This window comes from Cupressus sempervirens, chromosome 6 (genome assembly GCF_028749045.1).
Source record: "Cupressus sempervirens isolate cs-2001-9-10 chromosome 6, ASM2874904v1, whole genome shotgun sequence".
NCBI classification, from domain to species: domain Eukaryota; kingdom Viridiplantae; phylum Streptophyta; class Pinopsida; order Cupressales; family Cupressaceae; genus Cupressus; species Cupressus sempervirens.
This window is the reverse complement of record NC_143123.1, coordinates 259633734-259705822: the sequence shown is the minus strand read 5'-3', so window position 1 is coordinate 259705822 and position 72089 is coordinate 259633734. Positions and strand designations below refer to the sequence as shown.

At 35.4% G+C, this 72089-nt stretch overlaps 1 protein-coding gene across 2 annotated transcripts; it reads left to right on the top strand.

Annotated features, from left to right (window-relative positions):
* The first annotated feature begins 27176 nt into the window (after nucleotides 1–27176).
* On the top strand, nucleotides 27177–64240 carry LOC149552230 (Terpenoid synthases superfamily protein). 2 transcript variants are annotated; one of them, XM_089787751.1, is made up of 3 exons: nucleotides 27177–27371; nucleotides 59944–60042; nucleotides 63008–64240. In XM_089787751.1, exon 3 carries the CDS (start codon nucleotides 63024–63026, stop codon nucleotides 63909–63911), a length of 888 nt encoding a protein of 295 aa, XP_089643877.1. In that variant the 5' UTR covers nucleotides 27177–27371; nucleotides 59944–60042; nucleotides 63008–63023; the 3' UTR covers nucleotides 63912–64240. The 2 variants fall into 2 exon arrangements, with proteins under 2 accessions (XP_089643877.1, XP_089643876.1); XM_089787750.1 differs by lacking the exon at nucleotides 59944–60042 and having other exon boundaries at nucleotides 63008–64062.
* Nucleotides 64241–72089: the final 7849 nt, after the last annotated feature.

The following is a 72089-nucleotide window of genomic DNA, read 5'->3' as shown; positions in this document are numbered from 1 at the left end:
TTTGATGTATAGAAGCTTACAAATAATCAACTAGACATGATGAATGTATTGTTACTTGCAAATCAGAAGTTGAACAGAAAGGACATGGAAATCACAAATATTAGATCATAGAGTGGCCATCTAAGGAATGAGTTGAGATTTGAGAAAGAACTTCTAGAAAGAATGAATAAACCAAGTGAAGCTATAAGATACTTTGAAAATTTTATGAGATCACCAATGTCATCCAGTGATACTTCTATGTTGTGATGTGGAGCCTAATTAGACTCAGAGGTTTATTCGGTGTGATTTTCTTCCCATATTATTTTCTACGAGGGTTTGGGGGAAAAAGCTTGTATAAAAAAGGCTAAGGGTTAGGGATTTAATGATGTAATGGTGTTATAGCTTCTTGCAATAGTATTGAGTTGTAAGGGATTACATATTGTAATCAGGTTGTAATCACCAAATAATAATAATATTGGACTTGTTGTTGGTGGATGTAGCCTAGGGATTTGGTGAACCGCGTTAAATCTTGGTGTCTTGTGTTCTCTTTTATGCGATCTACTATTTTTTGGTATTTCTTATATTTTCATATTTCTATCTAAAGTTAATCCTAGCAAGTGGTATCAGAGCCAGAAAGTCTTTTTTTTTATAGCTAGACCGTCATCATTTTTTAATTATTTTTTAGCGATCCTCTACAGGAAGGCTCACAATTGAGTGGGAGTCTCACAGTTGAGTGGGAGTCTCATAGTTGAGTGGGAGTGATGGAAGATAGGGGTAAGTTGAGGGTTGACAAGTTTAATAGGCAAAACTTTTAGCTATGGAAAATGAAAATGGAGGAATATCTTTATCAAAAGGATTTATGGAAGTTGTTGGAAGGAAAATCCAAGAATCAGGGATCTATGACAAATGAGGACTGGGATCTTTTAGACAGAAAGGCACTTGGAAGCATTGATTATGCATAGAACCATCAGTACCATTTAATATTACAAAGTGAAGATGACAAAAGAGTTGATGCAAACCCTAGCAAAACTGTATGAAAAGCCCTCCACTTCAAATAAGGTATTTCTCATGAAGCGTTTATTTAATATGAAAATGACAGAAGGTGGATGTGTTGTGGATCATTTAAATGAGTTTAATACTATTACTAGTCAGTTATCTTCTATGGGTATCAATTTTGATGAAGAAATTAGGGCTCTCTTGATTTTGTGTTCTTTGCCTAAAAGCTAGAATGGCTTGGTAATGGTTGTGAGTAATTTTGTTTCTGAATCTAATACCCTAAAATATGATGATGTGATCGGTGTTATTTTGAGTGAGCAAACTCATAGGAAAACCTTAGGTGTATCTACATCAGGAAGTGCTTTGAATACACAAAGTAGAGGCAGAATGACTAAGAGAGAAAATAATTCCAAAAATCATGGGAAATCAAGAGGAAAGTCAAAGTGGAAGAGGTCTCAATCCTAAGGACCGAGAGATTGCTAGTACTGTGGGAAATTAGGGCATAAGAAGAAAGATTGATGGACTTGAAAGAACAATGAAGGAGATAAACCAAAAGGGAACAAGGAGGAAAATGTGGTAAGTAACAAATCTGAAGAGGATGCTTTGCTTCTGTCTTTAGAAAGTGTTGATGATTTATGGGTTTTAGATTCTAGTGCTGCATTTCATGCTACACCTCATAGAGTTTATTTCATCGATTATGTCCAAGAAGATTTTGGGCTTGTTTATTTGGGGAATAATGAACCCTGTCAGATTGTTGGAAAGGGAAAAGTTAAGATTAAGTTGCAGAATGGGAATCATTGGCTACTACATGAGGTAAGACATGTTCCAAGGCTGAGTAGGAATTTAAATTCAGCAAGGCAACTTGGTGATGAGGGTTGTGTAGTTACTTTTAATGATAAAAAATGGAAGGTTTCAAAAGGTTCCCTTATAATAGCACAAGGTGTGAAAGTAAGCACCTTATATCTTTGTACAAGTCATATTGTTCCTTCTACTTTGATTGTTTTAGAGAAAAATGAATGTTCAAGAATAGTTGCTACAATTGAGTAGGGAGAAGAAAAATTTGCTATAGATTATGATACAGCGTTGTGGCACAACAGAGTTGGGCACATGAGTGAGAAAGGTATAAAAGTACTTCATTCAAAGCAAGTTTTACCAAGTTTGAAATGTGTCAATATGAATTTCTATGAAAGTTGTGTGTATGGAAAACACAAGAGAATGAGTTTTGTGAATACTAGGAAGTAAAATAAAATTGAGAAATTAGAGCTTGTGCATACAGATGTATGGAGACCAGCTTAGGTATCTTCCCTTGGTGGCTCTTATTATTATTATGGTATATTTATTGATGATGCAACTAGAAAAGTATGGGTTTATTTCCTTAGACAGAAATGTGATGTATTTCAAACTTTTAAGAAATAGAAATGCTTGGTTGAAAATAAGACTGGTAAGAAATTAAAATGTCTCAGATTTGATAATGTTGGTGAGTATCACAGTCATGAATTTGAAGATTATTTCTCCACTAATAGTATTTGTAGACATAAAATTATTCCAAGGACTCCACAAGAAAATGGAGTGGTTGAATGCATGAACAAGACTATAATGGAGTGTGTACGAAGCATGAGGTTGCATGTAGGGTTGCCCTTAAACATGTGGGTAGAGGTTATCAATACTGTTGTATATTTGATTAATAGAGGTCCCTCTACTCCTTTGTGTTGTGGTATTCCAGAGGAAGCATGGATTGGTAAGAAGGTGAATTATTCTTTTCTCAAAACATTTGGTTGTGAAGCAGTTGCTCATATAGATTCTGAAAATAGAACCAAGCTAGAAGCTAAGTCAAAGAAATGTATATTTTTTGGATATGACATCAATGAATTTGGTTATAGGCTTTGAAATTTTGAAAATCATAAAATTGTAAGAAGAAAGGATGTCATATTCAATGAGAAAGTGTTGTAAAAAGATCTATTGCAGCAATATGAGAAGAAAGAAAATGATTATGTAGTGTTGGATGATACTCCAAAAACTGATGTTCCAACAATTCCTCATGATCTACAACAATCACAACAACAAATACCACACACCCCAGTGAATGTAAGATGGTCAACAAGGATAAGTAGACCTACAAAAAGATTTGCTCCTTCCTTGTTTCCTATTTTACTCACTAATGCTAGTTACCTGAATGTTATGATGAAGCTATGTAGGTGGATAAAAAATTCAGTGGGAGTCTGCAATGAAAGAAGAAATGGACTCTTTGCTAAAAAATAAGACATGGGATTTATGCAAGTTGCCTGTAGGTAAAAGGATTTTATAGAATAAATGGGTTTACAAGTTGAAAGAAGAGGATGGAGGTAAGAAAAGATTTAAAGCCAGGTTAGTTGTAAAATGATTTTCATAGAAAAAGGGCATTAATTTTGATGAGATATTTTCTCTTGTTGTTAAAATGACTTCTATTCACATTGTTTTAAGTATTGTGGCTACTAAAGATTTGCATTTGGAGTAGCTTAATGTTAAAACAACCTTCCTTCATGGTGATTTGGATGAAGAGATATATATGGCTCAACCACAGGGATTTGAGGTCAAAGATAAAGAGAACTTAGTGTGCAGATTGAAGAGAAGTTTATATGGCTTGAAGCAAGCACCTCGACAATGGTATCTAAAATTTGATAGTTTTATGCATGAGCATAGATATAGTAGGTGTCATTAATATCATTGTATTTATTTTAAGAGGTTGGATGATAGTAGCTACATTATTTTATGTTTATATGTTGATGATATGCTTGTAGTTGGGTCTAACATGGATCACATTAAGAGGTTGAAATGCTAGTCAACACATGCATTTTCTATGAAGGATTTGGGGCAACAAAAAAAATCTTTGGTATGAAGATTTGCAAAGATAGGAAGCACATGAAATTGACATTATCTCAGGTTGATTATATTGAGAAGGTGTTACAACATTTCTCTATGGAGAATGCTAAAGCTTTCAACACACCTTTACCTGGTCATTTGAAATTGACTAAGGAGATGTGTCCCAAGACACAAGAAAAGGAGTATAATATGTCCAAGGTACCTTATGCTTCAGCTATAAGAAGCTTGATGTATGCTATGGTATGTACAAGGTTAGATATTACACATGCAATGGGAGTTGTTAGTAGGTATATGAGTCATCTAGGAATTGAGCATTGGAATGTAGTAAAATGGATTTTCAGATATCTGAGAGGAACATATAGTAAGTGTTTACACTTTGGGGGCTCTACTACTGATTTAGAAGGCTATGTTGACTCAGATTTGGTAGGGGATATTGATACTAGGTGGAGTACTACAAGTTATGTATTTACTATTGGTGGGGCAACAATGAGTTGGGTTTCTTGATTACAGAAGGTTAATGCTTTATCCACTACAAAGGTTGAGTATGCTGCTACTATAGAGGCAGCCAAGGAGATTATATGGCTTCAATTCTTCTTGGAAGAATTGGGACACCCTTAGAAGGATAATTATTTGTTTGCAGATAGCCAGAGTGTCATTCATCTTGCAAAGAATTTAGCTCTGCATTCAAAGACAAAACACATACAGTTGCGGTACCATTTCATTCAGTCAATTTTGGATGATGGATAGTTACAACTGGACAAGATGCATACAAATGACAATCTAGTGGATATGTTTACAAAGGTAGTGACATGGGAGAAGTTGAACTCCTCTTCAGCTTTAGTTGGTATTCTTGACTAAACAAAATAAAAGAACAGTAGAGTCCAAGGTGGTTTGATATTCCAGTAGGAGCTACAGGTTTAGTAGAGTTATGATCAGTCTCCAAGTGGGAGGTTATTGTTGTGGAGTTTGATCAGTCTCCAATTGGGAGATTATTGTGATGTGGAGCCTAATTAGACTTGGAGGTTTATTTGGGTGATTTTCTCCCCATATTATTTTTTATGGGGTTTGGTTCAATGCACCCAAGATGGGGTCAAGGGGCAGCGCCCCTACGAGGTCCTAGGGTAGCGCACCAGGTGTGCTCCCTGTCACAGTATAGGGTGGGGTCATGGGGCAATGCCCCTACAAGGGTTTTTTGGGGTAGCACCCCTGAAGCCAAAAATGCCCTTATATTGTAAAAGGCATCGACTATTATTTTTTCCTATTGGACGACTTATTCTAGCCCTAATTTTGTAAGCATAAAAAGCTTGTATAAAAAGGCTTAGGATTAGGGATTTCATGATGTAACAGTGATATTATAGCTTCTTGTCATGGTATTGAGTTGTAAGGGATTATGAATTGTAACTAGGTTGTAATCACTGTATTATAATAATATTAGACTTGTTGTTGGTGGACATAGCCCAAGGATTAGGTGAACCACATTAAATCTTGGTGTCGTGTGTTCTCTTTTATGCGATCTACTATTTTTTGGTATTGGTTATATTTGCATGTAACTGTTATTTATGTTTGAGGTTAATCCTAACATTCTAGTCAAGGACATATCAAGAACTCTTCATCTACTGAGGTAGGAGAGTCATCAAAGAGTGGAGAGAAAAGAAATGCAAAACCTATAGTTAAACCTACATGTCATCATTGTGGTAAAGTAGGACACACAAAAAACATTTGCAAAAAAAGAATGGTAAGAAAACTCCTAAACCTAAGTTTATTGGGAAGTGTTTTAATTACAAGAAACAAGGACACCAAGCATGACCATAGGTCAAAGACAAGTTATACACCTACTACACCTAGATTTGAAGGAAATTTCTACATCTATCATAAATATGGACATAAACCTCAAGAATGCAGATCCAAAAAAAATCCAACTAGACATCTAAAAGGCAAAGACATGCACCTAAGCAAGGTAACTTTTATAACTAGGATCACAACACATGGTATAATTGTCATTATTGTGGAAAGTATGGTCACATTCCAAAAAAAATCATTAAGTCACATTTCAGAGGTAATTATAAGAAATGGTTGAGTGGAAGCCTAGTTTGTTTTAGTTGTCACAAGGTTAGACATGTTAGTAAGAACTACAGGACCCAAGCACTGACACCAAGCAATGAACACATCAAAGGAAAAGTCAAAATTGACATTGAACAAACAAAGAAGGGGATGAATCTTACCTGGAAAAAGATAGTACAATCTGGAGGTAGTGGATCAAGCGAAATTGAGATCATCCAATCTAATGGATTAGGTGATCACACCACATCCAACTAAGCAAAGGAGGTATGGAAGGAACTACACACTTGAATGATATATTGCACACTAGTTCCTAACAAGAGATGTGATTAAAAGTCCATATCAACATGAATCAAGATGCACTAGGATATATCTAAGAGAAGAATTAGGCACTGTGATCAATTACACTATCAAGTGTCAAGCATTAGTAATAATGTTTGTATTGACCAAGTATTGCAATATGAATCAAAAGTTCATAATGAACGAGCTGATGTGTTAGCTGAACTAAATGGTATTGACTAAGCTAAGTAATAACAACTAAGTATTTGAATGGAAAGAAGTTTGAATACTAATACAGGTGTTATGTACTTACTTTAGTACATTGTATTTATTGCATACCTAAATTGACAGATTGAAGGTATATATATCAAATTTTGATATTCATTTTCATTTACCAAGAAAATTCAGTGTACATAGATGATTCAAAGGCAATCAAGGCAATTTGAGCAAAAGAACAAGCGAATCACAACGTGTCATTGATGAGATTTGGAGAATTAAGTAAGGTTTTACAATGCTGAGTTAAGTTGATTTTGAAATTGTTGAAGTGAAGTTTTTTAAACCCTAGTTATAAAATGCCATCCACTACATATGTATTTGGGAAGGAAATGTTAAAAAAGAGTAATGCATAGATTGTGAGGAATGATCAATGTCCTCCACCCAAATTCATGGTGTAACCTAACATTGTGATGAATGGAGATGCATTTGGTACCCTATCATTGATTCCACCAAGAGTGTTGATGTTTCATGATGTTCGATCATACTATATGTGTAAAATTGCACAAATTGGAGACTATGAATTGTGAGAAGCTTATGATAAGTTGTGTGATAATGAAAATTTGAAAGATGAGAATAAGATTGTTTTTGAGAAAGGGCTTACTCGTGCTCTAGAATTTCCAAAGGTATTCAAAGTTGAATGGATAAAAAATGTACTGAGTCAAGTATATGACATGAAAATATAGTTGGAAGGTGGAAAAGTAAAGATAAATAAGGAAATCATTCATTGAGTTACTGGTTATCAGACCCTAGATAGAGAAAAGATGATGAGATATGTTGCAAACGATGTTGTTGAAGAGCAGACGAAGGCCAAGTGGAATGGCCAAGGAATTTTAATTGATGGGATTGAAGATTCAATAATTGAGTTTTTTTGTGTGTGTGTAATTGCACACAAACTATATCAATAAAGTCGACTAAACAATGTTCCTTACATTGTAGTCAACCTAGGTTATAAGATTGTAAAGAAAGATCATAGTTATGACCTAACAGAGCTACAACTACAACAACTGTCATAAAATATTGGAGCAATTTGAAAGGCAAAGAATACATCTTGAAAGTTTGGACCATTATTATTTTGCTTTTTTTTTATGCACACAATTTATTCCCTACTGTCGACATAGTTGTGTAGGATAGGAATGGACCTATTACTAAACAAATCAATGTTCTCATTAAAGAACTAGAAGAAAATGTTGAGGCTATTATGGACAACTATTTTGATGAGTTTAAGAACAAGATGAAGAATAGGATGAGAATTCCAAAATCAATGGTAGATCACTATTTTGATGATATATGTTTCATGGTAGACACATATTACACTTATGCACAAGTAGTGTTACCAAGGGTTTCATGGTTAAGGCCAATGCAATTTGAAGTCAATGTAGATAAAGTCACTGCAACAATCACTAGACTATTATCTAAAGAGATAGACAAGAATGTCGAGCCCTTTGATAATTATGAGTCAACCAAGATTAAAATGCTAATGCAAACAAAACTGCCCCAGAAGGATAGAAAATAAAAGAAGATAATAGAAGATCTTGAGGGAAATCTTGGCATAGGAAAACTCTAGATAACTAAGGGCAAAGGTGAGGATGAAGAATATGGTGAAGAAAAAGAAGACAAAGAATCAAAAGGTAGAGAGTTATTTGTTGCCGAGCCGGAGACAAAACAAAAGAAAATTGTGATTGTTAATCCTAAGGTGAAGGAGGATCTAAAGAAAAATGTGAAGAAAGAAGTCACACTTCCTGAACCTGAGTTAAAGAGGAGGATAATGACCAAATCCAAGGCAGCTCAATCCCTGGCTGCAAAGACAAAAAGAAGCCCAATAGAGAGGAAAAAGACAAAAGGAACCAAGCAAAGCCTACCTAAGAGGCCAAGAAGAAAATTGGTTGTTACACCTAATGAGGAGGGGGAAGATGAAGAGGAAACTTAGTCTAATGATCTAAGCAAACTTCAAATAATACCCAGACTACCTCCCATTACCATTGATCAAGTATGTGTAAAGATCAAAATTTCAGTTCGCACAGAATGTCTTAAGAAAATTAAGTATGATTCTTTGAATAAAGATGATCAAGAAAAGATTAAAAAATCTATGATGGACATGATGATAAAATTCAAATACACACTTATAGAATTGGGTGAAGGTATTCCTAAGGATTTGTATAAAAAATAGATGCTAATTGGAAGTGGGCATTATCAAGTGAGAGGAAAATAAGAGAGACAACATTAGCACATACAATGCTTGACTTAGGGAAGACACATATGTTTATTTCCCTAAAATATTTTACCAAGAAATTTGTTTCAAAAGAGAACGCATATAAAATTTAAAAGAATAAAGTTGATGAAGTTGAGAAGGAAAGCCTTGTGACATGGAAGAAAGCATTTGGATTGGTAGTTCCATCGATTGAAGAAGAAAAAGATGACAAGGGAAGAGATGTTGTAGAATTGGAAAGTCAAGATGATGATGAACTTGATAGAATTGAAGAAGTGGGGAAGCTAGAAGAGAGTGAACAACAAGATATTGTCACTATAGAGGATATTCTTGATTCTTCACCATAGAATCAAAATATATTAACCAAGGAAGACTTGAAAAATACTAAATCAAATACCTCAGACACCTCTCTTCCATGCACCAATCCAGTTTTGTTACAAATACAAGAGTATCCTCTGATTGATAGTGCAAAAATTGATACTACACAAGTTCCATCTCTCATAGTTATTTCAAAAATGAGTGTCGAGCAATAGGGCAAGACCATTATTGTGCTCCTATAGTCTACATACGCTATTGGTGAGCAAATAGATTAGAAAGGTGAAGGAGATCAATATGCACAAGAAACCATAGAAGGAGAAAAGTAGATAGAATCGACAAAGATCGAGAAGCCAAAAGAGAAAGAGGCTATCTGAGCTCTTATTCAGCTATCAAGTTCCATTTCTAATGATACATTAATTGTTACATCTATTCAATAGGTGACATCAACCACATTTGGACTGAGCACAAAGGGGAAACAATTGCAAATATCACTACCTAGTGATAGCACCCCTCGGTCACAATCATTGGCAAAAAAGATTGATACACTAGAGACAACAGTCAGTTTAGACGAGGTCATCACACTGCCAAAATATGACCTTGATAACATGACCCTGGAACAAATGCAAGATTTATAGGCTTTGTTGAGTTGCAAGAAAAAGCAAGAGCAACTAAGGAGGGAGTTCAAGCAAAAGCAAGTACTCCATGACATAAAGGAGATTTTTGTTGATGCTTTCGATATTCGTGATGTAAATGAGAAACATCCAATTTTTTATCAATTAGTGTATATAGTTGACAAAGTACATAATGAATATATAAAGACCAATGATAAGATGATGAGATGGTTTGAGAAGAGATTTGAGCACAAATTTTTGGAGGTCTCAACAAAACTTGCAATAAGGCAAGTTAAGCTTTCTAACCTTACCACTAGTTTGGAAGGAATTTTGGCAATCATTCATTCTTTATATGTAAAAATTTGTGATGTTGATTTCTTCACTATGAAGAATAAACATTCCAATGATAAAATCCAAGAAGATTTGAAGGCTTATACTATTTCATTAAACAAGAAGTTTAGGATCACATTCATATAATATTGATATTTGATTATGGAAGATTAGTCGAGTTGATGGCTAGTGACAACAACATTAGAAATAAATTTATTTCAATCCAACTCATGTTACAACCCCATTTAGAAATAATTCAGACAGAGCTATCAATTGCACAAAATCTAGTTAAGAGAGATCTACATCTCTCAACTGCAGATAGCTTCATTGAACTAACCTGCTTGGCTAGAAGTCTCGATTTAGGTTCTGGAATCAGTATGAACTAGATGGAATATAGGATTGGAGGTGATATTAGCAAACCACAAGATATTTTAGGATGAGTATAAGTTGACCCCTAAAAACTCCAAGTCACGGCGTGACAAAAATAAGGGGGAAATCATTCATTAAGTCATTCACAGGGGAAATCAGATCAGGATGATCAAAATCATAGTAAGGAAAATCAGATGAGTTAGCATTAGAGTTCACAGACATGTATATATATTGTATTGGAGAGTCAAGTTTTTGAATACTGAATCACAGTCTCAGAGGGAGTGTACTATTTTTTAATATTTTGTAATTTTGAACGGATTACCAAGTCACAACAAAGTATTTTTTTCCACTAATGTCAAAGGGGGAGATTATTGATCTCTAAGCCTTATTTCCTATTAGTGTCCAATACTTAGTCATTTTTTAGGCAACATTGGTCAGTCATCACTACGACTGACCCATCCAAAGAAGGTCGAGCTACATGGACTTGTTTATATTTTATTACATGTCAAGCAAGTCAAAGGTTGTCGAGCACCTAAGTAGAGACTGGGCTACTATACATGCTGAGTAAAACATATGAAGACCAAGCAATGTAAAGTTATCTTATGCTTAGTGAGTCAGTATATATCAAGCCTATAGAAGCTAAGAGACAACATAAATGTTAGTTATGACTGAGCATCAGAACATTCAATAGCTAAGTAAACTAGTCTTGGCATATGTGTTTGTAATGGCACAAATACTTATGTAAATCATTTGGAAAACTTCTATGCAATATTTATGGATTGAAGAGATAGCTAAGGAGTGAATTACACATTTTGTCAAAAGACATTAATCCCGAGGAAGTCAAATTAACCAATCAAAAAATTAGAAGGGTTAAATAACAAACAAATGTATTATGGGTCATTGATTATGATCTAGAATCTTCCACGATTGTCTATTTAAGAAGGGATCAAACCCTAAATCATAAGAAAGTGAGAATAAGTGTGAAGGTATGCAAAGGAAGATCGTGAATGAGTGAAAATGCTAAGGACATAGCAACCTAGCAATGAAGGGCATAATAGAGAAAATCAAATAAGGAAATCATATTTAGACATTAAAGAGAGGAGATCTATAATAAGCTTCACAGAGAAAACTGAAGGGTCATGTACTGAGACATTCTAACCAATGTATCAGAAAAAATCTCTTAAAAAAGTGGTTTTAATAGACCTTGTTAAATCTCCTAACATAGTGCTTACTTCATTGTAAGTTTAATTCCTTTAATCAAGGTAGACTTAACAGCCTTGTAATGCTTTTAACCAAGCAGACCCATCATAGGATAGATCATCAAAAGTGATCAAATTATAGCCCTAACAAGTGAACTTTATTGTTGCAGTAGTAACGATTTGTGGGTGTCATCCCCACCCCAATTTTACCTTCACTTTGTAGGGTTTCTGGGTTACCAAAATCTTTGTGTTATGAGTTTAGATTTTCATGTTGATAGATGTTATACATAGATAGATTTCATTTCTCTTTTATAGTTGATGATCATATGATACATGATCTAAGATATGAGATGAATTAGGAGTGAATGCAATTAAGCTGTTATTTTGTTCTAGAAGTGAAAAGTTGTATAGATCATGACTCACTGTTGGTGTAAATAAGTATTTACTTATTACACTTAAGTTTACTTAAGTCAATGCATTATTTTATTATTTATTAGTTTGACACCTAGGAGTTTGTGTACTCATATGAGTTGTCATGTTGACAACACAGAAGTAAGCAACTCTAATTCAACATGTGGTGTTTGCAACACTAGAGTTTGCATAATTAATTGAGTTTTCATGTAGACAACATAGTTATTTGCACTCTTAATTAAGCACATGGTGTCTACAACATAATTTTACGTGCTACACCCTTGTAGGCTTATCCTCTCATCATCGCACTTATTGTTGTGCTTAATGAGGATAGTCCACTCCTGGTGGACATGTGCTTGGTTGTAAGACTTATCAGTGTGTTGATTCCTAGACATTCTAGAAGCATTCCAAAGGCCTTTGTATTTAGGTACTCCTAGTGTGTATGTACATGACATATCATCAATTCATTTTGATATTGTTATTTTGATCATACTTTGGTCCATTCTGTGCTTGTGCTTGAGTTCCTTGATCTTGGGTGATTTTGCCCTAAGGAAAATTCTTACATGGTATCAGAGCTGAGGGAATTTCTCTTCACATAGTCGTTCGAGACCATTTTCTTGCTTCACCTCTTGGAGGACCTTGACCCAGATCTGGAGTATCGTAGTCATTAAGAGCGTCTAGAGCCAAAGCGGACCTCACCATTGCGTCTGGTACATTAATTCAGTGAAATTTGACTATAAATTTGCCTACCCTAAGCCATAGTCAAATTTGAGGCAAAATTGTTTTGCAAACCAACACCCAAAGGCCTGATTTGCAAATTCGGTATGATCCTCTTTTAGATCTGCAAATTTATTTTCAAATCAGTGTTATTTTCTCTACAATTTTCATCAATTTTTTCTACATTTTTTGGAGCAATTTTTCAAAAAAAAAAAAAAGGCCTACTAGGCCTATAGAGAATTTTTTTTGTAGGAACTAGGCGATGAAACCCCAACCCCCACAGGGAATATTCCCTATTATTTCAAAATATTCTATTCATATCAGTAGGCAGTCAAATATTTTGGCCTTAATAGTACCAATCGAGTCTAACCCCCGGTGGACTGAACTGACAACATGTAGTAATAGTTGCTCCTCCCATGTGTACTTGTGGCCAACTCAGCAGGAAACACATCACAACTGACGACACACAAACAATCTGAGTCAGACATCCACCTAAGCATTGTAGATAGACACATTTCCTCTGCCACACATAAGTTACAACCAAATCAACCACCACCATGTCAGCACCCAAGACATGTCAGCCTTGCTACATCACAAGTCGTACCATCTGTACGATTATTGACATCATCGTGACATCATCGTGACATCATCTGCCATGTCAGCCAGGGCCTACTTTTCGCTGATGTTAGCTAGTCATGAGCCTAAATTTGATGATCATTTGAACATCATTTGGAGGCCAAATAACACTATTGTAATGACCATTTGATAGTCAAATTTAACCTCGCAGTTTGCTACCCAGACCCCTCTCCAGATTCAATTTTGATTTGACAGTCCAACTATGGGAGGCCATAACTCGAACATCCAAATTCCAAATTAGGTGCAATTTTTTATTATTTTGGCTATAATTTCTTGAGCTTTTCAATGGTGCTATTGTTTTCTGGTTTTGGTGCATGAATTTGTCAAAAATTGTATTTTTTGGTGACTATACCTATCTAATCCTACATTTTGCAACTTTAAATGCACTGTATGGGCTCATTTGGACACATTTTCAGGTTCCATTTTTTTGAAAGTGCTTAATTTTTTGTCCAATTCTAAATTTGCAATCAAATTATAGGCTTGTATGGACAAAAATATCACTTTCAAAATTAGGTCCTTTTTTGCATTGTATTGCTTTGATTACTCTTAAAAATTGTTGTACATCTTAGCTACAATGCTTAGTACTAGATTTGAACTTCAAAAGGCAATTGTAAATAGCAAAATTTAGAAGTCCACTTTGTTCATTTTTGTCAAGTGGCCTATTGTAAATGCACTACATATAAAGTGCCAAAAGCATCATTTTTGGGAGGTTCTTTGATTGAGTGAATAGGGGGTGTGTCTTGCATTTTTGTGTCTCTCTTTTATGCTCTTTTAATTTTCTACATCATGGGTTCACCTAAAACTCCACTTCTAACTTCACACAATTATGCTACATGGGAAGATATTGTATGGAGTAGATTAATGGAAAAAGGTTTAAATCTATATGTAGATGGTACAATCACAAAACCCATTGATTCTACAACACTAGTTGATTGGCAAATTAAAGACAATCAGACTTTAGGAATTATTCAGAGATGTGTTCATAGAGATCTCTTCTTCCACATTTATAGCTTTAAGGAAGCCAAGGCTTCTTGGGACAAACTTGAAGGGTTGTATGGTAAGGTGGATGAGGAAAAGGGATACCAAATTGAAGATGATCTACTTCTTTTTAATCCTAAGAATTTTGACACAATTCAAGATTATATCAACAAAGCCAATGAATTGAGAGCACTATTTAAAGATTATGGTATTTGAATGAAGGATGATAGGTTGATTCATCACATCTTGAAGAGGCTACCTTCAGAGTATGCATCTTTTGTTTCAAGTTACAACACTCACAGGTTGACCATGGGAAGTGCCTTCACTAAGCCTACATTTGATGCATTTTTAGAAATGTTAATGTTGGAACAATCCAAGTTGATAGATATGGGAATTCTCAAGTCATCAAAGACAAAGGCATTAGTGGCCAGTAATGAGAACCAATCAAATCAACAAGGAAAAAGTTTTGCCAATAGCAAGAAGAAGCAGTGGAAGCAAAAATCACAATTAGAGACACAACAATCTTCCTCCAACAAGAAGGGAAACAATGATAAGAATGACAAACTATTTTGTGCATATTGCAAGAAATCAAATAATGATGAGCATCATTGCAAGACTAAGAGAATAGATGAGTTGGAAAACTGACTAAGGAAGAACAAAATCAATGTGCCAAATGCTTCGAAGGATTCAATTCCACCCACTTCAAAGGGAAAAGGGCAAGCACTTATGGCTAGTTCAAGTTCTTTAGGGAAATGTATTCTTGACTCAGGTGCCTCATATCATATGGGTTCTTCAAAAGGAGACTTTTCTTCATTAAAGCAGTCTAAGGTACCTAACATCTTTGTAGGAGATGATACAAAAATGGAAGTTTAAGGGAAAGGAAAAGTTGAGATGGAAAATGGGGAGTTCAAAGAAGTTATCTATGTTCCCAACCTTAGCTCTAATCTCCTTTTAGTCTACCAAATCACTCGCTATAGAGATGGCAATAAAGGTGAGTTCCTTTCTAATTCAGTAATGGTGTGCGATCTTAAAGATGATTCATTGGTTAAAGTGGGTAAAGTCAATCATGACAAAAGGCTTTATTCCTTCTCCCACTTTGTGCCTAAGTCTCCTTCACATGCCTTGTTGACTCAATCTCAATCACGAAGAATTTTTTTGGCATGAGTGGTATGGACATCTTGCCTTCCATTATCTTCATCAACTTTGCTCAAACAATATGGTCAAAGGTCTACATACACTCAACTTTTCTAAGGGTGAATGTTCAACTTGTTCAATGGATATGCATCTAGAAGAGAAGATTGATAAAGGGAAGTCTTGTAGAGCATTAGTTGCTCTTGATTTGGTTCACACAGTTCTAGCAAGTCCTTTTGTAGTAACATTAGTTAGCAAGGGTCATTACATCCTCACTTTCATTGATGACTTTTCACATTACACATGGGTCTGCTTTCTTGATCACAAGAATGAAGTGTTTGATAAGTTTCTAGCCTTCAAGATTCATGTTGAAAAGCAATCAAGGAAAGCCATCAAGGTTCTTCATATGGACAATGAAATTAGATATGTGAATTCAAGACTTAGAGACTTTTGTGAACTTGAGGGTATTCATCTTTAGAATTCGGTAGCATTCAGTCTGCAAAAGACAAGTGTTGCAGAAATGAGGATTATAACTCTTAAGTCAATGGCAAGTTGCATGATTCAAGCCAAGTCTCTTGATCCATCAAGCTATAAGCAGTGCCAATCACATACTTAATAGGTCTCCTCATAATGCCTTAGATGGAAAGACTCCTTTTGAGGCATGGTGTGATAGAAAACCAGTTGTGAAACACTTCAGAGTCTTTGGTTGTCTAACATGGGCAAACATATCTTCCAGGGAATGTAAGGCACCACCACCAAGGCCTTGTTCTTTCATTAGATATGAAGATAATGTTAAGGCATACAGACTTATGGATCCCAAGACTCATGAGATTTTCATAGAGAGGAATGTTCACTTCGAGGAAAGTTCACCTAGCTTATCCTCTAATCCTCTCCATACTTCATACATTGTGGAAACTGATAGTGACAATAGTGATAGTGATTCAACAGATTTAGATATGTGGGATCCTATTGATAGATACAACATGATGTCACTGCATCAACACATTCCACATGCATACATTGCTACAATGATAGGTCCATGCAATTCAGAACAGTTGGGTACACCTTGTCTTCCAGCTCTAGCATCTAGGGATGACTACATAGCAAATATTTTAGTTTTGTTTGTGGAGTCATACATAACAGATTTTGGGAGACATCATTCATGATATGCATCTTCTTTATGATGAAGAAGATCCTTCTTTAGTTGTTGCAAGGGCTCACTCTAACCCTCCTATCCATTCTCTACATGATCAATCTTTCTAGGTTGATATGATTGTCAATTCTTATGTACAACAGTTGCAGGAGGTCTCTTTATCATTTGAGGAGACACATGGTTCTTTGAGATATGTTCTACATCCATCCTTGCTAGATTCAACATTGTTCTTTTCAGTAGTATTGGAAGGAGTGATAGTCAGTATCGACACAGGGACAGTTGAGTAGGTTTCAGAGACACCATTCACCATCGAGATTCTTTATACACATTGGGGAAGCATCTCATATGTACCTATGATATTGTTTCTTCCAAAGGGGGTCATACTTCTCTATTGTATATACTTGATGTATGTCATAATGGGGAGGTCTTTATTACTCCATCCATCCATGCATCTTAATTTTTTCAACTCTCTTTTTGGGGGAGGTATTTTCCCATGAGGTTTTCCCTCTTTCTCTATTTTTAGAGAGATTGCATTGCATTTTTTATATAGGTACCTAACATGGCCTAGTAGTTGGGACCCATCATGCATTTTCATCCTAGCTTTCATAAGCTTAAGTGCATTCCCCTAAGTTGCACTTAAGGAGGGGTGTTGGTGTAAATAAGTATTTACTTATTACACTTTACTTTACTTAGGTCAATGCATTATTTTATTATTTATTAGTTTGACACCTAGGAGTTTGCGTACTCTTATGAGTTGTCATCTTGACAACACAGAAGTAAGCAACTCTAATTCAACACATGGTGTCTACAACACTAGAGTTTTCATAATTAACTAAGTTGTCACGTAGACAACATAGTTATTTGCACTCTTAATTAATCACATGGTGTCTACAACATAATTTTATGAGCTACACCCTTGTAGGCTTATCCTCTCATCATCCCACTTACTCCTATGCTTAATGGAGGATAATCCACTCCTGGTGGACATGTGCTTGGTTGTAAGACTTATCAGTGTGCTGACTCCTAGAGATTCTAGAAGCATTCTAGAGGCCTTTATATTTAGGCACTCCTAGTGTGTATGTACATGACATATCATCAATTCATTTTGATATTGTTATTCTGATCATACTTTGGTCCATTTTCTGCTTATGCTTAAGTTCCTTGATCATGGGTGATTTTACCCTAAGGCAAATTCTTACATTCACACCCCCCCCTCTTAGTATCTTGTTTCCCAATAGGACTTCTAACAATGAAAGGTTTATCAGTTCAATAGTTCATCCATAAAGAGATGAAACACTTCTTAAAAATTTGTTGAAACCATGAGTTTGAAGACTTCCTTCCTTCTTGTATTGATTCAACTCTGCCTCTATTTATATTGCTTTCCTTCTTAGCTTAGATTTTGAGGTTCTAAATTATTATGTTTTTTGTCCCTATTTTTTTATTTAGAGATACAAACTCATGGTAATAGGTTAACACGATAAAATCTAACAAAAATTCCATTGAATATGTCAAATTAAGTTTATCATTTAGATTTTGGTAGTAAATACCATAATCCATGATAAGGTCTTTTAGCTTCCTTGAAAAGACACATTATTTGTTGGGATGTTTATGGAAGAAAAACTCAATACTTATTATATTTCTATGAATTAATAATTAAAAATAACCTTGAAGGATTGAAGGTTGACTATCTAAAGGATCTTCTTGATCTTGTATTTCATTTTTTTTTGCTTTATCTCATTACAAGATTAAGTTTTGGGATTTAACCTTACTAAACTAATCTAGCAAGATTTTTAATGATTTAGACTTATGGGTAGTCCATCTATTGTATAGAGTTCTCCATCCATGTGTCTTCTACAACTAAAATAAAATGATTGTTGTTTTTTTTTTTACCTCTATATCTACTTGATTTGCTTTATTTATTCATTTCATGCATTTTATGTTTTAGATGAATTATCCTATGCTGGCTAATGTGTTCCAAAATGGTTATTTAAGCAGGTTACCAGTTGCATTGAATCCTATGAATGCTAAATATTAAAAACATTTGCATAAGACTAGTGGACTAAATCATCTTTAGAAGCCATCGAAGAGTTTTAAAGTCCATCTAGAATAAAAGTGATGACTTCTATAGATCAATAATAGGCCTGCTATAAGTTGATAACAAAACTTCATGACCATGATTTATCATACATGAGGAAAATAAGAAATATACCAATCAACCTAACCATAAAATAAATCTCCTTAAATCATAATATTTTCAAGAGAAATTCCAGTCCAAGTAAATCAGATATTATGCACGCCAAATTGATGGCTCTATCTCTATTGATCTTTGGTTATTATTAATCTCTTAAGTTTATAATGTATTAGACTAAGATTAAGTATCTTGATGCTCAAGACCCAGATAGGATTTTGACCATTGCAGAATCACCTCCTGGCTCAACTTTCTAGAAGCATATATGGGGTAGTAGACATGTCATCATTGAACATCTTACATGGTAGATAGGAAATGGATAGAGCTCTCTTTTGGAGAGACTCATGGTTAGGGGATAGTTCGTTGGAGAGTTTATTCTTGAAGGGAGATTGGGTGGATAGAATGGACCACTTTTGGCAGGAAGGTGATTGACAACATGTTATTTAATTCCCCCACTTTGAAAGTCAGTTGGAGGAGTGTGGGTGAACCAAGATCGACCAATAACATTTGCTTGTAGGAGTTGCTAACAAACAAAATAGTCATGCGTTCTAACAAGGAGGATTATTTAATATAGAGTGCATCAAAATCAGGAACATATAAAGTAAAGATGGGGTATGAGCTTCTTAGATGTAGACAAAATAATATTTATTGGCCAATAAAATTGTGTTGGGGTAAGTGGCCAATGCCTAAGGCTAGTGCTTTCTTATGGGTGGCTTTGCATGGTACGATTCTAACCGGGGATAGATTGAAAGCTATTGGCTTTTCAGGCCCAAACTGGTGCATCACGTGTAGAAAAGAGGAAGAAACACCAAATCATCTTCTTTTATGGTGTCCGATTGCGAGAGAGTGCTAGGACTGGCTTCTAAAAAAACTACAGTGGCAAGGAATCATAAATAGGACACTAAGATATTTTCTTTTTTCATGGCCTCAAGATAGGATACACTCTAAAAGGGGAATCTTCTGGATTGTATGTCCATACATGATTATTTGGCACATATGGAAAGAGAGGAATTGGAGGATATTTAAAGATAAAGTTTTGGATATCGAGCTAATCAAAATGAAAATTTAAAGGGCAATAGAGGAAGTGGTGACTTGTAGAATTATTGGATTAAATTATAAATTCTTGGTAAAATGGGATTTGGACATGGAGAGAAATTGGAATGTCAGGCAAAGAAATGATCATAGATTGAAAGGCTCAAAAGTGGACAGAAAGGTGATTAGGTGGCAGGCCCCTCCAAAAGGATGGGTTAAATTGAATTTTGATGGAGCTAGTAGATGCAATCCTGGAGTAAGGGAGAACTATTGAAATGGATAGCAAGGAACTTGGGGCTCACTACCAATAATGTGGCAGAAATTTTAGCACTGGAAGCAAGTTTGGATTAGTGTTCGTCTAGTAGTCATGATAAATTTATCATTGAAGGTGATTCACAGATTATAATAAACAAGATCTCTAGCTTATTGTTCCATAACTAGAGGTTGGCATGTTGGCTATCTAGACTAAAAACACACTTATGGAGGTTGACAAATTACAAGCTACAACATGTGTACAAAGAAGGGAATCAAGTGGTAGATAAATTGGCCAACATAGGCATTGTCAAAGTTATAGAATTGGAATTTGATAAGACAAAATCTACTTTGGAGGATTTGAAAAGTCTTATCTGAATGGATATCAAATCTATCAAGATAGGTATATGATAGGAAATTTGGTCGGCATGAGCAGTAAGGATGGGTTCCTTATGTAGTCAAGTGTGACTATTGCAAAATCCTTGATGCTCTGCAATGGCAATTTTCACAGGCAAGTTGAAACACTTTGCAGCTTTTTCAGCATGGAAGTTGCAGGAAGCAAAGTTGAGTGAAATATTGGGAGAGAAGATATAGCATATTTTTAGCAAAGCCAATGACAGGGAGAAGGTGGCCATGATTGTGCTTCTAGGGGCATATTACTAGTCTAGTCCTCATGTTCATGATGGAAAACTTATTCACAATCTTTTCCTTCCCATTATTCAGGTAATAGGCCATCTGGTGCTAGTCAACTGTATGGTAAGAAGAATGATCAAGGATGAACTTTTCTATTAGGTGATTGTGGCTTTAGATTTGATGGATGCCAATCTCTCGGGTGGAATGTTTAAGGCATGGTTTGATCCGGAGGATAAGGAAAAGAAAAAAGCTTATGAAAAAAGCTTGGTTGATTTTTAAGAACTGCATGCTAAAGATATGGAAAAGTTTTTGTCATTCTATCAAGTCAATGACAAGTTTTTCCCAGAGGATGTTGTAGTTAGGTTGGCCTCAATAGGCGAGGGTATTGGATATTTTTTCCATTGAGGATATATTTTCAGTTTTGTTCTGGAGAATCTTCTCCATAACATATGTAAATGTTTTTCTTTATCAATATAAAGGGTACTGCCCCCTAGGCAAAATTTGCTTTAAAAAAAAAAAGTATTAGACTAAGCCATTATCTTGTTGTCTGATTTCCAAGCCATTATCTTGTTGTCTGATTTCCACAAAATCATTCATACATAGTTTAACACTTGATTGTGAAAAGTCAAAAAAACATTAATCTTGGCTATTATCTAATTTTTATAGCCTTTGTTATCCCCGTTACTGGATTATTGTTAACTATTAGGTCTTTATTAGATTATGTATTTTCTTAGAATAATAAAAGATAATTATTGATTCTATCAAATGACTCATTTTAATGTACTTGATCTACGTTTAGAGATTGTATGAAACATCAAATATACACTCACATACTAACTTGATCCAAATATACACTCACATAAACTTGATCTATATTATATACCTTTCTTAGAAGTCTGCTCCACCTCTATATTTTGATCGAGCTAGTAAAGGACATTGTCCTCTCTGCCTAGGAATGGTAAAGGGAGATCATTGTTTCCATATCTTAACACTACTCTTCTGAACTATAGAAAGGATACTGATGCAAGAGCATCCTGGGTGTAAGAGCAATCTTTCATCACCCAAAAATATTTTATTTTCAATCTTTTCCATTTTAATAAGGACTAGTAGACAGGGTGGTTACTAATTATGGGAACTTGCTATTTTTAGTAAGTTTGTCATATGAGCTTGGAATGTTCTCATTTTCTATAGGAAGGTTCATTTTAGAGTTATAATCCTACCATAAAATTCTCATTGCTCAAGCTTAAGTATCGAAGAAGTTATTGTGGATTTTTGATGGAAAAATTTGTAGAAAAATCTTTAGGCTCACCCTTGGAGGCCTTAGAGTGCCCATATAAGGTCCAAAAACTTGATGAAAGGGCACTAGCACAGTTCTAAGCCTATAGATCAGGAGCTGGCATTTCCAAAAAGTGGTTATAATAGCTAATCGAAGCAACAATTCGAGAGTTATGGCTTTTTGAAGTTGGGCTACCTGAAATATCTAAAATAATTGTCAAAGATGTATTTTGCCAACTCTATATGTATTATTAGGGTTTTTTGATCCTAGGTATTAAGTTTCAATGTCTAGAACCTTCCCGGGCGACATAAAATTGCCTATTTAAGAAAGGCCCAAACATTGTCTAGGACAACTCTGGGTGGTAGTTTGTAGCTTAGTCTTGCAGATTATTATAATGAAGGCACCCGTGTGGGTTAGCATATTGTACTTGTGAATTATGCAATTCTTCATTTGGGGCGTTAATAAAAAGTTCATATTTTGTTCTCGCATTTGCTATTGTTTCTTTGTTTTTGTTATGTGTTTATGGTATTAAGGGGAGTGCCCTTCATGTTGTTTCTTTGTTTCTGTTATGTGTTTATGGTATTAAGGGGAGTACCCTTCATCAGATACATAGCAATAGTTGGAGGAAATATTAGTAGGATGGTTTGAACAAACCTACACAGATAACATGGCTACAAATGATACTTTGAAACTATTGGCATTATCAAGAAACTTTTACAAGAACCAAAAAGAAATAGAGCCTTTGGTTGAAGAAATCGTAAAAGGGTGAGAAAGCCACTTGATTAAATAGAGTTAAACTTACTAGTGCTAATGTGCACACCTTCTAATGATTGAAGAATTCCACACATTAGGTATTTAACTGAGCTATACTTAGGGTAAATAACAAGTTTCTATTGGTATTGGATATCCTTTATAAATACGTGTTCATAAGGTAATTATGATACTTAACCATCTTAGTTGATTTTAAAGAGACACTAGAGAGCTAAGATGAAAACTATGAGGACCCATTGAGCTGAAAATGACTAAATATAAGAAGGCCTAGAACATATAATTGAAGTGTACAAATTATATCAATACAAGTGAAAAAGATTATATTATAAATGAATAAATATATTTATAAATATAAATATCTACATAAATGTATGAGTGGGAGTTCATTTGGCTTTTACTCAAGATAATGATTAAGAAAAACATATAACTGAAGATAGAAGGGAAGATATTAGATGAAGTATGTATGAGCCTACATATTACATAACTCTATTTATAAATGTGTATGTAGATGAAATGATTTTCTAATAGAGCATAGACTATGAAAGTCTTAGAATGGAAACATATATAGAGATATTTGTTTGATGATCTACACATAAGAAATCTCTTGACTTTTCAACCTTATTAGCTTGTCTCTAAATACATCTTCCTAGATTGCACTACTCTATAAAAACTTCTCTGGTTATACTTCCATTCAAGATCTGAAAGACATCTATCATTCTTGCTATTACCAATTTTAACATGTATAAATTTGAATTCTATGTCTCTCTCAAGCACCCACAAATGGACCACTTAATAATTAACCAGTACCCTAGAATTTTAAAATGCTAATAGGACCAAGATCACTGGAATTTACTTCTACGAACCTACTATTGTCCAGATTTGAAGTAGGTATTTCTATTAGATCTGTATAATTCAAAGAATAATTAGCTATTTTTTTTCTTTCATAAGGGGCTATTGTTTTATTCTTAATTTAGTTTAGTCTTTCTATAATAACTAAGATTTAAATGTATCTAGTTAATGATAGTTAGATTGAAGAAAAATCACTACTAGTATGTCTATTTAAAATAACTTCTCCATGTGCACCTTTATTGGTGAAATTGTCCACTTCTTTTTGTCTACACGGTAAATATGATTGATATTTATTTCTTCAAATATGTCTAATATCATTAATGTATATTGAAGTTTGAAATATAGTCACCAATTATGGGGGTTTCTTTACCTTAGAGAGATTTGTGAATATTCTTCAATTACTAGTTTTCTAATTCCCATATCATAACCGAGGCTTAACCCTTCAATCAGAGCCTCTAGTTATGCCAGATTGTTAAACAACATCCCTAAGGGTTTAGCTCATTTTTCTATACATATGCTATTGTCAGAATTTATTATACAACCTAACCTTGCTTGTCTGGGGTTGCCTCTAGAAGCCTCATCAAAGTTTAACTTTTTCCATCCCATTTGGTGGGGGGGAGTCCATTTACAATTAGCCCTAGCATTTTTACTTGATTTTGAATAAGTCATAGGAGGATTAATTAAATCATACTAGTTATTCCCGATTTCTACATCCCATTCAGAAAAGGATCCTTCTTCCTTGTATATGTTCCTAAGGTTATTGTTGACCACCTCTATAATGCATGACTCTAGTTCACTTATTTCATGCTTTTATTATATAATATTCTTTTGTTCATCTCCTTCCATACTTCCCATAGGAGAATAGATGGAGATATATGCCTTTAGTTACCATATACCTTTGACCTTCCTTATTTTGGTCAACTGTTGAAAAAAATCCAAAAGGTTATTAGAGAATGCCATTTGCCAATTAAGTTTAAGATATATGCATTTCCAACAATTCCTAGCATATGCACATTTAAACAAATGTTCAATAGTTTTAGATTCATTTTCACATAGAGGACATCTCGATAGACCCTCAAAACCCATCTTGGTGAACTGGTCTACTATTAAGATTCTAGTTTGAAGGGTCGCCTATAGGAAGATACCAACCTTAGGGAGGCAATTCAAATCCCAACACAGATTAAGGGGGATATCAATCTTATCCCATTGTAGAGAGTTGATAATCCTTTCATATCCTTTTTTGATGTTATAGTTTCCATCCTTTGAGACTCCCCAAATCAGCCTATCCTTCCTTTCCTTTGTTGGAATCACTAATGCCGTTACATCAAAAGCTCGAGCTGTCAATGAACATTACATCAGCTAAAGACAAGGATCCACAGGATGCGGTTAAGCACATGACACAAATCCGTCAGTCTATGTTGGATAGAGACATCAATATAGAGGAGATGGAGGCACTAACCTCCCAGCAATCCCACCCTTAGTATGGCATGAGGGATTTAAACCTGTAACCCAATGCTCTAATACCACTTGTTAGAATCACTACTGTCGTTACACCAAAAGCTCGAGTTGTCAATGAATGTTACATCAACCAAAGACAAGGATCCATGTGAGGCAGTTAAGAACATGTCAAAAATCCGCTGATCTATGCTGGACAGAGGCACCAACCTAGGGGAGATGGAGGCACTGACCTTCCAACATCCTCACAATTGACTATTCTCCTACTAAAAATTTGTTCAAAAATACGTTTTTGTTGGATTGACAACAATGTTTCTTCTAAGGATTTCCACTGCCAACCCATACTTTAGTTATCATTAGATTTGATTTTATAATTGTCGGCTTGCTACCCCCAGAGATTGGAGAGGGTATTTTTAATGTTAGCTGGTAGATAAAGACTATCTAGGGGGGAACCATCCCACGAATCTTCCCCAAACAACACAAAAATATTAACTACAAATTAAATAGATTATTATTTCACATTTTCTTGGGACTCAAGAAGAAAGTGGAGATCCTCTCTATTCTCCTGCAATATTACTAATTTTGAAATATTTTAAAAAAGCTAACCACAATTCATGAAATCTTAATGAAAAATATTTATTTTAAAAGATAAAAATATTTGTTTTAAAAGTATATATATATATATATATATATATATATATATATATATATATATATATATATATAAAACTATAACATGCATTTTAGAAAACTTGGCTAAAAATATGTAATATGGAAAGTAACCTCCACAAAAAAGAAGTAATATAAGACTAAACAAACTTAACCAATTATATATATATATATATATATATATATATATATATATATATATATATATATATATATATATATATATATATATATATATATATGTTTTTTTTCCTAAATGAACAAGTTTAATAAAATACTTTTATATAAATCAAATATATAATATAAAAAATTATATTAAACTTTCAAAATTAAACTTTATTTTATTAATAAATATACAATCTTAAAGTTTATATTATTTTGTTAAATTCATTTTTTTGGTTTAGCTTTGATCCCAAGTTCTTCCAATTAAGAGACTCACAATTTACCCATGTGTTGTAGGCTTTGCCTTCTAATGGTTTAAACTTCAAATTATATATATAATTCTTATTTCAATGTATGAAGATTACTAACAATTTTTTTTTCAAATCTTTGATTTATTTTTAATAATACAAAATTTCTTCCAATTTTTTCACTCAACATTTGCATCCATGAGTACTAGACAATACAAAATATGTAACACAAATAAATATTTTATATATTTTGAAATTATATTATAAGAATATATAGGCATTTTTTTTTAATGTGAACTTGTACATCAAACTATAGCATTCAATGCACTTTTACTTTTTATTTAAAACACCTTATTATTCAATTACTTTTTGAACTATAAAGTTCTCATATTTATTATTTTTAAAATAATTTAACACAATTTATTTATTGACAATTTGAGTAATTGTTTTGTGCTACATAGGGAGTGCAACTTCTTTATTTGTTTGTCTAGTCAAAACAATTTATTATTCAATTGCTTTTTGCAATTATAAAGTTTTCATCTATGTTATATATATATATATATATATATATATATATATATATATATATATATATTTGATGGAGGGTTCAAACTTGCGAGGCAACCTAGTGAGGCATAAAACCTGCGAGCTACCAACCAACGAAGGCCACCATATAGACTTTTTAGGAACCCAATACGGGCCCACTCGTGACTGAAACCTCTTTAGCTTAGAGCCAAGGACCTGCGAGCTAACAACCAACGAAGGCCACCACATAGACTTTTTAGGAACCCAATACGAGCCCACTCATGATTGAAACCTCTTCGACTTAGAGCCAACAACTGAGGGGCATCCATGCCGTCAAAATCACTCGGATCCCTGCCTCATCCCTTATGATGTCGAAACCTTGCACTCAACAAGACTTGATCCCTAGTGGACTCTTTGTGAGCCATTCAACTTTACCAATAGACCAAGGGCCCATTGACATCTATGTTATATTTAAAATAATTCATAAATATATATTTATTGATAAATTGAGTAGCTTTTAATTATCTTTATACATCAAACAAATTATTTTTGTAGAGACTTTAAACATTTTACTTTACATATAATTCATATTACTTTCTTCTATCTTGTGTCCTTGTTCGAGTAGAGGGGTTGCAGGCCCAAAGAGATCTGTTCGGTATTTTTATTATTTAATAGCCGGAATTCGTTGGTTAGAGAAACAGACCACCGATTAGCTCCCATTACTGATAAGTCCATAGAGGACTGCGGGCAGAAGAAGAGGGATTCTTGTTAGTCTTAGACGCGCCAGCACAGATTGAAAGAAAAGGTACGTATACGATTGAATCTCTGTTATCAGGTAGCATATTAGGAAAGTAGAAAAATAGAAATTTTTTTTGTAGTTTATTTCGTTTCCTAAATATATCTGTGTCCGTATATCATCTTGAAATATCTCTTACTATCAACATTATTAATTATGGGCTTAGACTATCAACCGTATCAAAATGTATCTAGCAATGCCATTCTGTTCAAAGATCCAGCGCCTACCTGCTAAGCCACCCTAAAAAGAAATCGCCCTCAAAATGCCTTTTTTATAATTTGTGCGTTCATATACCCTACCCCTCAAACATTCTGTACACTGGCGTTCCTTCACAATACTATTTTATCGGTTTTTAATCACCTCCTATTTAGGCGCGGATTACTTCACCTCGAGGTGCTTATTACCATAAATTGACTAATGGGATATGTCACCCGAGACCATAAGAGCCAACACTATAATTTGAAGTATATATATACGCCAGCTAAGATCATGAGTCGGGAACTATGGATATCTGCCAGCTAAGATCATGAGTCGATTTGGTATCAAATAATGTATGCTAGTTCGGGAAATAGCACAACTGATACCTTTTTCGCTTCTTTAATGTGGTGTTTTATCATCAAATCTTACAATTTTATCTTTTAAATATTTCTTCATGCTTCTAATTATGCACACACTATAGAAGCTTTTACACGATTCTTATATATGGAGATTAGTATTTCAGGGTACATAAGGAAAAAAAACCTTTTGGTAGAACTTGAGACTATCTCCCACCCGTTAGGTGTTAGGTGTATGTTGTCAGGCATAGCACAATGATGCGCCCAATGTGTATAAGAAACATCCTTCTTTGTTTTCACACATTACTGTAGTATATGAATTTAATGGCAGAATGCTTGCAGAAATGGGCTTTGGGCCTAAAGAATAATTTTGTTTTGTTTCCATGGAATTGATAACTAGGTTAAAACTTGGGAAGACTTAGTGTGCTCTGTTCACAGTATAACAGATGCATTCTGCCTAACGCATCAGCTTTTTTTTCAACCAGTTTTCAGAGGCAACTGTATTATGAAATAGACAGGACTTTTGCTTCCTGAGCTAGACTGGGGGTTTTCTTCCCCGTTCTTTTTCCATTACCTACACATCGAATGGGAAAACACAATAATGTAATATAAAAAATTTAATGAAATATTGGCAAAATCCTTTTACCGATAAAAAAATGATTTAGGACCATCCAAAATGGAACATCACACTGACAGAGAATGCAGGCCATCACACAAGCATTGTAAAGTTCTTCTGATATTAATATAGGAAGCTACCACCTCAGGTAGCACTTACCCTGAATAAATAGATAAATAAACAAAACCAATAGCTTTTCCTCGTTAAAGAGTTGCAAATAATAGACAGCATGAAAAATCCATGATGGGTTCTCAAGAAAAATGAGAATCCAGAAACAACAATTTAAACTAAGAACGCAATAATTTGAAAACTGGTTGAAAGAAAAACTGATGATGGTCCTAAATCTTGCCCTAAAATCATAACTTCAATTAATTAAAAAATGCAATACAGTTAGAATTATAAATTTACCAATAAATTTTCTTCATCAAGATTAATCCTGGTTCAGATCCTGCAGTCATGTTAGGTAACTCTTGAAATATAATTTGTAAGACCAATTCTTTCTATTAGGATTAGGGATTTAACGACAAATATAAATGTATATATATCAATAATCGTCTTGATCTATTTAGATAAATCATGCAATATGTTAGAAGTTTAGAAACCAAAGTTTCATGATCAATCATAGTAGGGTTTAGAGAGGAAAAATTACAATGTAAGAACCCCATCCGTTTCTAACTTTACCACTCTGTTACTCCTTGCGACTTCGCTCTTAAATCTTCAATTTATTTGTCATGGGCATTTGTCAAACAGTTGCCATGGAACCTCTATCTTGCTGTCCTTTGTTTTCAGATTGTTTTTACTTGCTTGAAAGGGTTTTATATGAAGTTTAAATGCCTGGAAATGATTACTAAGATATCTAGGCATAGCACTAAGATACAAATGCAATCCTTTTAAACCTTTTGAATGCATACATACAATTTCTGCATGTAAAATGTGCATCTACAGCCAAGGGACATTTTCATGAACACTTGGCACGAGAACTAATATGCTGATTAACAGAAGTATTTATATGAACATTATATTGAACATTTGGTGTGCAACTTATTCCCTCTTGACTGGTTCAAGCAATCTACAATGTAAGATATTTGCAAGATTGACAGTTAACAAAAGTTATGACAAAACCTTGTAATCAGTGTGACTATCATTTCTTTTCACCTCTGCATTCATTGTAATGACTCCACACAAGCATTAATATTTCTTAACTCATACGCTGGATGATTTTGGAGCCCAAACGATGATAAATGACTCCTTATAGCTAAATGCCACTCTTTGAGAACCCATGTGAGGACCAAAGGAAGCTGCGGCTTATGTATTTCTGGTATGAAAGCCTCTAATATGGGTGATTTCTGCTCTATAAGCCACGCCCCCAATGCTGGCATCATCAAACAATATCTACAATTCATCTTCACAAAATTCTGAAACTATTATTCTCTAAACTCAGTTCTATAATGGTTTCTGATTGAAACCATTCTTCAATTTCAAATTCACTGGTTATCTGCAACCAATTCAAAACCAATTCTCCAGGTTCTTGAATTTTGAAGTCCTTGGTTTCAAACACAACACACAAAAACCAGAAATGCACATATCATGAATGACATTCTTTTGGCATATATGTTTTCCAAATGCAAATCGACCAGAGGCTTCAAGCTCACACCTCACATAACTTAAAAGGTCATACTTTGATTGCATTCAAAATTATAATATTTAATCCATCCTTTCTCATAATTTGGTGCCAACTCTTATAATACAATTAATAAAATTTTATGATGCTTTTTTAATGTCTCATGTTGATTGAGGAAAATCAATAATAGGCCCCCATAATATACCATACATTCAATGTACCTTTTAAGTCAATTGGCCCCTTTTAATTAATAACCCTAATATAACTTTTTAATAACTTTGTCATTAATAAAGCAACTTTATTTATGATAAATAATAACCATGTGCTCAGTAAAAATCACTACACTAGGACAATTGATTAAAGAGTCAATCACACTGTGCAAACTGAAAATCTAGGTGCCCAACCAAATATGGCAACTCCCTGACTTACTATAAGTTCCTGAAAATGAGATATTGACACCAACCAATCTATGTATTGCCTCCAAATTGTCTAGGTGCCCTGCTAAGAATAGTAACTTTGACTTTCCTGAAATAGAAACTTACTATTAATAGTAGGTGTGCCATTTGAATCAAATGAAGAGCAAATCTAAACATCCTTGACCTCTGGAGTGGGAAAATGGCCTTTGCCAACTGAGACCCTCTATCTATCGGATTAGCCTATCAGAATAAAAACTTAAGACTAATCTCACAAACTTTGATGCTCATGAAAAAGGGGACATTATAGTCCGCCCTTTCTGAAATAGCTTGTCCCCAAGAAATCTTAGGAGCAAAAAGCACATCAGTCCAATACGATCCCAACGGTAGAATTGTGTAATGTCCCTGTGATCGCCAACTACCTCTTGTAACACTAACACTAGAATAAGTGACAAAACCTGCCAAAATGAATCAGATTCGATTGTAGATGTTGCACGAGTGAATATCTCACACACAAGCAACTCAAAAGGCTGACAAAGCTTGCGTCCCAAAATTGTGCAAGGTGAGCTATCATACACATTATCTGACATTTGCTCTGCTAAATTGTGCATCTCAAAGAGATCATGCACATGAGGATCAAAGAAAAATAATAGGCACCCCTAATTGTGTAACCTCTTGGAAACTCCTCAGTGAGCTCTGTTTGACATCCCGATGCATTGGAAGTATCCCACACTTTGAATAGAAGCCTGCCAAGAAGAACAAACTCCGACTTCTGCGGCTTATCTCTGATCTCAACTTCACCATGCCCAAAGTGGTGAGGCCAACCAATGAAACCCACTTGGATAATAGTTCTAGCCCTGTTGTCCCTCGGGTTTGAAAGGACATAGAACTCATATTCATCCACTGCGGAGATGAGAACAGTTGAAGGTGTTTGTAACACAAGCACTATCTCCATCCTCTGATGGGCTCCATGGATGTACTGACTTTGCAAGTAATTCAACTTGCAATCACTAATCCCATCTATTGTAGATGACAAATACGCATCCCACAAAGGATGGTACAATCTTAGAACCAATCCACACTGATGCATCATCAAATCCTTTGCATGTGGATCAGTAAAGTAGTGATGAGTACTCCTCCTTTTGCAGTTACGATAAAAATCTCCCACCTCGCACAAGCGCCGAGTGTCATAGCTCTAAATGAAACCTATGTCATCCGACTCATCACTAACATTACCAACGATGGATGTAACCATAGAAGGTAACACAACATGAGGTTCTCTGCTCTCAACAGATGCACTTAGCCCAACTATATCATTTACTCCTGTAACTGTAATAAGTGTGGTGATATCCTCAACTTGCTCACAACCATAACCAGTGGACATAGGAACAACCCCAATTGTTGCAATAGGAGACAGAATTGTGTTTGCATATGGTGAAAATTGTGCCAACGTCAACTTTACGGAAAGCTCTTTTAGACTTGGCATGCTAGTGCTGTCATTGATTGACATTAATGTCAAATGTCCATCCTGACACTCTGGTAGTATCAGTTGGTTGTTGATAGACTTTGGAGTTCTGAAATATCTGTTGACTGTCTGTGTCAGTATTATGGCGGAATTTTTTGGTTATGTATAAGGATGGTTCAGAATACAAACATCTCATACTTCTTGGTACATCTGGATCCGTGTACCAGATTCTAATCATTGTTCACTTATCAATACACTTGTTCAGTTAGTTGATTCCTGGTGATAGTTGTGGCTATGATGCATGCATTCAAATACCCTCAATATCTAGGCAATTGTACAGATCATTAGATATGGTTTGGTGTATTGGATGTGACAGATTGTGGTCCCTGGGTTCATCGGTTGTATTTTAGTCTTGGTTGTGGCATTCTTGTAGTGTTGACAGTTGTGATAAATATTGTCATATTTTAAGCATGACCTATAATTCATAATATAACATGGTGGTTTTGTAATTCTAGATTTAGGTCTCATGCTTGAAATTAAATATAATATTAGAACTGGTGGATTGGTGTCATCACACGTTTTTTATGGAGTTGACATATGTATACTTGGATATCGATATAAATAAAGGACTCTTTGTATCCAAGGCAAGTCCTAAACAGTGAGTTGTGGGTTGCGAGTTGTGGTTGTCGCAATGTGTGTGGTGAATGTGACTAAGTGTGAACTTACTCAGTAAGGTTGCAAGGTGTAGACAATAGTAGACTATGTTGTAGAGGTTCAACAACTATATTCTGTGGTGGTTCTAGTTTCATCATTCTTCTGCTTTCTATAAGCCTATTGGCAGTGAGCCTTATTATATTTCTGGTGCATAGCCACCCTGGCAGTGAAGTTTGCAGTACCCCTTGTTGCAATGAGCATTTTTAGCAGTTAGCCCTTCTTGTCAAATTTACCTTAACCGGTGTCACCTTGACAGGTGCTTTCAATACATGAGAATTAGCTCCTCCATGATCTTTTCCAAATTTTTCATGTAAATTTTGGTGTTGATTTTATTGGTGTTTCTGTGCTTTCATGCTTATCTTTGTTATGGTGATTTATTGTGCTTTAACTAACAGATCTTAAGTATCGGTTAATGGTTGTTAAGTATTTACAGAGAGCTGAAAACATTTCATAAGTGTGTGGGAATAACTGGTTCGCCCCCCCACCCCCTTCCCCCTTAGTTATTTGTCCTGTTAAATAATTGGTATTAGAGCCTGGTCCCTTGGTGATAGAGCTTAACCACTTGTGGGAGATCTTTTATTTTTGAATAGATGGAAGGATAATACTTCTGGGATGAGGATTGGAAGATCATGGTAAGTGATATAGAGAGTACTGAATCTGAAATGAAGAGCTCAAGGAGAACCTAAAAGAGGTAAACGAGATCAGAAAATTCAAAGCAAGACACAAAGAAGCAAGTCACGACTTGAAGGAATCAAAGGAAAGGCTGAACTAGAACACAAACTTTGAAGTTTGAAGAAATCAGAGAGTAGAGTTGTATATTTGGCTCCAGAACTTGAAGACTTAAAAGAAATTATGGACATTGATGAAAAACCTGAGAAGACAATTGATTTCAAGGCTGAGGTAAGAAACAATCTAGTTAATGATTGGTTAGCTTGTTATGAACTGGAAGTGGCTATGGAGGAATGGAAACAAATCGAAGATAAACTCAAGGAAATAATTAGAATTTTTTTTGAACAAAATGAATGTTTGAAAGGAGAATTGGAGAAATTGAAGGCAAGAGTGTGTGAAAGCAGTGCTATCCTAGACCAGTTACAAATCAAGCAAAAGAATCACAAGGATAAATAATGCTTAGAATGTATTGGTGAATGCACAGATTAGAATAATCAAGGCAAAGAAAAGGTAATTGGAAATGATACAGATGATGGAGTGACAAGTGAGGTCTGAAAACAAAATACATCTTTCATGAATTCTCTCATAAGACAATCGAATGCTCAAAACTGTTTCTCTTTCAATGGTTGTTACATATCTAAGAATTCTGGTCATAATGTAAGTTGATTGCAAAATGAGGAAAGTTCAGGAGATCCAGTGCATTAATTGTCATAACGTTGCTCATAAAGTGAAGGAGTTCAAAAGTCAAAATTTAAACAAATTGGAAAGGAAGGCAATGGTTAACGTTTTTTCATGGAATCTGTTATATGTGTCATAACTTTGGTCAGTGCAGAACAAAGTATCTATCGGTAAGATTCGAGAAGAGGAATGTGAAATGCTTTAGATGTGGACAGGCTAGACAATATGCTAAAACTTGCAATTCTAAGATTGTATTGGTAGCCAATGAAAGTTTCACTCAAGATGTGGAAAATGATGAAACACAAAAGATGAAAATAGAATGGAGGAAGAGGACTGATAGTGAGCGAATTTTGGTGCACCAGCTCTATTGACAACTGAGGTTGGTGCTTTGGCTAATGGGGAGCATGATTCAACTCAAAATCTACACCTCCTCTGTATTACGATAATAGATAAGTTTTTATTATTAGTTAATGGTTATCTATTTGTAATCTATTGTAAATATTAGAATGTTTCTAATATTTAGTTAGTTTGTAGATAATTGTTAGTTTTCTTTTAGCTAGAATAGAAAGTTTCTATTGTTCATGATCGTTTAAGGAAACATCATTTCTTTCTTTTGTATATTTAGACCTCTTGGTCTTTGTTAATAACAAGTAAGTATTTTACCAATTACATTGTAATATGGTATCAGAGCATGGTTGAATTTTTTCGAAAATAAAAATTCTTATTGAAATTTTCAAATATTATTTTCAAAATTATTATTTTTCCTTGTTGTTACCTGCTCCAAAATTCCTAGATTTGACTAGGGTTTCTGAGAACAGTATTTGCGAATTTGTCTACTCAAGTCACAATTTTTGTTGGCATTTTTTCTGCAAATTGTGATTTGCAAAGTCGTGATTTCTTGGGCTGGAATAAAAACTTTTTTGGTCGGTTTTTTCCTCCAATTTTCTGTTTTGCCTGCGTCTGCAACAACCTTCATTAAGCGCCATTTTTCTTGGGAGTTTGGTTTAACAACAACTCTTGACTATTTGGAGGTTTATGGTGACGTTTTTGGCAGTGTTTTTTGCCTCATTCGCGTATCTATAAACTGCAAAATCTGCCGTTTTTTGAGTTAAATCCCTTGCCTACAATGAGTCTCTGCAAGGAAGCTCCGTTTTTTGGAAATATTGGTTGTTCTTCTTTGTCTGCAAACTCCCTTTTTTTGCAACTTCTTCATTTAATGGCTGCTGGGCAGGGTTTTGCTTGAAACCCTAAATTTTGAGCACAAATTTTTTTTTTCTGATTATAGATTCTTGATGGCTTTTTTTTTTTGGGTGCCTCTATTTTTGTGCCTTGATTTTCGAGCCAACAGATCCAAAAATCAATAACATATTCTTTCGGGGTTTATTGAGCTCTCTTCTGGGTACCCCTTCAAAATTGTTGGGTCTTCTATTTTTTGCCTCGAAGAACGTGCCTCCATAGATTTTTGCGCTTTTTCATTGAAAAACGTGTTATGGCATCTTTGACTAGTATTCTACTCGAGAGCAATTCAAATTTCAATGGTTCGAATTATGGCACTAGTAAGTAGCGAATAATAACAAATTTTGAATATCAGAATACTGATCAGATTGTTCTGGTTGTTCTGGGTGTTACACAACATCCGACTACCCTTGGTATTGATCAGGATACATGGGATCTGAATAATTGGGAGGCGGTGATGCTTCTCAAATAACCTGTAGCTGATTATCAGCTCTCTTAGATTCCATCCGCAAGACAACTGCCAAGATATGGACACATCTCAAAAATCTTCATGACACTTTTGACAAAAGCAAAGCTTTCTTCTTGAAGAACATTGTGGTTATCACTCTCCGAAGTTTACCAAGTCCTACGAGCATTTTATTGAGACTCAACATCACGTCTTCTGGTGTTGATCTGAAGTTCACCGATCTTTGCACACTTCTGCTTCAACAAGATCAGTGGAAACAACATTTCGATTGCAGTTCCAACTCCACCTCCATAGAGCAAGCCTTTGCTGCCAAATCCTTTTAGAAGGATAAAGGCAAGTCTCAACAATCTTCTCAGTAGAAGTCCTCTGCTCCAGCTTCAGAAGGCTCCTAGAAGAATAATATTGAAATCAACTATTGCCACAAGATTGGTCACATGAAGGTTGAATGTTGGAAATGCTTAGCTGCCCAATCTGAGCAATTAGGTTTGCAACCCAAAGCAAACAGTGTAGAGCACACTAAGCAGATGAAATCTACCTATATGCCTTCATGGCTAGAAGAGCTGCAGATTATGTGAAGTCGTTTGCCTGGGACATTGATTCATGTGCCCCTCGTCATTTTACCCACCACAGAGATCAGTTCATTGACTACCAGCCTTACTCAGATTCTGTTATTTTTGGTGGCGGAGAAGAGTACACCGTTGTCAATAAAGACATAATTTAGATTCAGTCTGTTGGGAGGAATCTCATTTTCCTTGATGTGTACTATGTTACAAGGATGGAACTAGATCTACTCTCAGTCAGTCTGTTACTGCGACATTCTCCATAGTTGGATGTCACCTTCAGTTTACATCAGTGTACCATCACTGATAGGGCGGCTTAGTCAATTGTTGTAGTGTGTCTTGAGGATTATGGTCGTTGGATTCCGGTGATTCTCGAGACTTAGCTATGGCTGCTCGGCAGTCTTCCATTAGCACACTTTGGCATCAGTGGTATGGGCACTTAAGTGTGCATTATATCTCTCAGCTTGCCTGGGAAGAGCTTATCTCCGGTTTGTTAGAGATTCAGACTCAGCAACTTGGAGTTTGTCATACATGCCAGGCTGGGAAGCAACATCGCATACCTTTCACCAATGGTGATTTATGGTGAGCTTCTCAGGTACTTCAGCTTGTTCATGTTGATATCTGCAGTCCTATGATCACTCATGTTCTTGGGTCTAGGTATTTTTTGTTATTTGTTGATGATTTCAGTAGAAAATTGTGGGTGTATTTTCTTAAAAAGAAATCAGATGCATTTCCTATATTTCAAAAATTTAAACCTTTAGTTGAAAAAGAGTTTGGGGAATGTATTATTACTCTTAGATTAGACAATGGGAGGAATTTTGTTCTAATGAATTCTCTAGCTTCTTGGATACTCATGGCATCAAACGCCAATAAAGCACACCGCACACACCACAACAAAACAGTGTAGTTGAACGTTGGAACAGAACAATCACCGAGATGGCTCGATCCAAGCTTGAGCACAAACATGTTTCGAAGAAGTTCTGGGCAGAAGCAGTTAACACTGCAATTTATCTTTTGAATTGGTTACCCACAGTGGCGGTCAAAGGTAAGACTTCGGAAGAGGCCTAATCAGGTCGCAAGCCTAGAATCAGTCACCTGAAGGTTTTTGTCTACCTTGCTTTTGTTTGGATCCCTAATGTGTTTTACACCAAGTTGGATGCTAAGAGTTAGAAACTCATGCTTGTTGGATATAGTAGTCTTCATAAAGCCTACCGCTTGATCAACAGTGAGACATCTCGTCTCTTCAATAGTCGTGATGTAGTCTTTGATGAGCAATGAGGACCATTCTTGCTTGTTTCTTGTGCTCTTGATCCAACAAACCAGCCTATGAAGATTAATGATTTAAGAGTTAGGCTTCCATTAGGTCCACTTGATGGGAGGGCTCCAGTAGCTCCTGTGGTTCCAGTTATACCAGTGATCCCTGTACAGATTGATGCAGCCTAAGTTTTAGTCTCCAATTTTTTATTTTTTTCCCTTAGTTACAACATTTATGTTATGTCTATTGATCACTTACAGTGGTATATTTTTAGGCTTCTCAAATCATCACAAGCATCTGAATTGATGCAAGCAAGAACATGTTGATAATAGGTTCAATGTGTTGATTGAAATTACACCTTCTTACAACAATAACTTGGAATGTCCACAAAGAAATCAAAGACCTGTATAAGCATGGTTAACAGCAAGACAGTTCCATAACCCTTTTTAGAAAGTGGCAAATTGGAAAACCAATCTCAGCTACCAATGGATATTCATAAAAAGTCCATTCATAACTTCAGTGTTGCAGGTGATATTAGGAGTCAAGTCTGAATATAAAGTGATATAGTTTTGAGAAGTTGGGGAGTTTTTTGCAACTTGTGTTAAACATTGATAGACAATGAATATAAAAGGGGATAAAAGTAAAGGCACTTATTGAGCATCACCTAGATTTAGTGAGTGCTAAGTGTTCCATTTATTCTCATGAGAGATGGATTCACGTTGAATCACTACTCATGAAACATGGGTCAATGAGTTTGACTCAAAATCACACAGTTGAATCCTGTTAGCAATATCACAATTTGACTTGCTGTGGAAATTATCTCCTACTTCTCAAAAAATAACTGTGTCAAGATACCATCCAAGTAAAGTGAATTCTGAAGTGTATTCAGTTAACAACAAAACTTAAAACTGTGAACCAATGCTATTAAATGGTTGTTTAGTATATCTTAGAATTCATCACTTTCATTGAAACTCATGTCAAGATTTAGAGGATCTCTCTACTAAATTGAGTCATCTGTCATCACTGATGGAGGTGAATCTGTCTGATTGTGAAGAACTCAAGAGGACACTAGTTGACAATTTTGAGAAGTAAAACATGTAAATTTTGTGATGGTTTCCTTGTGCAAAAGGAATTCAATGGAAGGGGTTGGAGATTGCAGACACGATTATCACCAAATTCACAAATCCCAAACGCATGAACTCATGCTATTTGATTCCATACGACAAAACCTACAACCAAATCGCATAGATAGTAGCATTGATGGCAAGACTTCATGCGGCAATATCTTTGGTAAAGGATTCATGAAATTCAAAAGACAACATTCAAATATAAGAAGAGTTTCTATTGTGCAGAGAGGCCAAGTAAATGTGGTGTCGTCAGGTCTCTCAATGTAAACATGCCATCAGATACACCGTTAGAGTCCGGAGCACATAAAACTCAATCATGTCGTGAAGAACAAAATTTCTATGCTAAAAGGATGAGACAGAAGAATTATCAGCTTTAGAATCAATTAAACTTATTTTTGAAGTGCAACGATGAAGATTTGAGGAGCGGAATGTCAGGAGGAGGAAGTGCATCGCAGTCAGATATAGAACAATGCGCATTTACAAGATAAGTAGGAGATAATTTCCACAGCAAGTTAAATTGTGATATTGCTATCAGGATTCAACTGTGTGATTTTGAGTCAAACTCATTGATCCATGTTTCATGAGTAGTGATTCAACATGAATCCATCTCTCATGAGAATAAATGGAACACTTAGCACTCATTGGATCTAGGTGATGCTCACAGGGGTGATGCTCCCAGTGCTTCACCCCTGTGAGCATCACCTAGATCCAATGAGTGCTAAGTGTTCCATTTATTCTCATGAGAGATGGATTCATGTTGAATCACTACTCATGAAATATGGGTCAAGGAGTTTCCTGGTGCTTCACCCTTGTGAGCATCACCTAGATCCAATGAGTGCTAAGTGTTCCATTTATTCTCATGAGAGATGGATTCATGTTGAATCACTACTCATGAAACATGGGTCAATGAGTTTGACTCAAAATCACACAATTGAATCCTGATAGCAATATCACAATTTACAAGATAGTATTATTACCATGTGTATAATAATAATATGACGGATCTTATATTATTGTCACCACTATCGAAGCCTTGCAACGAATACCTTCAGGATGATTGCACAGAACATGGCAAATGGTTGGAAGGATATATAGAAGATTCAATGTGTCAACAATTGCCAAAAATAGTCATGTACATACATGGGTCATAATTTTAAGTTTGCTGAGATTGACGTTGGGCAAATATTGATCAAAAGTCTACCTTCGAAAGGCTTGTGAGAAATTAAATGTTTGTATATGGTGCGGTTAAAAAGATGCGAGTAAAACTCAAGTTTGAGATGTGGTTAAGAGGAACTAAAATGAAAAGGTGTGATTAATTATAAAGTGTCATATAATTTTAAGATATATGACTCTTGATTTGAGAGGTCACATTTTTCAAATAGGAGATATATATATATATAGAAATAAAAATGAAAGAGAAAAAGAAGACATTTGAAAAAGATATTCAAACAAACAATTATAAGATGTAATTTAGATATTTGTTCGGAGGAACGAGAAGCATAAATATGGCTCTGTAATAGAAAATCATTTATTTTATTTTAATAATAAAATAAAATGTCCTTTGTTTATTTTTAAATGGCGTGGAGATTGAAACTACAGATGATTTGTCCTTTATAATTATTTTTTGAATTCTGTATACAATTTAAATATTAGGTAAGTGGACACGTTCATTTAGCATCTTGAATGTGATCATCATAGATATAGTGAAATATCAATTTTTTCCGTATCTGTGTCCAGTTTGTCTCCCTACCGGAGGAGTTAAATTTCAATCTAGAGTAATTTAAGATTGCATAGATATTTGATCTATCGCATCTTGATTATTTAATTGTTGATAGTATAAGTGCATAGAATTTTATAAAGTTGTACGTGAAAATCTTCATTGTAGCTAACTCTATTGCCTAGATAAGCAAAGCACTAATCTTTTTATTATTGAAGTCAGAAATTTTATACTTCCCTTCCTACAAGCATCAAATTCATCATTGACAAACATTATACAAAACATCCAATTATTTTGAACACTCAGCATTCAATTTCGTTTTAATTGAGTTCAAGGACTTTGCCAACTGAAGAACTCTTCAAAGCTTAAATTTGCTTTAGAAAAGCTTTAAACCAAGTGATTAGGTTTGAGAAGGTTTACCCGCCTAGGTGTAGCGAAGCCTGAAGTGTAGGGGAATCAAGGCGATTCTCGTTTGTTGGCCAGAACTGATTGCAGAATCCTATCAGAGAAGTGGCAGGCTCTTGGATTTCCAATTTGTGGTTTTGGGAACCAACACAGACACCTCTAGCTTCTTCTGTAGGATCACCCAGATTTATAGATGCTTCATTTGAGTTTGATCCATATTCTTCAAATGAGGAACTTGATCATAGAGCATCTCTTGATACTAATGTTGGTCATTGTCCTCTTCGGCCTAAGTGGTGGGCTAAGACACTTGCTGATCTTCGTGATGATGAGCTCATTGATAGGATAATTGCTCAGAAAAAGAGCAAACCTATAGAATCTGTTAACTTTTCTCTCATGGCCAACACTCATAGTGTGTTTGAACGTGAAACATATTCCGAGGCTAAAGGAATTCCAGAGCGGAACAGGCCATGACATCTGAACACCAAAGCCTGCTGAAGAATAACACTTGAGTCCTTTCTAATCTTCCACTAGGGAAGAAACCCATTGGTTGCAAATGGGTTTACAAGATCAAATACAAATTTGATGGTACTTTGGATAAGTACAAAGCTCATTTAGTTGCGAAGGGCTTTTCTCAGCATTAGGGCATTGGTTATGAGGAGACCTTTGCTCCTGTTGCAAAGATGAGCACAATTATATTAGTCCTAGCCATGGCAACACAGTTTGGCTGGAAGATCCATCAGATGGACACCAAGAGTTCTTTCCTGTATGGTGATCTCTTTGAAGAGGTCTACATGATGCAACCTCCTGGTTTCAAGGTTGTGGGTAAAGAACATCAGGTTCTCAAATTGGTAAAAGCTCTTTATGGTTTGAAGTAGGCCCCTAGGGCATGGTATATAAAAATTGATAAGTACCTCAGTGATCAAGGCTTTTAGAGTAGTTCTTTAGACTCAATTTTGTACATCGAGACTATTGATAGTGACATCATCCTTCTGGTTATTTATGTGGATGATTTGATCATAACTGGCATTTCGACATCTTCGATTCAAGGAATGAAACAAAATTAATGCCAGTCTTTTGATATGATTGACCTTGGGCTCATGCATTATTGCCTAGGTGTTGAGGTTTGGCAACAGTCTTTTGATATAGTTAGCTTAGTCGAAATATGCTAGGGCTCTATAAGACAAATTCTGTATGTAGTATTGCAAGCGTGTATCTACATCCATGAAGAAAGGTCTCAAGTTATCAACCAAGTCTGATTCTCCTTCCGTTGATGACACTACCTACAGGAAACTAGTAGGCAACCTCATCTGCCTCTCTGCTCTAGGCCAGCTTCATAGTCAATTATATCTCACGCTTTATGACAGCTCCCAAGGTTGATCATTGGATGGCAGCAAAGCATTTGCTTCGTTATGTGAAGGACACTTCAGATTATGGACTTCTTTATTCTCGAAGTTCTAATCCTAGATTTAGTGGGTTCATAGGTTCAGATTGGGTAGGCTTTGTTGACGATAAAAAGTCAACTTCTAGATTTGTGTTCGGTTTGGATCAGGTGCCGTCATATGGGCCAGTAATAAGCAACAATCAATTTCTCTCTCTGCCTACAGAGGCTGAATGTAGAGGGATTGTTAAGGCAGGATGTGGAGCTATTTGGCTTTGTCGGATGCTTGGGGATATGTAGATGTCACCAGTAGAACTGACCACTTTGTTTGTTGATAACGAAGGCGTTATCAAGTTAGCACGAAATCCAGTCTTCCATGATCGAACAAGCATGTAGATGTTCACTGTTACTACATATGACAACTAGTTGAAGACGAGACAATAGACTTGTAGTATGTTCCTACCACGGATCAGACTGCAGACATTCTCACCAATCCTCTTGGTCTTGATAAGTTTGTCAAATTTAGAAGACAACTTGATGGTGTGAATAGATTAACGATTAAGGAAGGGTATTATGATAATAGATAAGCTTTTATTATTAGTTATTGGTTATCTATTTGTAATCTTTTATAAATATTAGAATGTTTCTAATATTTAGGTGGTTTGTAGATAACTGTTAGTTTTCTTTTATCTAGAATAAAAAGTTTCTATTCTTTACGATCGTTTCTTAAGAAAACACCATTTCTTTCTTTTGTATATATAGACCTCTCAGTCTCTATTAATAACAAGCAAGTATTTTACCAATTAAATTATAATACTCTACCCAAAAGAGGCACTAGTTGCAACTAGTTTGTTACCAACAAATAAGTTAAGATATTAATGATGAAAAGATGTTTTATGGGTTTTTGATACACAAAGTACGCAAATGACATCAACTGTAATCAATTCAAGTAGGATTTGTAGTCATGGTCATATTTGGTCTTTAAAAGGCAATTTTTCAAATCACTTGGTATTGTAGCATGAAAATATTTTGTATTTGGAGTTGTTGCAGGCTACTCGAATGAGAGAAATTCATGAAGTTTCATGGTGTCAAAATCAACAACTCGTGTTAGTACAATGAAGAAGGTGAAGAAAGACATTGAGCTGAAAGAAATAAGTTAAAAGCGCATAAAGGATTTAGAGTTTGGTTTGCTAGAGGATGATGTGAAGAAAGTGAGAGAGCGCTAGTGCTTGATATTAGGGGAGAACTTGTGGCGTGGTGACACAAAGTTTGTCCTACTCTTGCTAAAGAGATTTCAGGGAGAAACATTGTTATTGGATAGACCTTGTGCCATAATGGAGGAAATAATCGAAGAAATTACTGGTTTGTGTAGTGATGGGGAAGTTTTTGCGAAAAATTTGTTAGTTATGAAGAGATGAAGGCCCTACTGGTGATCAGAAGGGATCAATGTGCATTTATAATCTACATAATTGAAGATCCTATGACATGTCTTACAAGATTTACTTCCGTAATTGTGAAGGTTCTACTTCAGTTGTAGCTTTGTACTTAACATGTTGCAGGAGAATGTGAAAATGGACTTGTGTAAGATGTTAGATAATTTGTTGTTGAATGTGAAGATGTCTATCAAGGATTGTTATGGTTTTAGTTTTGGTTCATTGGCTATGTGTCTGGTATTTTATTTCATTGGAATGTTATGTTGAGCACCAACATTCTTATCGGTAGGTAGATTTACAAATATTTGGAAGGACTAGAAAATAAAACATATGCCCACAAGGCATACTTTCTGTGTCTCTTTAGGAGAAACTCAGTTCTGGTTCGTTGTTTATCAGCTTTGTGCCAGTAAGTCAGCTTGATGTTGGTTCCTTTTTAGAACAAAGGCGATTGGAGGTGGTCATTAGTGTTTCACCTTTTGAACCTAAGAGGATGAAGTTGAGCGAGAAAGGGAAGGAAACTATCACAGTTTTAGTGTTTAAGAGTGAAGGCGATGTTGCTGAGATGAAAAAACGAAGGAGAAAATGGATTTGAGGAAATTGAGCAGAGGAAGAAGAGGAGAGAACCGTTTTTCCCAACAGGATTAGATGTAGTTGATTTTGTTGCTATCAAGGCAATGTTGGATGATGGTGAATTTGATAGAGTAGGTGGTTAGCGGGTGGAATAGTCTTCAACCAACATAACTTGTATGGTGAAATTGCTGGTTGATCATTTGATTAACACAAGATCTATAGCATCCAACATAGCTTATATGCTACTTTGTGTTTTGGTTGTAGAAATTGAGAAGATGCTTTTGTAGTTTAGTGTCGATTACTGTTTAGTGGAGAGAACTTGAGAAGAAATGTATTACTACTATGCAAAGATTGTCTCTAGTTATCGGTCAAACAAGAACTTGTTTGGAACATATTACTAGTGTTTATTGGGATTGTCTTCGATAACTTGTTGTTGTGGGCAACTTTAGAGGTCAATGTGAAAAGAGTGAGACTAATCTCAATGAGCTTGGGAAATTATATGATATATTCAATGACAAAGTCGACATGCAAAAGAGAAGAGTGAGAGAGCTCAGGACTGGGTTGTTATCTCATCAGAGGGAGAGAGAAGATATGATCAAGAGCTTCTGGCTTTTGAAGGATATGGTTGAAGTTAAAATGGAGCATATTGTCGACATAATTGTTGACGTTGAAGGCTTTGGGGGTGACACAATGTCATTTGAACCCCCCCATTAGGTGAACTGAATGGAAGTCAAATATCCAAATCTATAACCTTTGGAGGCTTTTCCATAGGGATGAAAACATGACAGGAAGGCTGAAACAAATCTCTTTCTTCATCAAATGCCACATCTTGACTGAATATGAGATGATCAATATCAACTTCAACCAAGAGATAAGCCTTATGATAATTATTGTACCTTGTGAACATCGATTTCTAGGTTTTGGAATCTAGTTTGGTGCACTTGGTATCTAGAATCCAGACTTTTGCTTAGAGCCAAAAACCTTTAGATGAATGATGTTTGTCGTTCGTCCAAACCAAGCTTCCTCTGGTGTCATCTTCTTAACAACCTGTGTGAGACAGGTTAATAAGATAAATTATAGTTTAGATTGCCTCCGCTCAAAAACTCCTTGGAATTTTTGTATGCTCCAGCATAGATCAAGCCATCTCAATGGTTGTGCGATTCTTGCGCTCAATAACATCATTTAGTTATGGGGTAAAAGGTGTAGTCACTTGATGCTCAATGCCATATGATGCACAAAAGTTGGAAAAATCAGATTAGAAAACTCTCCATCATTGTTGGACTAAAGAGTGACCATTTGACAACCTGACTCTTTTTCCACTAAGGGCTTATGCTTTTGAAACATGTTGAACATCTCTAATTTATGCTTAAGAAAATAGACCTACACGTTCTTGCTGAAATCATCAACAAATAGCAGAAAATACTTCAATCTAGCAACGAATTGAGTATTCATAGGTCCACAAATATCTACATGAACCAATTGCAAGACCTTGGATGCCCTCCAAGTGTCACCATCAGAAAACAGAGTTCGAGGCTGCTTCCTATCTTCTCAAGTTTTATAAACTCCATGATTCTGAGCTTGAATTTTACGTAATCCAACAAACTTTCTGGAGCCAACAGAGAGTGAATATTCAAGTGGCCATGCAATTGATGCCAAAGGTTGCTGATGGAAGTACTTTTGGCTATCGTGGCCTATTCCAAAGAATCACTTGTATCATGATCCTCAAGATCAATTGCAATTGTGGTGAATGATTCCTTGTCAATAATGTTGCACTTGTGTGAATTGAAGATGACATCTAGGTGTGGAGATCGAAGCATAATTTGAGTGACTAACACTAGAATGAGCTTCATTCATGGGACAAAGTAGACATTGTGAAAGATCAAATCCCTCCCACCAAGTGAAATTTGAACATTGCCCATTCCTACAAGAGTATACTCCTCGCCTCCTCCAAAGATCATGAAATCTATGAATCACATGAATGTTGTGAACAAATTCTAACTATTTGTGAAATACCGAGAAGTACCAAAGTCAATGTGTCAGGCAAATTATTCTCATGATCGGATGGGCAGGTGGCCATGGATGCAAAGGAGGCCAACTCCCTTTGATGAGAGTGCATAACAAATTGGGCCTTTTGCTAAGACCCTCCCTATGTAGATTGCACAACTGTCGACCATTTCTTGCAATATGTCTTCGTGTGACCAAACTTGTGACAGTAATTACATTGAACACTCTTCTTCTTTGATGATGCTGACGGTTTAAATGACACTTTTTGCTAGGAGGATTGAGGTTTACCTTTGTTTTTGTTTGTGGCTTTGGCCACGAAGGCCTCTTGTTTTGTGGAGGATGATCTGGTATCATTGCCAAATTGTTGCTTTCATCTATCTTGGTACAAAAGCTCATTGCAAAGATCAGGTTACTTCAAATCAACACTAGTAGAAGTGATATTGAGCATCTTAGTGCAATGCTCATAGAATTGGGGTAGGCTTTTTGATGTGATCACTACCATATTTTCTTCCTCCATCTTGTGGCCAATAGCCTTGAGCTAGTCACCAATATCCTTTTCCTTTGTAAGATTTGCTTGGAGAGTCATCTCATTCATCATGATAAGAAATAACATATTCTTCAAAAGGAAAGCTAGGCTCTTGTTGGACATCTCATGAAGATCCTTCAAGAGTTCCCAAATTCTTTAGCTATTTTACTAGAAGGCACTTGAGGGAGCTTGATAAATTGTAACAAAATGTTTGATGAGCATGATGGGCTTCCCAACTATGATCATGAAATTCGTGTCCTAATTTGCTCTAGCTTTTGTAGGGTGGTTTCTATACCAAGTAAGATCTTGTTAAGACACCAGTATTCAAATATTGTCATCATGCACAACTTTCAAGTGTTGTAGTTGTAGACGAATGGGATGAAATATGTATATCATTATCTAAACCCAAATCCTAATCAAAGCATAAAAATTTTATGTGACAAATCCGAAAACTCTAAGGGGTTTATTGGTAGGCAAGTTTACGAGAATTATAAAGTAATAAAACCTCTTTTACATGAAATGAGGCTAATTAAATAGGAGTACTTACTTTTAAAACAATAATGAGCAATACTGTTGATGTTCCATTGAACCTAGTCACCAAGGTACAAAAAGGTAATTCTCTTCTTGTCTAAGGAACGTCTTAGGTTTTGAACAATCTCATTGATCTTATTGGGTTGATCTAAGTCCCTTGGGGTCCAATCTGAACATCACAAGACTAACCTAAAAGTTGTAGTAGAGACCCTTTTACCTTTGCCTTTGCCTTTCCTATGCACAATTCTGCCAAGGTAGTGTTTACAATCACCTTAGGAAAGACTATTGGATCACTAGAGTGAAGTACTCGTATGTCAACCCCACCCCTAAATGGACTTGTTTAATAGTAATTATTAATGAGGGTTCGTTTTGAGAAAAAACAAAAGAACAAAATTAAATAAATGGAAAACAATAAACCAAGAACGCATAGATCAATGTGAAAAAAATTGTCATGCACTAGGAGAAAACTACAAGAAAATTTCTCACAAGTTATATCATCTTAAGAATCAACTCATTACAATAGTTTCTAATTCATGTTATCAGATTTTGACAGTCCATGTCAATTAGTGCTCTCGGATTTTTGTGTGACATTGTTAGAGAATCAATGTTTTGGATAACAGTTTGTGATCTATTATTAGGATTTGAAATGCAAGGAGTATACGATAATAGATAGCTTCTGTTATTGTCTATTATTATTTAATGGTTATCTATTTGCAATCTATTATAAATATCATAATGTTTCTAATATTTAGTTAGCTCTTAGTTAATAGTTAGGTAGAATAGAATGTTTCTATTCTTGATGATCATTTCCTAAGGAAATATTGTTTATTCTTTTGTATATAATGATCCATTGATCACTGTAAATAAAAAACAAGTATTTTTTACCAATTACTTTATAATATGGTATCAGTGCCATAGATCTTTTTCGAAAAAAGTTTTCAAATAAAAGTTCAAAATGAAATTTTTAGTGTCATTTTGTAAAATTTCCAAATTTTCAAAATTGGTTTGATAAGGGGTTTTTCTTGCAATCCGCATTGCTTGCTTTGCAATCGTCGTTTTTTGGGTCTCTCTTTTGTTGTGAAAGTATTTGTGCGTGTTTCAAGCTTAAACCTTTCTCATGGTCATTTTTTTTCGTGCTGATTCGTGATTGTTTTTTAGGGCACTTTGACCTTTCTCTACTATTTTTAGAGCTGTCGAGGTTTTTTACAAACCTCTAGTGTTGCTCCGTGCCCAGATTTCTTGGTCAATCTTACAAATTTTTGCCGTTTTTGAAGCCTTCTTGCAACCTATACATTTTTTCAAAACCCTAAATTTCTGTACTGGATCCAATTTTTTTTTAATAGATTTTTGATGGGTTATTTGAGAGCTCAACGAGGTTGTCATCCATTTTTTCTGGCTGCCTTGGTTTTTCGTGCTTGTATTTTCGAGCAAGTGGGTCAAGAATTCAATGACATAGTCCTTCTAAGTGTTTCGAGCACTCTTTTGGGTACCTCTTCATTTTTTGGGTCTTCTAATTTTGTCTCGAAGTATATGCCTTCATAAATTTTCATTGAAAAACGTGCTATGGCATGATTGACTAATATTTTGCTTGAGGGTAATAAAAAATCCAATGGTCAGAATTATGGTACATGGAGGCAGCGAATGCTAACAATCTTTGAATATCAGATTACTGATCAGATTGTTCTGGGTAGTACACAGTGTTCGACTGCAACTGGTACTGATCAAGATATATGGGATTAGAATAATCGGGAGACGGTGATGCTTCTCAAATTATCCGTAGTTGATGATCAACTCCGTTAGATTCCTTTCGGCAAGACAGTTGCCAAGATATGGGAGCATCTCAAGAAACTTCATGAGACTTAAGACAAAAGTAGGGTCTTCTTTCTCAAGAACACTGTTTTTAATTTCCATGGATGAGCAGAAATTGCTCTAGGAACACTCGAATAAGATTCAAGAAATCCGTGATCAATTGCTTGCCATTGGACGCAAGATGGAGGAAGAGGACATTGTGGTAATTACCTTCAAAAGTTTACCCAAGTCCTACGAGCATTGTATTGAGACTCTCAACATTGCTTCTACTGGTGTTGATTTGAAGTTCACAGAGCTTTGCACACTTCTGCTTCAACAAGATCGGTGGAAATATCAGTTTGGTAGCAGTTCCAACTCCACCTTCATAGAGCACACCTTTGTTGCTAAATCTGTTCAAAAGGATAAAGGCAAGTCCAATTCACATTAGTTTTCTCAGCAGAAGTTCTCTACTCCAACATCAAATGACTCTTAAGAAAAAGAGCATTCAATGCAATTGCTGCCACAAGTATGGTCACATGAAGATTCAATATCAGAAATGTTTCGCTGCCCAAGCTAAGCAATTTGGTTCGCAACCCAAAGTGAACAATACAAAACACACTGAGTAGATAGAATCTACCTTTTACACCTTCATGGCTAAAAGATTTGCAAATCATGTGAAGTCGTTTGCCTTGTATATTGATTCAGGTGCCTCTTGTCATTTCACCCACCGTAGAGATTGGTTGTCTGACTATTGGCCATTTTCAGATTTAGTTATTTTTTGTGGCAGGAAGAGTACACTATTGTCGGCAAAGTCAACATTCAAATTCAGTCTGCAGGGAGGAATCTCATTTTCCTCAATGTGTACTATGTTACAAGGATGGAACTCAATCTACTCTCAATCAGTCAGATGCTTCAACACTCTCCATGGTTACCTTTAGTGCACATTAGTGCATGATCACTGATAGGGATACTTAGTTTGTTGTTGCAGTTGGCCTTGAGGATCATGGTCTTTTCAAACTTGTTGATTTTGGTGATTCTCAGAACCTAGCTATGGCTGCTCAATGGTCTTTTGTAAGCTCACTTGTCATTAGCGGTATGAGCACTTTAATGTGTCTTATCTCTCTCAGCTTGCTCGAGAAGAGCTTATCCTTGGTTTGCCAGAGATTCAGACTCAGCTTGGAGTTTGTGATGCATGTTAGGCTGGGAAGCAACATCACACACCTTTTGTTGTTGGCGATTCATAGCGTGCTTCGTAGGTTTTTCAGCGTGTTTATGCCAATATTTGTGGCCCTATGGCTACTTCTTCTGTTCTTGGGTCCAGGTATTTTTTGTTGTTTGTTGATGATTTTAGCAGAACGATGTGGGTTTATTTTCTTAAAAAGAAATGAGATGTGTTTACTATATTTCAAAACTTTAAACCACTAGTTGAAAAAGTGTGGGAAATCTATAATTGCTCGTAGGACAGATAATGTAGGGGAATTTTGTTCCATTGAATTCTCTAGCTTCTGTGATCCCCATGGTATCAAGTGCCAGCTAACCACACCACACACCACAACAAAACAATGTAGTTGAATGTCGGAATAGAACAATCACCGAGATGGCTAGATCCATGCTCAAACACAAATTTGTTTCGAAGAAGTTTTGGGCAAAAACAATTAACACCATAGTCTATCATTTGAACCTGTCACCCACTGTGGCGGTTAAAGATAAGACTCTGGAAGAGGCCTTGTCAGGTAGCAAACCCAAAATCAGTCATCTGTAGGTTTTTGGCTTTCTTGCCTATGTTTGGATTACTAATGCATCACACACCAAGCTAGATGCTAAGGGTTAGAAACTCATGCTAGTTGGATATAACAGTCTTCACAAATCCTATTGCTTGATCGACATTGAGACATCTCAGCTTCTGTACAGTCGTGATGTAGTTTTTGATGAACAAGGACCATTCATGCATGTTTCTCCTGTTCCAGATCCACTTGATCAACCTATGAAGACTCATGATTTGGGAGTTTGACTTCCATTAGGTACACTTGATGGGAGGGCTCCAACAACTCTTGTAGCTTCAGTTCTATTAGTGAAGCCTATATAGACACCTTTGCCTTCTCCTACAGGATCACCTAGATTGTAGATGCTTCACCTGATTTTGATCTAGATTCTTCTAATGAGGAACCTGATCATACAACGTCTGTTGATGCTAATGTTGGTCCTCCTCTCCGGCCTAAATGGCAGGCTAAGATACTTGTTGATCTTTGAGATGATGAACTCATTGATGGGAGAACTGCTCGAAAAAAGAGCAAACCTACTGAGTCAATTAATTTTTCTCTTATGGTCAACATTTACAGTGTTTGAACCTCAGACATACTTCGAGGCTAAAGGAATTCTAGAGTGGGAACAGGCCATGAAATTAGAACACCAAAGTTTGCTGAAGATTTACACTTGGGTCCTACCTAATCCTCCACCAGGGAAGATACTCATTGGCTATAGATGGGTTTTCAAAATAAAGTACAAGTCAGATGGTACTCTGGATAAGTACAAAGCTCGTTTAGTTACAAAGGGCTTTTCTCAGTGTTAGGGCATTGATTATAAGGAGACCTTTGCTCCTACAACAAAGATGAGCACCATCAGATTAGTCCTAGCCATGGCAACACAGTTTGGTTGGAAGGTCCATCAGATGGACGTTAAGAGTGCTTTCTTGAATGGTGACCTACAAGAAGAGGTCTAGATGACGTGGCCTCTTGGTTTCACGGCTGCTAGTAAAGAACATCGGGTTCTTAGGTTAGTGAAATCTCTCTATGTTGAAGCGGGTCACTAGGGCATGGTACATGAAAATTGATGAGTACCTTAGTGAGCAAGGCTTTTAGGGTAGTGCTTCAGACTCAAATTTGTACATCAAAACTACTGAGAGTGACATCATCCTTTTTGTTATTTATGTGGATGATTTGATCATCATTGGATGTTCGACATCTTTGATTCAGGGAATCAAATAGAGTTTATGCTAGTCTTTTTGATATGACTGATCTTAGGCTTATGCATTATTGCCTAGGTGTTGAGGTTTGGCAATAGTCTTTTGGTACATTTATTTCTCAGTTCAAATATGTCAGGGCTCTGTTAGACAAATTCTGTATGCAGGATTGCAAGCTTGCATCCACACCAATGAAGAAAGGTCTAAAGTTATTTGCTAAGTCTGATTCTCCTCTAGTTGATAATACTACATACAAGCAACTAGTAGGCAGCCTCATCTACCTCTCTCCTACTAGATTTGATATCAGCGTCCCAGTCAGCTACATTTCACGTTTTAGGACAACTCTTAATGCTGATCATTGGATGACAGCAAAGTGTGTGCTTCGTTATGTGAAGGGCACTACAGATTATGGACTTCTTTACCCTTAGAGTTCTAATCCTAGACTCCGTGGGTTCACAGGTTCAGATTGGGGAGGTTCTGTTAACAAAAAAAATTCAACTTCTACATGTGTTCAGTTTGGGATTTGGTACAGGGAACTAGTAGGCAGCCTCATCTACCTCTCTCCTACTAGATTTGATATCAGCTTCCCAGTCAGCTACATCTCACATTTTATGACAACTCTTAATGCTGATCATTGGATGGCAACAAAGTGTGTGCTTCGTTATGTGAAGGGCACTACAGATAATGGACTTCTTTACCCTTAGAGTTCTGATCCTAGACTCCGTGGGTTCACAGATTCAGATTGGGGAGGTTCTGTTAACGAAAAAAATTCAACTTCTACATATGTGTTCAGTTTGGGATTTGGTGCTGTTACATGGACCAATAAGAAGCAACAAGCAGTTTTTCTCTCCTCTACAGAGGCTGAATACAGAGGGACAATTAAGGTAGGTTGTGAAGTTGTTTGGCTTTGTCGGATGCTTGGGGATATGCAAATGTCACCAAGAGGACTGACCACTTTGTTTTTTGATAACAAAGGTGTTATTAAATTAGCACAGGATCCAATCTTCCATGAATGAACCAAGCATGTGGATGTTCACTTTCACTACATATGACAACTGGTAGAAGATGAGACAATAAACTTGCAGTATGCTCCTACAATGGATTAGATTTCTGACATTCTTACCAAGCCTCTTCGTCCAAGATAAGTTTGTTAAATTTAGAGGATAGTTTGGTGTTGTTGATGGAGTTGGTTCCCAAAACTGTAGATTGGAAATCCAAGAGCCTGCCACTTCTCTGATAGGATTCCACAATTAGTTCTGGCCAACGAACGGGAATACTTCTTGATTCCCTTGCACTTCAGGCTTTGCTACACCTAGGCCATTAGACCTTCTCCTCGAACTTGATCATTTGGTTTAGAGCTTTTCTAAAGCAAATTTGAGCTTTGGTGAGTTCTACGACCGGAAAGGTCTGGGAACTCAATTAAATAAAACTGAATACTGAGTAATGGTTGGATTTTTTGTATAAGGTTTTGTTAATAATGAATTTGATGCTTGTAGGAAGGAATATATAGATTTTTTGACTTCAATAATAAAAAGACCAATGCCTCTGCTCACCCAAGCAATAGAGTCAACTTCAATGAATTTTCACATACAACTTTATAAAGTTCTTATGCACTTGAACTACCAACAATTAAATAATCAAGATGCGACAGACCAAATATTATGCAATCTTAAATTAGTCTAGGTTGAACTTTAACTCCTTTGGTAGGGAGACAAACTAGACACATTTACGAAAACAATTTAATATTTCACAATATCTGTGATGATCGAATTTAAAATGCTAAATGACTGTGTCCACTTATCCAACATTTAAATTGTACACAAAATTCCAAAAAAATAATTACAAAGGACGATTCATCTATAGTTTAAATCTCCATGCCATTTAGTAATAAACAAAAGACATTTTATTTTATTATAAAAATAAAATAATTGAATTTATATTACAAAGTCATATTATAACCCTTATTCCTCCATACAAGTAGATATAAAATACTTTTTGTTGAATGTGAATGTTCTTCGAATATGTCTTGTCCTTCTCGTTATTTATATCTTAACGTTTAAAGGAATATGACTTTTCAAATTTAAGTCATTTCCTTTTACAAATTTATGTCCTTTCTTAATCGCATATGGCATTACTTCATAAATAAAACAATTTAGCCAATAATCTTTAAAATACTATATGAATTATTGTGCCATGGTATAAGGTGATTTGGCAAAAATTTGTCCCTATTTCCCTTTGAAGATGTCTTCTATGGTGTGCCAAGCTGTTCCCGCTACCATGTATCTTGCTTATCATGTAGCCTCATGCACAAAGATATATATAATATGATAATCTACAGTTTGTTGCATTGTCTTCAGATCCATTTTACGTTAATTCCGCTGGCACAAAGATGGCAATGCGGCAGAACTTAAACATATTACATCTTCGTTCTTCATTGCGTCAAAGTCTGAGTTTATTCAGGGATCATAATATTGGCATCTCACTGTATCTATCTCCTTTCTATATCTGAGTTGATTTTTCATTTTACCCATGCTCGAACATCTTTCCAAGCCTCTTGCACACATGACTGGTTCATTTGGGCGCAACTGCTATTGCCAATGAATATTAAACTTCTGCTCCTGCCTAAGCAATTAATGGCATCTCAAAATTGACAATTTCAATGCTTCCGTAAATGGTCTGCTTTGTTTTAGAATATCAAGGCACGATATTCTTCCAAATATGTTTCCAAGGTGGTTGTAATACTTACACGTCAATGCGTACTGGAACTCACATATGTAGAATATAATATCATTGTGTGATCTTTACGTATGGAATATAAGCAGCAAGAGACGTTGATAAAAGGTTAATCTGATATAAAAATCGATCAACGAATAAGGATCAGAGATCAGATTGCTATAAAGTTCAACAAAAGACTTCTGCATTACTCATAGGCTTTTTTTCTAATATAAGTATTCCTTGAATTATATTCCTTTGAGTGAGTATAATTATAATATAATCAATCAAATGTGAGTTGGAGGATGAAGTTAGGTAGATGCGGTTTATTGGCTCCCTCAAACTAAATACGTGACCCCAAGGGATGGACACTCTTGCTGCTTGTTGATACCCAAGGGATGGAACTAGTCATAGGTGGATGTTCGGGCTTAGTTGGGCTGTGTAGTTTACTAACACCCTTTCAGGTTTTCGACCAGACTAAGTTAGGATTGGTTTTGAGATAGTTAGCTTGTCATAATGCCTATCTTTATCTCCTTAGTCACTGTTATCATTTTGGGCGACTCTACAATACCCCTAAGGATCAAATGAAAGACAAAGGTAACTTCCTCAAGACAATGGCAAGACAATTGCATTAAGATGCAAGAATGATATTATTAATAATGGACATGATAAAAATGTACATAATATGATTGATTGTATAGGTAAGGAAATTAGAGACTATGATAAGGAGTAGATGAATTATCATCCACACTAGGTGGAATGACATGTCCACTAAAGGTAGATCATCCTCCATCATGCAATTGAGTATGTGCCATATGATGAAGATGATAATGTGATATTTAATCCAAAGGTGGATCATCCTCCATTATGCAATTGAGTATGTGCCATATGATGAAGATGATAATGTGATATTTAATCCAAAGGTGGATCATCCTCCATTATGCAATTGAGTATGTGCCATATGATGAAGATGATAATGTGATATTTAATCCAAAGGTGGATCTCACACACAAAGTGGAATGAGATAACTATTACGACCTAAAGTGGAATTTTTCCTATACCATGTGCTTAATATAGATGCAAACTCGAAGGGGTCTCATATGAACACTACTATGCAATGCATAATCCTAAGCAAGCTCAAGTAAAATGTAATTATAAATAGTTAATTACACCAACAGTCACTAATTGATGTATTTGTTCATTATTTCTCAAAATTGTTTATAATTAACAAAGTTGACTTTAGTTTGTGTGTTGTTGGAATTGTTGTTTACGTGTGAAAACATGTGAACTTCATTTGGGGACAATGCAAGGTAGGGGTCTATAAATTGAACTTGATTTAAAAAAAATCTTAGGGTAAATTCTAAGGTACTGAGGACTGGAAACAGTAACACCCCCTTTTCCTGGGCCTTAGCTAACAACTAGCATATCATCGAAATACAGTTACTACTTCACATTCATGAGAAGGCAGTTATAACTGTTATCTTACATGTTCATGTGAAAGAGATTAACAAATACCATTAGTTTAATTGAAATATCATAACTAACAATTGAAGGCATAATCAAATAAACTAAATTGAGGATTTTAAGTTTGCAATACTCTAAATTCCGAAACCGGAATCTGCCCACAGCACATCTACAAAACCCTGAGTTAGTCCACATATACCACTTAGGGCACAAAAGTTATACCATTGTATCGTAATAACCAATACCATTTAGGGCAACAAAACCACTATAACATTCCTTTTTTTCTATTGCTAATTATGACAATTAAAATTAAATAAGATAGATATAACAACCATCAAGTAAGCCTATCTTATATAGGCAGTTTACATTTCATGATCAATTTGTAAAATCAACCGATTTCGCTGATTTCCTAATACATTTAAAAGGAAATTGATTTCTAAGCATTGGAGAAAATAACTGATTAAATGACATTAACCAGCTAGCATTTCTTCAACTTGAGATTTTAAATATCACAAAAGTGAAATACCTGTTACCAGAAGATTTTGAATGTAGATCGTATCTTTGTCTTGTGCAAGCCTTGGCATCTAGTGGAGAGGAGAAGTATTGTCAAGGGCTTGACCTCCCAACCACGGACCCTTAAATATCCCCACATAACCTCAATCGAGAAAGGTCCTCCTTACTCGAGATTAGGCTTAGGACCACTATTGTCCAACCACTGAGCAACCTATGTTAGAGTATCAATCCATCGCTCGACATGACGACAAGAGTTATATATTGGACAACCATGAGCTGACTCAGTTTTCTTTATGTTCTTGCAGGGATATTTTGTCCTCCCACCCTCTTTGACTTGACCATTCCGGTCTTATGGGTGCTTCCTAGGAGATCCTGAGATGATATTCAATTCTAGAATGAATTGAAGTATTCTATATTCAATGTTATTTCATGGAACCACATGCTGATCTTATCTCAGAGACATATTACCAACACCTTTGTATAAGGCAAGATGATTAATATGCATAATAAGTATTTTGGTGCTTGCATATATAACACATCATACACAATCTGTCAATGAAAAAATAAATATCGATCACTTGGAAGGATCACAAAGACATCTTATGATTAACATAAGAATAGTATCAACACAAGAATAGCATCAACACACAATTATTACGTGTTGCAACAGAACAATGAACAACAAATGCATGCTATATGGGTTGCGCTGCCTATTGCAAACTTGAGCACATTGTCTCGTATGTCAGGTGGATTGCTAACATTGTAAATGATGGCAAGGAATATGATAGGTCGGAAACTATTTGCTAGGCTTTTGTACAAATGCAGAGCTTCTCCCAATGATTTGGTTGCTACCTTGTGTAGGTAGAGATGGTTACCCTCGCTTGGTAGATGGAAAGTGAAAGTCATTGCTGTATTTGCTGACTATGGCTTATAGCTGCTGCCGCAAGATGGAACAAAATCGTAGACTCCACAATTTGAATGCATAGAGGAATAATAGAATCCCACAGACTATGGCATGAGGTAAAATAAATAAGGAGTTCGCTTCCATGAGATCAGTTACCAAAGAGGCTGAGGTGGCAGCACACAACCATGCATCGGTTTCATAATGAACTGCATTTCCATCAGTTATACCAAGTGAAGGGAACATTTGAGAAGAATAAAAGACCTGATGGAAGGTTAGACAATCGCTCAAAACCATTGAAAACAATAATAATGATAGTTATAAAGGTTCTCCCTCGACAAGATTTTAAATATATATCGGCATCATGGTATCTTGCCACCTCTATTTGTACGTACACACACACATATATATATATGTGTGTGTGTGTGTGTGTGTGTGTAAATTTAATCATTTATTTTCTTTTGTACCATTATATTGATTTATGCACATATGTGTCTGTATTTGCAAATATAGATGTCATGATATCATTGTGTCAATATATGAGTATAACAGGAGGCTCCACAATGATCTTAGATAGAAAATATAACAATTTATATTAATATTTAAATGCTTAATGTTTTCTTGATAAGTTTTATGAATTGACTAGTTAGCTCATGGTTGTCCTTGAGTATGCTCTTGCTCTCCTAACTATTCTCCCTTGGTTGTGGTGGTTTAGGACTCTTGCTTATTTGCTCAATGGTAGGTGGTGCCCCTATGCCCAATTCCTTTTTGGCAATGCTTCTCCCCCTTCGACCCGCTTCTGCAAGAAAAGAAGTTTTCCATGATAATATCATATTCCTCAATATAATCACAATTTACTATAACAAGTTATTATTTATAAACCATCATAACGGCTAACCACCTTATCACTTTCCATGAATTATGATGAGTAACCAATTTTCCAAGATTTCAAGATAACAATATAATATCATAACGATTAACTAACATGTCATCTTCATATGTAATTATAATGATTAACCATCTTACCCTTTCACATGATCATAATTAATTTTACCTATCAGCTGACTTCACATGGAACCTCAACGACTATATGAACTATTTCAAATTGAGCCAAAAAATGGGATGCAACAGAAACAAATAATTGCTACTTCTTAGGCGATGGATGAATATGTAGAAATGTGCATAGTTGTAAGCTAATAATAATTTGCAAATGCTGCATGTATGAGATAATGTGCAAATAGAGATTAGATAAGATTGAATGCTTATAACTAGATGTAAATAATTATGAAAGAAAATGAAATGAACATTCCCCAAACAAAAAAAAAAAAGCACGACTAAGTAAATTTCACCATTACAATACCATATATTTCCTATGATTAGTAACCACATAGGGTTGCTCAACTAAGGGCCCCTTCCCCATGCATAATATGAATGAATAAATAAAGAAATTTTGATGGTGTCAATGAGACAAAGCAGCCGAACAAACACAAAGCTCCAAAAACAAATGCTTTCAGATTCCTCTCTAAATTGGCTTTTTTGTTAAGAATCTTGACCAAGAAATTTGCAATTTTGTGTAGCCTTGCCTCAAATTGCTCAACTAGACTGTTCACCTTCAAAAAAGATCATAAATTCTAGGTCATTTGAGAAGTAGGCTATGGCTCCTCCTCCACATAGCTGTCTATTAACCCTCCCCTTTGCCTATATGACCTTTGTCTCAGCTTTCCAAACCAACAAAGGATCACCAAGAAGCACAGTGGTTCCTTTACTGTGAAGCTGCTGCAAGTTCCACATACCAAATATTTTACTGCAAGGATGAGGCTTTTGAGATCCTAAACTCAACAGAAATATGTTTTCTGCATTGAATTTTTTGGAGCAACTTAACTTGCTTGCATTTTTTCACTGCTTGAATCTGGATAGGATTGTTGATGAAAGCAGAATTGATAGTTTACAAAAGCCCTTAATTTCTTTCATTCTTCAGATCTAAGTCACAACATTCGTCGAATTTCATCTATACGAAATTTGAATTTTGGCAAGAATTTACCCTTGCCAAATTTCATTGGAATTTTATGATATTTAGTATAGTACTAAATATTGTTTTATTTGAGAAATATTATTGAGTTAAATCATTTAGCAATGTTGAACTATTTTGACAATTTTGTGGATATGTTATATTTAAAAATAAATTGACTTTAGGTAAGTTTAATGTTGGATTTTTTTCCTTTTTAGAATTCATCATCCAAATTTTATGATAGTCGAACTCGAACTCGAATTCAGACCTGGTGACTTAGTTCATGTTTAATCTTCAGCACATATGCTAGAATTGATGGGAATGTCTTGAATCAAATAAATGGGCAACTTTCATTTCTGAAGTTCTTCAATGTTCTAAGCAATTTAGCTCGCAATCAGTAAGTTTTCTGTAATTTATACTTTGCTTGCTACCTCGGATCTAATCTAACTAATAAGATGCATTTCTTAATCATTTAAGTTTTTAACCAATGCATTTGATAGTGATAGGAACACATACAAATGCAGATTCAATTTCCAACAACACAATGTTTGGAATTAGACAGTCTATTTCAAAATTTTGAATCATTACGGTGAACATGGAACAAAATGTAACATTTTTGTTAGCTAGAATTATGACATCTTCACCTTCGCATTACTTAACAATTTGTCAAACCTAACTGCCTACTTGAAAAGAAAAGAAAATGTCAGATGGGATCATTGTTACTGCTAGTTATATCTAACCACTTTAGTCATATGACTCCTAATTTCCTTTAGCATAGATCAAAAGCTCTTGCACTGGGCACTGGACTGGATTATAGGTAGAACACATTTTATCAATGCCAACATACGAGATTCATTTCTTGAATGTGTATGACCAAGGTGCTTTTTGTTTGAGATGTGTACAACCAAATTACAGGGTTCAAGGCTAGAGGCAAATATTATTATCTGTCAAAAGGGTTGGTAGTATTTCACTAGAAACATTGTGGTGAGGCGATGCAGCAATTGGATATCTGAATCTCTAGAACTACCATTTCAGACAAATGGGCAGCCAAATCCACACAAAAATATTAAAAAGCCAGCAACTGATTCTGCAACAAATGGGCAGCCAAATCCACACAAAAATATTAAAAAGCCAGCAACTGATTCTGCATGTTATCCAGCAACTATTTCAATATCTGTCCATACTGGTTCCGTATTTTGATCTGTCAATGAGATGAACTTCATTCATTCAGCTTCATGGTGGGGTCTTTCACAGAAGTTTTTGCTGTGAAAGCAGTGCAACCCGGTCTCTAATTGAATTTGAAAATTTTCCATGCTGCCACTGGGATGTGTACTTGAATTTCTATTTAGATTTTGATTTTTGAATGTTACTATTGGGTGTGTAATACGTTACTATGTTGAATGTCAATGGTTCTAAATTTCTAATTCATGTTGCAATTTTGCCATGTTCAAGTATTTTAATTTGGTATGTTCTAGTGAACTACTGAAACATCATTTCATAACTAGCATTTCAAGTTCTATATGTATACCATACAACACCCCTCTCTTGCCCGTCCCGCCGCTGTCCTGAAAATGAGGCCCATTTTCCCTGTGTCCTGGAAACTTGCCCTGGCGTCCTGCCATCCCAAAGTACTCCTGTACTGGTGTAACACTGCTTTAAACAGTTTTCTTGTGTCCAGAAAATTCCAGGATTAAGATCTGAATATGACATAACTTTGTATGAATATGATAACTGATTTCTAATTTTATTGTATGATAGCTAAATTTAAAAGGTCCAGGACATGCATATAATAAGTAAAATATTCCACAAACCTTTCGTACCCCAAAGCCTTAGAACCCCTTTCCAATTCATTTGCATTTCCCATTTCTTGTACTCCAGCCCTCCATCAGAGTTGTGATTTTATTTCTGTCCAGAAAGGTATAAGATAAATGTTGGTACATTTTCACACATCTTATGATCCTACCTTCTCAGGTTATTTTTTGGTGTTATTCGGGAATTTGGGTTTCAGGCAAGGTTGCATGGGGACGGGGGTACTTAGGGTACTAGTACGGGTACGAGAATGGCTATTTTTTGAAATAGGGGATGGGGGTGCTTGGGTATGTCAAACCTTTTTTTAAAAATAATTTAATATTTATAGAAAGTCTAAAATTATAAGTTGTAACAATAGTTTTTCAGAACTAGAAGAGTGAAAGTTTGCAAATGTATGTATTATTTTCAGATATGTTTGTAATAATAATATATGATAAATGTTTAGATTCATAACATAGAAGGCAGACTTTGAACACTTCTGACTGGACAGTGAGAATGTTTTCTGTTAATCAGCATTCAATGAAAGTTTCAAACTCATTACGTATTGACTTGAGCTTGATAAACAACAAGCTAATACAGAAAAATAAACCGAAACAAAAACGAGAACTCTTAATCAAGGTCCTTAGATGTGATGCTCTCCACTGAGTACCTGGTAGTTGGGTACGCGTACCCATGCAACATAGGTGTTAGGTACTTTCCCCTTGAGGCAGCATCACAGTGTTCCTTGGGATGTATTTTGATCAACCTGGGTACAAATTTTGTATGGCTTGAGATTCTGCACAACCAAAAAATAACTTGTCTTGTGGATTTAACTAGATTTCAAGTATAACAGAACATACTCTGACAAGAAAGTTACATCCTGTTTAAGGAGCTCCTCACTTGAACAAATTAAGAATGGTGTTTTTCGCCATTTCAGAGACATTTGGTTTTGGTGCCCACTTAGTTGTTTATGTCATCCATTATGTGCAAAGCAAACAAACAGACTAATTCAAATTACGAGGATCAAAATAAAGAGAATGCATAACTGTCACTGATTTTATGCAATCAGTAAGAACCTTGCAATTGAAAGCTATACAGCTCCATATCTTATTGCTTATGATTATTTTCATATCAAACCAGCTACTCCAAGTTCATCAATCTTATTCATTTATCTTTGTTTGCAATCATCACTTGGCTGCCACCGTTAAAGTTTTGTTTATTGATACTCTTAACTTCATCTGTACGGATACACTTTGCTCCCCTTCCCATTTTCTTAGTTCAATTCCTTAGTATTATCTACCAACATTAACTGAAGGAAGTGCATAATTGTTTTTTAGGGAGGTTGGGGGCAGGTTTTATGTGCCTTTCCTTCTTTCTTTTGTCTAGGGTTAGCATTTTGATGTTAAATTTTGAATTTTCGTTCTTCCATAATGAGTAATTTAGTTTTGGCATTTGGGATGTAAACCTATTCTCTGATCCACAGCTTACTGATAATGAGTAGTTTACTTTTGGCCTTTGGGATGTAAAACTCTTCTCTGATCCATAGCTTAGTTGTGGTTGTTTTACTTTTTCAGGTGCCTAACTGACTACATGACTGGTGCTTCTAATTCCAGCAATTTACGAGCTGCCTTTTCCTATTGTATACAACAAGTGCATTCCTATGATTATGAACATTATCTTTGTTTGTTGCACCTACCACAAAGTCTCCGAAAAGCAGCTTTTGCAGTGCGTGCATTTAATATTGAAACAGCAAAAGCCAGGGACAATGCTTCAGATGCGAAGTTGGCACTGGTACGCCTTTTGTGGTGGCGTGATATAATAGATAACATTTATAAGAACAAAGTTGCTGAACATCCTGTAGCCCAATCTATAGCATCAGTTATTAATGAGCATAAGTTGAGCAAACACTGGTTTAACCGGTCCATTAAGGCAAGAATTGAAGATACAGAGATGGAAACCCCTCCAGTGAGTCTGGCTGACCTGGAACAGTATTCAGAGAACACTGCTTCTGTCCTGTTATACCTCATTCTTCAGGCTGGGGGGATCCAATCCACTTCAGCAGATCATGCTGCTTCACATATTGGTAAAGCAAGTGGCCTTGTTCTTTTGCTCAGAGCAACAGCATATCATGCCAGTCGACGCCATTCCTATATTCCTCTTGAGATAGCTGCTAAGCATGGATTATCGCAAGAAGAGATATATAGAGGAGAACACAAGGAAGCCTTAGAAAATACTATCTTTGAAATTGCATCAACTGCAAACACTCATTTGGAAAAGGCTCGAGAGCTTTCTAGCAATGTTCCCAAAGATGCATTGCCTGTGCTCTTACCTGCAGTACCAGCTCAGATCCTGTTAGATTCCCTTCGCAGTAAGCATTTTAATGTTTTTGATCCAACCCTTACTTGGGGAATATCGGGTGTTTCCCCTCTATATTTTCAACTAAAACTGAAATGGTGTGCATTTAGGGGAAAGTTTTGATTCATATAACTTATTCATTCAGAAAAGAGGCATAGCATGTAACCATGAATCCGAACAATGTAACATAAGATGTTAGTGTTCATATCTTGCAGACTGCTGCTAGTTGAGTACAAGAAAATGGAAATAAAGAAAGTTGTTTCACCATGAGCAATTTTTGGTATTTTGTAGTGCATGTCTGAAATGAAACTGACCACAAATCATTTGGTATCATCTGAATGAGGTTGGATTATGTTCTTTTTCAGGAACTATTTGTTGAAGTGTCGGCTGAAAACTATCCTGTAAACATGTTCTATGTAAACTCGCAATGATCAACGCAGTTAGCTTGAAGAGATACTGTATTCATCATCTGATAGTTTGCTTGTTGATTCAGTGTTTAAAAATAATACACTTTCATTCGATTCAAATGTCAAATTTTATTTAATTTGCTGTAGCTGATTTTTGACCTTTAAATTCTTCTTGCATATGACTTGGATCTACAAAAAAAGAAAAGTCACCCGAATAAATATGTCTGACTAAGGCCTTAGAATACCTGTCATCTGATAATAGTAAGTAGAAAACATAGCAGCACATCTACTATTCAATATGTATTTTAATACCACTTGCCAAATAGAATCAGTAATCCCATCATTCTGCATACCAAAACCAAGAATAACTCCGTTCCAATTCAAATCATGCTAAAAAATCCCAGAAATATCTCTTAATAAAACAAACCATTACTTTTTAACAGGTATACAGTCCCAAAACGTCTCAAACTTTCAATAGCATGGCCAAAAAGACAGCTATGTTAATGTTCATTTCTATCACCAATTTCATTCAGGCACATAGGCTCTTGCTAGGGTAGAGGACCTGGTAGTTGAGCACATTCTGATAATTGTTATAGCACCTGTTGGTCTAATGTCAAATATTTTTGACAATATTGTACCAATAGTTGATTCAAGTTGGTACTGTTAATGATAACTACCCATGATTGAATCAAATTTATTTCTTAGATGTAAAATCAGCCAATAATTTGAAGCTACATTAATGCACCAATAAAACACAACTTAGTGCACGAGTTTCGGTTTTATTTTTTTGGCTCTTTTTGGACACTTCGGCAAAAAACATGCTGATGTGACATCATATTTGATGTGACCTTAGGGGACTTGCCATGTAATTTGCTGCAAAAAAATGAGAGTGATTTGACATTTCTGTGTAGGATGTTGAGATTTTGAGAAGCACAAACTTGGGTGTTCAACTATTAGATCCTCTCACTTAGTTCAATTCATTATAAGGCTTTGATTTTAATTTTAATTTTTTAAAAAGTGACTAAAGTTTCTTTTGTTAGGGATTTGCGTCAGTACTTTGACTTTCTTAGAAGTTTCAACATTAAATAATAGTTTGTATAACAATTTTAGCCATGATGAGAGAAAACCTTCCACCATGTAAGGGCTGGTCATGTACATGCATGATGCTGAATGCTGAATGCTTTCATGGGTACAAGTTTGTGTTGAGAGGGAATGGGGTTGTATATCTTGTTGAATAAAACTCAATGTAAATGAAAATAAAAATCCTTGTAAAATGCTTGAACAATGTAATGTCCCTTTGTTGGGATATAAGAAAAATTCAATTTAATTCATGAAATATTGAAATTGGCTTATGAAAGCTTAATGTAAATTTATAAAAATGTCAATTTAATATTATAAAGTGAATTAATAAAAGACAAAGCGACAAGAAGACAAGGAGACATGGCAGAAGAAGTCGAAGTCATGACATTGGACAATAAGAAGAGTCGAGCTGGATTCATTTGAGGATGCTTGGTTATTGATTTTGGATTTCTTTTCTCTATTGGACATCTTTTAGAAAGCTACAGCTTTAAGCAGGTGAGAGGATGAAAACCCTCAAGCTTGGACAATGAATGGAAACCCATTGCCGGTTGGAGATAGTGCAAGTGTTTCACATTATATTCTAGGTTCATCTTTTGTGTTATTCAATCTTGTTTTAGTTAATGTATCTATGATTGGATTTGATTTTGATTTTGCTGAAGATTATAGTGTAATATTCATTGTGGAAGATTATATTTTCTGTTGTCAATTTCTATTATTGTTCGTTAATTGAAAGAGAATTGAATGTAAATCTGTTGTTTCAATTTTGATGTTTTACTTTGAGATAATTGGGGAAAATATCCGATCAAAGATATTACAGTGGTATCACAGTCAGTTTTCCTATCAGCATATGAAATTTATTCAGAAAAAAATTTCCAAGAAAGCTTTTTCTGAGTTTTATTAGGGACAAATTCCAACCTATTTTTTTTGGGAAGAAAAACTATTATTATTCTCTGGTGATTATACAAATGATGGTGCCCAATGTTACAGTTTGGAATCTATGACAATGTTAGAGATAGCTTGATATTCTGACTCCTTGTAGATACATTTCTACTGGAATGCTGACATTTTTATTAGTGCCTGCCTATATATAGGTACTAAACTAATGTTTTCAGCAAGCCCCTTCTATTAATTTGTGCAGTCTCAAAAAATTGAAGTTTTAAAGTTTGGAAAAGTTTTTATTTTAAAATTAATTTATGTTGGTTTATTCCCTTTTTTCAATTGGTCGTTTGCAATTTTCCTGGAGTTTACATTATTTTCCCAATTCAAAAATAACAAAAAAATATCAACAGACAACATTAGTTACATTTAATAGTTGTCATTAACACGCGACTCTGTTAGGAATGCACTCCAATCTGTCTGCATCGAATCTTCACCATCTGTCTGCATCGAATCTTCACCATCCACGTTTGGCTGTGCAAAGGAGGCTTTATCTGTTAACATTTGCATTTACTGTACCTTAATTTTTTTAATTTTTTAAATATTACTTTCCTGTTTTGTTTTTATGGGAATGGCTAAATAATAAATATTCTTCTGTATGCAGTCCATGAAACTTATGTCTTAGATATTCGTTATTAAAAAAAGTATTTTTTTTCCAGCAAAATTGCCTTTTTCACAAGCAAAATCGCTAAAGCTTGTTATTTTTTTTTGGGTTTTTGTTTTCTATTTGTAATAGAAAATTATTTGTTGAGATCAATAAAATTGGATTCTATGTTTATTAAATATCTTTGGTTTTATATAATCTTTTAGGTTTCTTTTTACTGAAATATGTTGTTTGTAAAATGAGTAGTTTGTTTGTTTGTATGTATTAATATAATTGTAACTTCATATAGCAAATGATGCAAGTGACTGAAAAAGAATGTTGCCAAAACACAATAGCCTCGACGAAAAATAAAAATAAAAATAAAAATAACCAGAATTCCAATGCATGTGAATGTGGTGGAGTTTTTCTATTCCTGCTTTAGATGTTATTTTCTACCTGCAATCCAATTTGAATATGATCCAAGTCGTTTCATAAGGGAAATATTTTTTTGTATTGTGCAACATTTTAAACTTGCTTCTATTAATTAGCATGTGTAATTGGAGAGATTGATTTTTAGCTCTTCTTCCATACTACCTAATCCTATAGTGTTGATGTTTTGTAGCTTCACTTGGATATATATATATATATATATAAGAAAGTGAGTAAAGAATAGACATGTCCCTTCATGAGACATGTCTATTAGTTTAACATAAATACAATCTTATATATATAAGATTGTATTTATGTTAAACTAATAGACATGTCTCATGAAGGGACATGTCTATTCTTTACTCACTTTCTTATATAAGAGGTCGCTGTCATTTGGAAAACATATACTAGAAACATGACAATGTGAATACATTTGTAGCAGACCTCTAAATACTAACATGGTATCAGAGCAAGTTCCTTACCAACCTGTGGATTTCATGAATTAATATCTACTCTTCCAATATGTTGAGAAAAACACAACTTGTGATTTTAGTGCATTATGCAACTACAAAGAATACAGTTGAAGAAGAATAAACCCATCAACAACAAGTGTTTTCATGGGATGCGAAAATAACTTGAATCTTATACCAGCGAAGAAAAGGATTTCTACATGAAAGACGTGGATCCAATTTGACTCCAAAATTTTAATTAAAGACAAGCTATGTAAAACACATAGAAACTCTCCTTGCTATCTCAGATGACCGTGGTTGCAGTGAAATCATGGACGACTAGAGGGCCTTCGTAAAACATAACTAAAACTGTGAGGTGCTAGCGCATGTGCTTTTAGATGTAACACTACATAACAATTTAATTATAGACAACCATTTTGTATCTACAAGATATGATACAGAACACATCAGCCTGAGAAAACATATCCATTTTAAAGAAAATTACTTGTAAAATAACTAAATCTTATAATATTGCCGAAGGTTACTGGATATAGTTCTGTTTTGATAGAGTTTAATTGCAGCAATGATACAATTGTTGGAGAAAAGCACATCTATCAAGAAGAAAAGATACCCCAATTTATTTATTTATTTTTGAACTGCTAGTATATGAAACACCTGACATGTGGAGGACTGTTGGAAATATTTGATGTAAGATGGACCAATCTAGGTCTTAACCAAGTCGTTGTCTATGATAATATAGACTCGCCTAACTCAGCAGTGAGATATCCATGCTTGGAGGGGCACTGTGAAAACTGATTGTGGTTTACTGATATGGATATAGAAGCCTGACTTTAAACTTTTGTCATGCGAGAAGAGATATTGGGAGAATAGATTTTTGGATAGTTTTCAGTGGACAACTTTGAGCTGAAGCAATACACGTCAGCACTATGGAATTGGAAGGAGTCAAGACATCATCAAATTGAGAATATAAGAATCGAACACTCTTTTAAGGAGTCATAATCACTCATGCATTAATTAAGGTAAATAAGACATACTATGAAGAAATATGGGAAGTCAATAAAGTATTAAGGGTATGATAAAAGTGAACCCACCATGTCAATAAAGGTAAGTGATAAGGTCTGTCTTAATTGTAATGCTTATTTGTATTCTTCTTTATGTTGGAATAAACATTATGAGTTATTATAATTCATAATATATGTGGAAATAAAATGTATTTAAGTATGTATAATTGCATGTGAACTGTATACTTGAATTTATTTAAAATGATATTTAATAATTTAATATTCATTATGAGTGTATGAAAAGTAAAGATTGAGTATTATATTAGTCACTCTCTTTTTTCAGTACATATTATGCGAATTATTTGCCTTGATCTTTTCCTTTGAGAATGTTCTTGTAGGAAAAAGAGGGAGACTGCCATTTCATGCAATTTTGAAAGAGAGGGAGTAAATATATGATCTTGATCATATTGATTAAGAGGGAGTAAACCACTTGAGATGAATTCCTCTGTGATCAATAAATTATATCAGACAAGAAGATTGTGATTAAAGAATATTCCCTGTGACTGTGATTTTAATGGGCTTACCCTTTGTGTACATCATAAGGAAGTGACGACTTCTAGATGATGTCACTTGTATTTGCAAAAGTTATTGTAAGGTGACGATCTTACAATAGCTTGTATCACGAGATCAAATAAATTGAGTAAATGGTGAATGTCTTGCATCTCAACATTCTGGGAGACCATGAAGGGGATGTTCTAATTTGGAAAATTGATCACATGGTATGTTCTCTATTGCTTTAGCCTTTGCTAACTCTTTTGATGATCATGATGAACCTTGCTGGGCTACGGCTTGGGTGAAAGGTTTGGCTCCCAAAGTTAATATCTTCTTTTGGATTCTTCTGCAAAATAAAATTCTTACTCTTGATAATCTTAAGAGAAGAGGTTTCATCATTGTTAATTGATGTGTTCTTTGTAAGAATGATGGGGAATCAATGGATCATATTATGCTGCATTGTCCCTTTACCAAGATGGTTTGGGATAATTTTGGAGTTTAATGAATGTGGATTGGGTCTTCCATGCTACCATCCAACTGTTCTTTTCTAGTTGGAAGGCTCCTTCCAAGAATGCTTTGATTATTAAATTATGGGACTTTATTCTTCCTTATCTGTGTTGGGGTATTTGGAAGGTGCATAATGATAGGATCTTTAGAGGAGTGGAGTCTAGTCCTGCTTAGGTATTCTATAAAATTAAGGTCCTTATGATTGAAAACATTAAAATTTGTGGTTTGGGACAACAACCTTGTAATGAGTGGGAAGAAGGGGTGCTTAATAGTTGGAACATAAGGAGTTTGGGTGTGAATATTAAAGATTCTAACCCAAGGGATAATGCTAGATGGGATTGTCCTTTGGTGAATTGGTTTAAGATAAACTTTGATGGGGCGTCGAAAGGGAACTCGAGTAAAGCAAGTTGCGGAGTTGTTATTAGAAATTCTAATGGAGACTTTATGGGAGGCATGGCAATACCATTAGGGAGACAAACTAATCACATTGCTGAAGCTTCTGTTGCTCTTCATGGTCTTACCTATGCCAAAAGGATGAATTTGAAGAACATTTGGGTTGAAGGTGACTCCCTCAATATCATTAATTGTTTAAATAAAACTACTCAACCATTGTGGACTATCAGTAGTATTATGTCCAAGGCTATTAACATTATAAATTCTTTCCAAACGTGCATTATATCTCATAACTTTAGAGAAGTCAACTGTTTAGCTGATTGGGCTTCGAATGTGGCTTATTTAAGTGATCATAATGTCATTTGGGAGTCGTACGAGACCTTACCTTTAGATGGTCACCATCATATTGAGTATGATAAATGGAGATCTCAGCAAAAACACTTTTATTATGATGGTGTCAATGAATTGCAATTATGAGATTAACTCCTTTGGAGTGAGGTGGGTTATGATTATTAGAAAGGTGGGCTTTTCGCATGGATTTTGGGCAATTTTTTCCATTCCTATTTTCGATAGTGGTGTGGTTTTTAGTTGTAGAGCGTTCTGGGATTTCCAGAGGATGAAAACCCGTATTTTTAGTGCTGAGAAAATGGGGGGAAAGAGGAAAAGGGTGGAGCTGCCTAGCTGCTCAGAGTGGAAGAACAAGCCGGAGGTGTGGGACATTCCGTAGCGGGGCAATTTCATAGGGTACATGGAAAGGCTTAGAGGTAATAATCCGGCAATTACGCACCAATTCATCAAATCTTGGAAGGAAGGCTCTGTGATGTTTGGGAACCAACACATGGATATCGCTGAAGAAGTTATTGCAGAGGCTATGGGGTTGGACATGGATGAGATTAATTTCTATCGGGAAAGGAAGCTTTCAGACAAGGCTATTGATGATTTTATGGAGACTGAACATGAGAGAAATCGTCTGGTCAAAATAGGTAACTCGTACTATAACCCAGCCTCTGTTTCTTGACCATGGCATTTTGTTCTCTTTGTGATAATGGAATATCTGACTTTAGATGGGAGATTCGCCAAGTTGTATGGGTATCACTTCATGTTGGCAAATCATTTCTGACATGATGTGAAGATCAATTTTCCTTTTTATCTTTTGCAATCTCTTAGTATTTCCACTTATGCCATTCAGAAAGACTCGAATGGAGAGCATGTTTTCCATGAGGGTCTCATGGTCTTGATTATGAACGTGTTAAAGTCTAATTTTTTTTTGAAACCTAGGAGTTTGAAAGGGGTTGATCAGGAAATGGAAGGGAGCATCTCGGATAAGGGCTATGATTCTGATACTCAAGATGAAGCTGAAGAGGGTTTGGGAAGCCTGAAAAAGGGCTTGGGTGGTAGTTCAAAAAAGAAGAAAAAGATTGTTGAGGATGATGACTCTGATCGAGAAAGTGACTTCGTGGAGGAAATTGTGAGAGACCATTACAACAAGAGGAGTGGAGGCAAAAGAAAGAGTAAAGGCTTTCAGGATGATCGGGTCTCTCCTCCTAATGATGAGCTTCTGACTCTTCGGTTGGAAAGGAAAAGAAATTCCTTAAGGCGACAGGAGGACAGGTATAAAACAAGGAAGAATGGGGACTTGGACAATGAGGATGATGGAGAACAAGGGTATATGTCAGATTTGGGTGATAAAGCCGAAGGTGGGCTTGGGTCTTCAAGGGCTTATTTGGCAACCCAGGTTCAATTCGGAAGGAGATTGGTACCCTTAAGCAACAAATGCAATTGCTGGGCAAGGAAATGGAGCAACTCAACAAAACCTCCAGAGGGGAGCGAACATTGGGCCAACATATTGATAAACTTTCAGAAGTTATTGGGAATGTAGAAGAAGTGAAAAACCTCATGCATAAGATACCACTGCTTGAAGTAAAACAAAGGGTTATGGATAA

What these genes read in the sequence shown, in the direction of transcription:
- LOC149552230 (XM_089787751.1), top strand. Translation starts at nt 63,024, where the DNA reads ATGACTGGTGCTTCTAATTCCAGCAATTTACGAGCTGCCTTTTCCTAT.